Genomic DNA, 72,089 nt, shown 5'->3' with positions numbered 1-72,089 from the left:
CAGTGCAGCAGTCATGAATGAGTAGGGAAGTGTATCTACTCGACAGGCTTGCGTTGTTATTATTATTAGTCGCTTGGGCCTTTTTAAATATTGAGAGATATTTGACTTTCTCTGTTCATATGGGTAATAACATGAATTTGTGCATGAGGCAGATGCTTCTTGAGTTTTGCCATCAGCTGGAGGATAGGGATACTTTCTGGTCAGTGTCAGTGGAGGAATGGAAGAGCGGAGGGATGTTGAGAGGCGGACCCCTCAGTCTGCTGCTCTCCACAGGGGACTGACCATCAGATGCACGCATATACCAATAAAAAGCTAATTATTTAAATGTATGCTCACTCAGCTGTGCTTCACAAGTAACACAACAACAGATCTACTACCTGTGTAATCATATAGCCTACCTCATTTAAAAAAATATAATTTTCAAAAATAGCCCGAACAACATTGCTTTGACAGGGCAATTCAATAAATATGAGGTGATAATGTATTGGACCTATAGCTTACTCCACAAACCTCATTGCTACAGTACTGTTTTTCATTGGTTAATATCTCATAGGCCTACGCATTTTAAGTCACGTTAATAAAAAATCTGAGCAGTAGATCTCGGCTTGCATTTTGACTATTGACTCAGAAAAGGTTGGTGACCACTGTTCTAAAGTTTTCCCTGTTAACACTATTAATGTTTCCCTTTACTGTGGCAATTGTGATCGAATCAACACAATATTAGCGACTTTCAATGTAACATACCGAAACAAAACAAAGTATGCAAGAGATGTTGAATACATTGGATAGGATTCTATTGCATTGACACGCACTACGCAGCCCGTACTGTACATAGACCAGTGCAGCATAAACAATCAAAGCTGCAGTAAACCTATGTAAAAATAGACCATTGCCATATATGGATCTGTGATATTTACTTTGAACTGGACTGTGTTTACAGCATGAGCGGTCGTGGGTAGATTGTTTTAGGATCAAAGCAAGAGCTGCATGTGGCCACGTGTGCACATTTTGTTAATATACATTGCTATTTAGTGAGTTATTATCCCAGTTATAGATCATTTGTAGTCAGCAATATGGGAGTGATTGCTTCTTACAAGAGCTCAAAATGTGTACATTTAGATTTCTTTTGTCTTGTGTTGTATTCTGAGACAGGCTCAGAAGCTAAGTAGCCAATAGGCAGAGAGTAGAATAATTTGTGATTCTCTGTAATAATTTATTTTGTAAAGTGGTTTCTTGCAACAAGATTTTCAGTCACATCCTCATCTGAAGGACAAGTGGATGAACAAGTTCATGTTTTTGATTGTTTTTGATGGTAGGACACTCTGGTAGGCCTACAATACGACCAAATAGCCACAGTAGCCTACATGGCCACTGTTGAAACTGTAACTTAAAGCAGGTACAGCCTCAGTGTTCACAGCCAACGCACGCTGGAAGTTGCACAGAATTTTCACAATGTTCAAGTTTGCGTTCAGCAGACCCTCAGAGGGAAAATTAGAGGTAATATTGGTCGGGAGTTTTATCTCCTGGGGTGGTTTTACATGACGAATTGGTCTTAAACATGAGTTGGTTAAAAAAAACAGGTTAGAAGAGAAGAGGAGGACAATCATTCACTGTTCACTGGTACAAGTTGAGAAACGCTGTACTATAGCGTACTGCCTATGTTATGTGTCAGTAGCATGCATGTAAGTAACTAGTTAGGAACTGCCCCTGTTGACGGTTCCTAACTAGCCCCATAGATCTATCCAAAGTCAGCTCCAACTCTGCCACGGTTGCACACCGGCCCGGCTGAAGGTAATTGGAGAAAGAAGTTGGCTACTTCCAGACACAAACTGTAGTTAGGCTGTTTCAGGTTATCTAGAAGGGTGAATGACTGTAACTGTATACTGTTTTGGCAGAGTGAATGTACAAACACTTCCCACATGCAAGCACACACACACACACACACACATAGGAGACACCCACATCAAAACACGCCTTCGTGACCCAAATCTCGTTCTCAGTTGCATTTCCTAGTGAGGAAGGATTGAAACCGAGGCTAAATCTGTAAGTTTAGACCCACTTTAACAGTGAGACAGAAAGAGATGGAAGGCGGAATCAAAGTACCCAGTCAGGGGGAGAGAGGAGTTGAGGGTGGGGGGAGATGAGGCTTTCACCAGACTTTGTGTTATGCAACACCAGATCTGCATCCCAAATGGCACCCATTCTCTTAATAGTGAACTACTTTTGTCCAGGGCCCATAACACTATAGGGAATAGTCTGCCATTTGGCGCACACAACAGCAGTCTCAGAGAAATGTCTCAACGACCAACTGAGAAAATACTGGGGTTGATATACAGTTTTAAATAGTAAAAAAAAATAATCCAGATACTCTGTGAGCCTGAGGACAAGGGAAGGTAGTGCTTACTATACATTAGTGATAAATGATCGCATGCAGACAGTGAGTCCAACCCAGCCTCCACATGTTGCCTGACTGTAACAAATATTAACAAGAATGTGGAACATATGTGCTCTTAACCAGAGTGTCTTTAGTGTACAGTAAGCATATGCTATGATAATAATTGACACAGACGATGTCAAAAGTCAACAGAACCACCACCCACCCCACCCACCTATTCACACTTCATAGAAATTAAGCCCCAGTTATTACGGCGAGTTAGCCGTCGATGTGGTGTTAAAACGCCTCGATAATGGCGCCAGGCGTTCCTACTAAGACCGCTGCAATTAAGATGGCGGAGTGACTGGAGGACGGTTGTAACTCCAGCTCAGATCCACTCCACTGTTGGGGGCGTTTGAATCAGGACCTCCTGCTCAACTTACTGTGAATACTTAGGGTATAGCACCCTCAGGTGGGCATTGTTAATAAAACTTCATATGAATTCAAGGCGTTAAAACAAATCTTGTGCTGAAAATAAGTTGCATTGTAAAATCTAATGGATCTTGTCTTCCATTGTGTGTGTGTGCGTGTGCGTGTGCGTGTGCGTGTGCGTGTGTGCATGTGTGTGTGTGTGTGTGTGTGTGTGTGTGTGTGTGTGTGTGTGTGTGTGTGTGTGTGTGTGTGTGTGTGTGTGTGTGTGTGTGTGTGTGTGTGTGAATCCTGTATGATCTGCCTTTGAATTTCCTGCAAAGGTTTATCTACTTGGCTTCTCAAACTAGAACACATGCAAAATCATCCCACCTATAGCACATAATACACATCACCTTTCTTCATCTGTGGTGATATTACTGGCTAGGCATACAGCGTTCTCCCTGAATAAATGTTGGTCCATTTTAGTCCTTTTGAGATCTCTTCTCCCTACTCTGTCTTCCTCTACGGGGAGGGTTAGGACCTTCTTCTTTACTTCCGTTTCTCTCTGACGACCTGGTTTTCTCTTTCGAGCCATTACTCAACAAGCAGACTGACTGATCTCTCAAATGCAATGGTGGAGGACATTCCACGGGTGATGAAGACAGCTCGAATGGAAAATATTTGACTATGGCAGTGGGTGTGTGTGTTACTATGGCGTTACATACAGTAATGGCCAGCTACTCAAACATTTGAACAGAAAAATGGCAACAAAATACAGAGGTTAAATATCGAAACATATAGTGTACAACATATTGCTTTAAGACTTCGCTGTATTGAACCACACAGACATGATGAGATATATCATTATTTTAACATGCATAGAATGACAATGTGCATGAAAGGCAGGTCTGAATATCATGTAAGACTGCCAGGGTTAGACCGACCAGCTTCAATATATCCCTCAAATTATTAAATCACTTGGTTATGAAATTATTCATCTGTCCAACAACACTCGGCGCCAGATCTGTGTACGTTTGGGAGTCATTACAGCCATGTTTTCAGTAAAACATTATGATAAAATAAATACTCGTTTATTGCCCTGTTCTGTTCTGTTCTGTTCTGTTCAATACTATATAAAAGAGAACCTCATTGTCCACAGACAGTCCTATTTGCAACTTCCTGTGAGCTTTGTGTCCATGTACATCACTGCCAACGACTCAGCGCTAGCTACAAATTCCATTGGATTCCAGTAAGTAACATTTGACAGCTTTCCTGGGCTTAACGGGAAATCACTCAATGGGACCCAAGATTATAACCTCTGTAAACCGCTGGTCAATGGAAAAGTCTTAATCCACTCATAGCCAACCACTCCCTGGTGTAACATTGACTTCGCCAGATACGGAGGTGGCCCGATTTGACCATAAAGCAAATAAATTCAGTGAAGAAGAAATAAATTCCCAGGGACACAGTGTTTGGAGCCACTGCATGCTATTTCTAGCCTCTCCTCACAACAGTCACTTCAGCATTTATATGTGCATCTGTATTTATTTATTCACAGCAACAGAGGCTAAATGAGGTATTATCTAAACTAACCGTTTCTTAGACAGTGTGTCACAAGGTAAGCTGTGTTTTGTATATCGCCGTCTGGTTTTAATAGGTTACTGTGGGCCTCAGTATACGAACTATACTAACTATTGGGCTATAGGGCTTGTAAGTAAGCATTTCACTGTAGCCTGTTGTATTCGGCGTGTGTGACAAATCAAATTTGATTTGCTATACTAATTATTGATCCCAGCTTGTTTTACAATGTAAAAAGAAGGCCTCTAGAGGGCCTCTGGAATAAAGTCATTGCAACTTATTCCACATAAACATATCACACGGTAGAACAACATGGCTCCCCAGTGAGTCTCTCTAGATGGGCCTCATGTATGCAGGACCTGACGGTGGTCTGTTTTACACTTGAGTGTGGCCTCTGAGTAATTGTTTAACTACAGACCAAACTGTCTTCTTAATTGTCAAAGAAAACACATGTATTGAACTCATGCATCACAGCAACATAAAACGAAATGGATGCCTTTCATGTCAAACAGCTCCAGTTTACAGCTGAGTTACGCGGTGACTGAAAATGTCATTGTCATCTCTGTGGCAGCTGAGGTAATGGCTTCAGTGTAGACTTGAAAATGGCTCCCTCTCCGAGTCCGTCTCCATCTGTTGTCACCTCGGCCACACACTTGAGAGAAACAAGATGGAGACAGCAGACTGAGCGACACAGATGAAAATAAGAAACAAAATAGCCAAGGAGGAGGGGAGAGGAGAAAATAATCGTCACCGCAACCACAGACAAACTCCAACAACAGAACCCAAATGTGTCCTTTGACCTTCAGTCACCAAAACCCCCAGCATGCTTTCTTGCTTGCAGTTCCACTAGACTTCAGCCTCTCGGTGGGGAATCTGGGTCGCCCATAGTGACTGTCACTCTTCTGTCACTGCGGAAACTGAGGATGGAAAATCCTCAGTCTCACATGGCTGAGGAAAAGCCAGGGGGTAAATAGACAGACAGACAGGAGGACAGACAGACAAACCACAAGCACTAAACTGTCTTGAGTTGAAATAACAGTCATTTCTGTGAGGAAAGCTCAATGTGACGCTCCATTACTGAAACACAACAAAGAAGCCTTTTCATCAACTCACAAACACTGGGAGAGGAACTTGGGGTTCACCACGGGCCATCTACAAGACAGGGGTTGAAATAGGGTGTGTGTTGAGTACAAATGGTAGCTAGAAGACATTGAGAACTTTTTGTGTCTTTTTTAAAGTCATGTCCTCACATTTAACATCAAATCCCGTGAAAAAGGTTCAACATTCATTCTACTGTAGAGGTTGAAGTCCTTCCCTGACTTGACTGGGATATCGTCAGGTTGCTATTGCGAGGTCCCAGACAAACAAGCAGTCAGTGTGTAATATATCCCTCTAAACATTCCTTTGTGTGTGAAGCCCTATGGAGGCAGAAGCACTCTCCTGGACTGCAAACAGACACAACAAAGGCACCTGTGTTTGACATACAGCACCATACCAAACCTGAGGCCAGAGAGAACACACACACTAGGTCACACTAGAACTAAAGAAGGCTAGGACATCCACCTCACGTATAATACTGTAGGTCAGAAGCACAATAGCACAACTCAGATACTGCAGTGTAAAATATTTAACATCAATATTTTTACAGTCAATTACTGGCAGCACAGAAGGCTTTATTGAAACACAAATTTACAGCACCTGACAACAGCAACATGTTGTATTTCAAGAATTTACAGTGCATTACTGGAAACGCAGTAGATTGGAAACCATTGCAGATTTACAGTGCAGACAGCTAGTGCCAACGATGGGCAGTATTTCTGTGACATGCGTTTGATAAAGGCATTTCAATAGTTTCTATACTTATTATGACATTTGTACTTCATTGGTCTTAATTGCAACTTAAGTATGGCATAACAGTTTAATTTGAATACAGTAATTCAAATACATGTATTTTATAATATAGCAGTAAATTTACAACAACAAAAACATTCTCGGTAAACAGAAATCATATTTTTGCTTGCTATGAGTGAAATGTTCTTGTTTATCTGCCATAGTTGAATTCACTGAGTGTAAGTCGCTCTGGATAAGAGCGTCTGCTAAATGACCAAAATGTCAATGTAAAAATGAACACTTACAAAGCACACTGCTGGGTATAAATCTAATTACCACCCCCAAAAAAGCCAAATGTGATCAAAATACAAATAGTTTGAGGGCAGAGCTCATAAGAATTATACCCAGCAGTGTGCTTTGTAAGTGTTCATTTTTACATTGACATTTTGGTCATTTAGCAGACGCTCTTATCCAGATCGACTTAGCTAAGGTTGATTAAAATAACGCATATCACAGTCATAGCAAGTAAAACGTTCCTGTAACCGTTCTTCAAGGTGTTTTGTATTTGAGTCAGAGTCTTTACCCGACAAGGTCGTGTTAGTTATCCTGTTAGAGCGTTTGTGGCGAATCAGGTGCAACGTTTATCGTCGTAGAAGTATGTAGGAGGGAGATTCCAAGATGTGGGAACTGCGCAGGAGGGCATGGGATAGAGGATTTTGTCGTTTTGGTGAATAAAGTTGTGTGTGTCAACTGTAGGGGGTGCACATTTTGCTGGGGATGGGAAGTGTCCGGTGCGAGAGAGGCAGGTTCAGGTGGCCAGAGTCAGAGTAGTGTAGAAGGTGTCGTATACTGAGGCAGTGAAGAAAGTAGAGGACGAGTCAAGGGTGAAGGATTCTGAATAGTAGATATGTGCCAGCACAGAGGGATAGGCCAATGAGTGGTATATGCTTCAGTAAGATTGGCTTCTTAGCGTTCATAGGAATGGCTATCAACAGTACCGCAGAAATGGAATGTAAATAACAGAAAATAGATGTTGTGGTGGCAGCTGCAGAGAAGTATTTGGGGGTACGAGATTTGACATCAGAAGGGTTACAGAGTGTGTTGAGTGGTAGTGTCCTGTCCTCTCAGGCCATTGGCGATGGGTTTTATTGAGTATTGGTAGGGAACTTAAAATCTATGTATATTTGAACTTAATTATATTTTTGCATTCCAAAGTGTACTAGATCTATACTATAGTTCAGTTGGGGTCGATAATGTAACATATTGGAAGCCAGCAGTTAAAACTCACCGAAGAAGATGCCCATCCCTGGCAAGTACCAAGTAAATTACTGTAATATTCACAGTAACTTGTCACCATCTTCCTGTAATTTACTGTAATATCAGAACAACGATACAGTACAATACTGTAAAATTATCCAACTATACTGTTAGAAAGGAAATGTTCTTGATGTTACGTTTGAGGCATGTGTCAAAATCACAAGGCAGTTTACTTCGAAGCAGTGGGCCGATGCCTGTATCACTTTATCAGAAGCACATGATGAATGACGTCTGAAGGTTACGCTGCGCACGTGCTAGGGAGTGTGGGATGTCATCTATAATAAATGGCTGCTCTAAATTATTTTGACCAGCAGGTGCCACTAGTGTACACAGTGTTGATCAAAGCCTTGCGTAATGAACCTATTTTCGACACAATTGGCTGTAAAGCGCCAATGCTTCAGGACGCTTCGTTTCCCACTAGGAAATGCTACTGTAATCATATTTTTATTTTACTGTAATTACATGGGATTGGTGCATGCAGGTTGGCTGTTGGTTATCTGTATTTTAGAGCATATGTATGATTACTTTTGTTTTAACCACTTGCACTTCTAGAGGCCTAAACAAAGGCTTTCAAACTGGCTCTAATTACAAGGTAAAACACTCAACCAGTAACAGTTTAAGACTTGCTGCCACTAATCTGATCCCTATACACATTGAATTGTTAGGGCACGACTGCCACATACAGTTTAAGTCGGAAGGTTACATACACCTTAGCCAAATACATTTAAATTCAGTTCCTCACAATTCCCTGTCTTAGGTGAGTTAGGATCACCACTTTATTTTAAGAATGTGAAATGTCAGAATAATAGTAGAGAGAATGATTTATTTCAGCTTGTATTTCTTTCATCACATTCCCAGTGGGTCAGAAGTTTACATACACTCAATTAGAATGTGGTAGCAGTACCTTTAAATTGTTTAACTTGGGTCAAACGTTTTTGATTGCCTTCCACAAGCTTCCCACATTTAGTTGGGTGAATTTTGGTCCATTCCTCCTGACAGAGCTGGTGTAACTGAGTCAGGTTTGTGGGCCTCCTTGCCCGCACACGCTTTTTCAGTTCTGCCCACAAATTTTCTACAGGATTGAGGTCAGGGCTTTGTGATGGCCACTACAATACCTTGACTTTGTTGTCCTTAAGCCATTTTGCCACAACTTGGGGTCATTGTCCATTTGGATGACCCATTGTGACCAAGCTTTAACATCCTGACTCATGTCTTGAGATGTTGCTTCAATATATCCACATAATATTCCATCCTCATGATGCCATCCATTTTGTGAAGAGCGCCAATCCCTCCTACAGCAACGCACCCCCACAACATGATGCTGCCACCCCCATGCTCCACGGTTGGGATGGTGTTCTTCGGCTTGCAAGCCTCCCCCTTTTCCTCCAAAAGGAAGGAGGTCATTATGGCCAAACAGTTCTATTTCTGTTTCATCAGACCAGAGGACATTTCTCCAAAAAGTACAGTCTTTGTCCCCGTGTGCAGTTGCAAACTGTAGTCTGGCATTTTTTATGGCGGTTTTGGAGCAGTGGCTTCTTCCTTGCTGAGCGGCCCTTCAGGTTATGACGATATAGTACTCATTTTACTGTGGACATAGATACTTTTGTACCTGTTTCTTCCAGCATCTTCACAAGGTCCTTTGCTGTTCTGGGATTGATTTGCACTTTTCGCACCAAAGTATGTTCATCTCTAGGAGACAGAACACGTATCCTTCCCTGAGCGGTATGACGGCTACATGGTCCCATGTTGTGTATATTGTTTGTACAGATGAACGTGGTACCTTCAGGCGTTTGGAAATTTCTCCCAAGGATGAATCAGACTTTATTTTTTCTGAGGTCTTGGTTGATATCTTTTGAGTTTCCCATGATGTCAAGCAAAGAGGCACTGAGTTTGAAGGTAGGCCTTGAAATACATCCACAGGTACACCTCCAATTGACTCAAATTATGTCAATTAGCCTATCAGAAGCTTCTAAAGCCATGACATCATTTTCTGGAATTTTCCAAGCTGTTTGAAGGCACAGTCAACTTAGTGTATGTAAACTTCTGACCCACTGGAATTGTGATCAACTGCTTCTGTTCAATTGGTACAGCATTCCCACTAACGGGTGCAACAAAAATATAGCCACTTAAAAGGCGAAACACACTGTATGACCAAAAGTATCGTCGATACTCGTCGAACATCTCATTCCAAAACCATGGGCATTAATATGGAGTTGTTCTCCCCTATGCTGCTATAACAGCCTCCACTCTTCTGGGAAGGCTTTCCACTAGATGTTGGAACATCGCTGTGGGGACTTGCTTCCATTCAGCCACAAGAGCATTAGTGAGGTCGGGCATTGATGTTGGGCGATTAGGCATGGCTCGCAGTCGGCGTTCCAATTCATCTCAAAGGTGTTCAATGGGGTTGAAGTCTGGGCTCTGTGCAGGCCAGTCAAGTTCTTCCACACTGATCTCAACAAACTATTTCTGTATGGGCCTCGCTTTGTGCACCGGGGAATGCTGAAACAGTCAAGGGCCTTCCCCAAACTGTTGCCACAAAGTTGGGAGCACAGAATCGTCTGGAATGTAATTGTATGCTTTAGCATTAAGATTTCCCTTCACTGGATCTAAGGGACCTTGCCGAAACATGAAAAACAACCCCAGACCATTATTCCTCCTCCAAACTTTACAGTTGGCACAATACATTCGGGCAGGTAGTGTTGTCCTGGCATGCGCCAAATCCAGATTCATCCATCGGACTGCCAGATGGTGAAGTGTGATTCATCACTCCAGAGAACGTGTTTCCACTGGTGATGAGCTTATCACCACTCCAGCTGACACCTGGCATTGTGCATGGTGTTCTTAGGCTTGTGTGCGGTTGCTCGGCCATGGAAACCCATTTCATGAAGCTCCCGATGAACAGTCCTTGTGCTTCCAGAGGCAGTTTGGAACTCAGTAGTGAGTGTTACAACCGAGGACAGACCATCTTTACGCTGTTCTGTGAGCTTGTGTGGCCTACCACTTTGTGGCTGAGCCTTTGTTACTCCTAGACGTTTCCACTTACCAATAGCAGCACTTACAGTAGACCGGAGCCGCTCTAGCAGGGCAGACATTTCATGAACTGACTTGTTGGAAAGGTGGCATCCTATGACGGTGCCACGTTGAAAGTAACTGTGCTCTTCAGTAAGGCCATTCTACTGCCAATGTTTGTCTATGTAGATTGCATGGCTGTGTGCTCGATTTTATACACCTGTCAGCAACAGGTGTGGCTGAAATAGCCAAATCCACTCATTTGAAGGGGTGTCCACATAGTTTTGTATATATAGTGTATGTTAATGAGCCAGTGAATCCTCCCACAATTGTTTTCCACATTGCACCATCATTTACAGAATGGTGCAGTACATATACAGCAAAACAGCAATACAGTACTGTATTGTAATACAATTACAGTATTTACTAGAAGTGAATTTGTAATTATATATTACAGCATACGAATGAATATTTGGTATTTTATATCACTTGTACTTGTAGAGGCCTAAACAAAGGCTTCCAAACTGGCAGTGACTAAAGGGCAAAACAGAACAGAACGACAAGGCTAAACACTCAACCATTAAAGTTTAAGACTTGCTACCACTCTGATCAGTCCACAATAAATTGCTAGGGAATTACCATCACATTTCAGTTAACTTGGTACAGCGCTCTCACTAACAGGTGCAACAAATATAACCTCTTGCGAGGCACGCCTCAAAATATGTTCCTGAGATGGAAATAACAAAACCATGCACCCACTAGCGTTCAAAAGGTTTTTGGCGCTGCCAAAATATGGTACGGCACTGTATTCTGTGGGGTGGTAGTGAATTACAGTGAATTACTGGCAAGACAGTAGCCAGTATATTATTGTATAGTTACAAGAAAAGATTTTCAAAAAAATAAAAATACAGTACTGTGTTCTGTGGGGTACAGCATTCTCACTAACAGCCTCTTAGGAGGCACTTCTCCAAATATTTTAATGAGCCAGAGTTTCCCCCCCGCCCACAGCAGTGTAGTGGAATGCCATTGAGCCCCCATAATGCATTGCTCTTTACAGTACTGTACTGTAATATTGAATTACAGTAGATAACTGTAAATGTGTTGCTGTAAATTAACAGCCATTTGTTACAGTGTGTTGTGTAGACTGCTGTGATGTACAGCACAGTATATTCAAACTATGTGTTTAAGCATAGGAATAGCAGTTTTGTCTGCCCATGTGACCTGACCATGAAAACTTTTGTTGGCTCTGTGTTGGCTATACCCTTTGCCCTGTAGCAATAGTATACTGTAGCATAAAAGCTGGCAAATGGTTTTGAAGTAAACGTGTTAAACAAATTGTCGACTATGTATGTAGTGTACTGCGCATGACCCTTGAGCTTTGAGAATGGCATGGGCTTAGAAGTCAGGAAAAACTGGCTGTACTTTCTCAATCCTGCAGTAATACGTTAGTCCAATAGAAGGCTCCCTCTCTTGCTGCGTTGCCAAGCCATCGCTGGACGTGAGGCAATAACAGAGGACCTGCCGGCACCGATATCAATGTTATGATTTATATAAATGAAAGTACCTTGTCGCAATGCCAAGAAAGAAAACAACAATCTTATTGCTAAACATATCAGCCCATACCATATTGGCATAAGATCCTTAAAAACACCCAAGTACAATGTTAATGATAAACAGTGAGAATCAATTAAGGAGAGGGTAGATGTTACAGTAAGAGAGTGAGACGGAGGGGAAAGAGAGCAAACCGTATGCTGAAACAAGCTGAAAAGTAATATAATTTATTTGACCTAGCGCTGTACATATCTCTCTTCTGCAGAGCACCCAAGACATACTCAGCATGCTCATATGGTGTGAGAATGGAATGGAATGGAATACCAACACATTGTCAATAGATGACACAGAACGTTGAGAGAACATATTCGGTACATTACTATGATTCCGATTGATTTCTCAATGAACTGAGGCTCTTGTTTTTCAAGTAACTCTGCTCTTAGGCTTTCTCTCTCTCGCCGCAGTGCGTGTTAGCAACAAAAGCCATTTATGGTTGAATGAGCTGGGGATGGAAACATTGTCTGTTTGAACTGGAACACGGAGCAAACACAGACGGTACACGGGGCTATGGTGTGAGAGAGAGTGGAGAGGAGGTGACCCACTCACACAGCAAACACCCCCAGCTGTTCAGAGGGAGTAGAGCGGGGGGAGGGGCGGCTGTGTGTGTGCGGGTGTGTGTGTCGAGAGGTCCATCCGTATAACTGCGGCCAGGTATGATTCAGGGCCGCACCGGAGTCAATGAAGTCTGTTAGACTATTTCCGGTATGTAAAACTCATGCGGACTCCCATTCATCTGATATATGCGTAACTATTTCCCAGGGAATGACAAAGAGTTCAAAGTTAGTACTGTGACCTACCTGGCAAAATCTGCTGAAATAAATCAATACCAACAAAGCAACACATTAATATTACTTGGATGACAGTCGGTTTGTTTCATTGACATTACTTTACTGGATAGCCTTAAGACTTGCAATGGTGACACAACTATGGAAATCAGCACAATCTATTAAATGTAGGTTATTATTGTCTATCTCTGTCATTCCATCTACAGGTATTTGAAAATAAGACTAAAATGAATTATATAAGGCTGGGGAAGGGTAGGATTGGGGGGGGGGGGGGTTAAGCAGGTTTTAAATGCTAATTTGTAGTGACTTTCCAGAAAAGGATAGAGACAAATTGTTAACTTACAAATGGGCAAAGGTACAAGGGTAAGGGGGGCCTTGCAGAGGGGCACTTACTCTGATAGTCCATCAGTCTGAGGGCAATTTGTTTGGGTAATGGACCTGGGGACATGCAGGGCCTGGGTTTACCAGCTCCAGGTCATCTACAAGTCCATGCTAGGAAAGGCTCCGCCTTATCTCAGCTCACTGGTCACGATGGCAACACCCATCCGTAGCACGCGCTCCAGCAGGTGTATCTCACTGATCATCCCTAAAGCCAACACCTCATTTGGCCGCCTTTCGTTCCAGTACTCTGCTGCCTGTGACTGGAACGAATTGCAAAAATCGCTGAAGTTGGAGACTTTTATCTCCCTCACCAACTTCAAACATCAGCTATCTGAGCGGCTAACCGATCGCTGCAGCTGTACATAGTCTATTGGTAAATAGCCCACCCTTTCTCACCTACCCCATACTGTTTTTATTTATTTACTTTTCTGCTCTTTTGCACACCAATATCTCTACCTGTACATGACCATCTGATCATTCATCACTCCAGTGTTAATCTGCAAAATTGTAATTATTTGCCTACCTCCTCATGCCTTTTGCACACATTGTATATAGACTCCCCTTTGGTTTCTACTGTGTTATTGACTTGTTAATTGTTTACTCCATGTGTAACTCTTTGTTGTCTGCTCACACTGCTATGCTTTATCTTGGCCAGGTCGCAGTTGCAAATGAGAACTTGTTCTCAACTAGCCTACCTGGTTAAATAAAGATGAAATAAAAAAATAAAAAATAAAAAATTCATACTGTACCGAATGCCAGTGTGATTTAATGTGGATATATTAAATTAAACAACCATTTTGAACTCTTTCTCTGCTACTGTATGATTCATTTCCTAGTATTTTTATACCGCTGCTCTACATACTTTTTGGTTTGAAACTTAACGTGATATTTTCAACTTAAAATACAGTTATTATACTGTAATAATAACCCGCAACATACACAGTTAACTTTGAAAAAAAAAAACATGTTAAGTAGGTATTAAAGTTCAAACTGAAAGGAATCAATCTCTGCTCTACACAATTATCAAAAATGTAACATCATCATGGCTGCCTCTCTCCTGCATGAAGTTGACACATGCAATACATACCTTCTTGACTTAAGATGCTATCATTTCATCAGAGATCATATATGATAACTCAGATGTATTCAAGCTATGACAGATCATCTATCCATGAACTCTATCAGCTTGGAGAACTGAGATGTATTCAAGCTATGCCAGAACTAGCCAGCGTTAGCTTGTTAGATATATCCTGACACAGCTAAAAATGACTTAACTGTAAATGTAAAGCTAACAAGCTACTAGCCAGGAGAAAGCGTATGGTTGCTCATGTTCGTTCTATATCAAAGTTTATTCACATCCATAAACTTTTTAACTTTAACTGACTTTGTTGTTGCAAAAACAATTACTTTACCCGGTGCGGTGAGTAATGAAGGTGGTGCTGCACAGTGCTTTTTCTCTCATTCACACACTGCCACACTGCTGAGTGAGAACAAAGCAGTCAGTGGGGACTGAGGAAGTGACACAAGTTACAGCAACAGAGGCTTTTTCAAAATAAAAGTCCCTCGACAAATCTGGCGAATCATTTTTCTAAATTAAATTCTTGCCTATTATTATTATTATTAATTTTGGATAATTATTCATTTGACTTGCTTCTAACATTGGGGGGGGGGGGGGGGGGCATGTGTCTCCCCCCTGTCTCCCTAGGGCTCCTACGCCCTTGCCTCTGGACATAAATAAAAGATGTAAAATGTCATTACATGTCATTTTACTTCACTAAATTACATTTATTTGTCTGTTCTAAAACTTTCTCTCATATACAGTGAGTTATTAACATAGAACAGAGATGCATTGGTCGTATTTTCTCAACTGCACATAATACCCTGGCCCTTAAAGACATAAGCCATATGTCTGTCAGATTTTTTTGTGAATGTAAATTCTTCAGTTCCATTTGCAGACCAGCAAATGAATGCGGTTTCAGTTTTTGGGTAAGTGCAATCATTTTTTGTTTAGTTTTTTGAATGATGAACTCACATATGACTACAGTTAGTGATTTCTGCCCGTGCCTGCTATTAGACGAACTGGACCCTGTCCATAGGCAGCATATGAAAACAAGAGTAACTAAAGCTGAATGCAGTCATTTGTCTACCGCACATCCCAAAACACAACACACATGCTCCTTTATGGACGTCCTCATTCCATCAGACAATCCCTGTCCACAAATGTGGCGATGGCCTCTTGTCCATCTGATCTCAATTGAAACATCTGCATACAAATTGTTTCTCTAACTATTGCAGAGGCCCTGCGAGCTGATATAGGAGACTTCTCTCCCTCGAATGAATTGGAGTATTGATACATAATGACGGGATCTAAGGGGCTTAAGAGAGGCACATTATATCCGGATGCGGCGGGCGCTCACATATTCAACATGGCCGGGAGACGATGATTAAGTGGAGGTCTGGTATGCTGCAGGGAGTGGGACTCATTCAGTACTTAATAGGGCCAAAGTGTTTGTTGAGTCTATTATCTTAGAGCTTTGGGGAGGACACGTCACACAATGGACTCCCAGATGGGATCATAAGTCATCAACTGACTGTTTTCCCCTGTAATCACTATGACTAGTCGGGGTAATGTGTGATGTGACCAGTCCATCACTAGAGAGTAGGGTGTCCAATCAAAGCGCATCTTTTACCAAATTTCAGGGCTGCAAGTAGCCTAGTGGATAGAGTGTTGGCCTAGTAACCAAAAGGTTGCAAGGTCAAATCCCTAAGCTGACAAGGTAAAAAATCTTTGGTTCTACCCCTGATCAAGAGAGCTAACTGACTGTTCCTAGGCCATCATTGAAACTAAGAATTTGTTCTTAAGTAACTTGCCTAGTCAAATTTTAAAAAATTGACCAATGGGTAAAATAATATGTTAATTGTGTAGATAAACCTCTACGAAAACCAATGGTCCAAACCTTATGTCTCTATCATAATTTGTTCAAAACGTATTGGAGTTTTACCCTTGTAGGACTGCCAGAATTAAGGTAACTAAATCAATGGAGGCCAGAGAAAAAAAGTGGTCAAAAATTAAGAAAATTGCATAGCGTCAGCTGGCCTTAAACTTCTTAGGGATTGGCGTAAATCATGCAGTGCCGTGTGTCATGATCACAGATTTTAGAGAAACAACAAATGTCGGTACATATAAGTGTCTTATATCTGCTGAACGCTTAAAATCTTGTTCATATAACTGCCCTGTCCAATTTACAATAGCTATTACTGCGAAAAAATGTCATGCTATTGTTTGAGGAGAGATCCTAACAACAAAACACTTTTTTCTCCAGGATAGGTTTGATGAATTCACCTCTGAAGGTGAAATGTGTATATTTACATTTTGAAATATTGCGCTGATTTATCATCCAAAGGGTCCCAGAGATAACATGAAGTTTTGTTTTGTTAGATAAAGTCCTTTTTCATATCCTAAAAAGGTCCATATAGCATGCATGATCGATTTTGTATTTCCACTTGTTCAATTTGCAAAGAAAGGAATCTGTGAAAATCTAACCCTAAACGCTGTTTCAACCAATCAAATCACATTCGTATTTATTCCTCAGAGATCCTAGACTGTAACCAGACTTCACTATATCATTAGGAGTGTAGTATGTCTTATAGGACAACACATTTTGGTAAGTCAAAGTCCAAGTATACAGATTTGACGATATTCTTGCAGAAAAATACAATATAAATGTAAATGTCTCCTTCACGATTTTCCCAAATGTACCTGGGTGACTTCACACTAAATGTCATGTAGTTTGCTCATACTTCAAGTTATCTTTCTGAAACTTTGCTAATATACTGCTGCCATTTTGTGGACAACATCGGAATTACAACCAGAGTGATGGCTAGATTTGGGACCTTTCTGTTGCATTTCAAATATGGTGGTAAAAATATTGTATTTTCTTCTACCAGATCTATTGTATTATATTCTCCTACATTCAACTCACATTTCCACTAACTTCAAAGTGTTTCCGTTCAAATGGTACCAAGAATATGCATATCCTTGCTTCAGAGCCTGAGCTACAGGCAGTTAGATTTGGGTATGTCATTTTTGGCAAAAATTGAAAAAATCCATACTAGTTATAGGCTACAGACTACAGGCTACAGGCTCACGTTTGCGTTGAACTCGCAATCTTTCTTATCAAAACCGCAGGACATAAAACAATAAAGAGGTAAGATGGATTCTGAGACATGACATAGTTTACTATATGCTTGTCACGCCCTGACCTTAGAGATCCTTTAAATTCTCTATTTGGTAGGTCAGGCTGTGACTAGGGTGGGAAATCTATGTTTATATTTCTTTGTTGGCCGAGTATGGTTCCCAATCAGAGGCAGCTGTCTATCGTTGTCTCTGATTGGGGATCATACTTAGGCAGCCCTTTTTCCCACCTTCTGTTGTGGGATCTTGTCTTTGGTTGTTGCATGTGTTTGCACTCCTAGCTTTACGTTCGTTGAGTTGTTTATTGTTTTTGGTGGAACATTTATAATTAAAAGGAAAATATTTTTGTTTTTTCCCCTCATTCAACTTTTTTTCATTCAACTTTTTCACTCCGGATGCTTTATCTGGACATGGTTCGTCGGGACCTCCAACAGCCAAAGTTACGTAGTAACATTAACATGAAGCCTTCTAATTGCAGTCGCTGTACTCATAATATACAGGAGAATGCTACAATCCCAGCTTCAGACGCAATCGTTAGGCAAGGGTAATTTCAGTGTAGGAAAGGGTGAAACAGCGTCTGTGCCACCAGTAAGTACAGATAGTAAAGTTAGTATAAATCCCTCGCACGGTCCCCGCAGCCGGACAACTTTCTCACGGTTTCTGTAGGAATGCTCAACCGGTGTCGCTCATTCAGCCGACAGAAACTTTCAACCGGTTTTCCCCACTAAGCAATGAGTCGGAGTCAGAGGCCGTGCCTTCTCTTGTCTCTACTCCTCCCGTTACGGGGTCTGAGACGTCAAAGCTTCCCACCATTAGCTCTGACAAATTGAAAACTCTAGTCATTGGCGACTCCATTACCCGCAGTATTAGCCTTAAAACGAATCATCCAGCGATCATACACTGTTTACCAGGGGGCAGGGCTACCGACGTTAAGGCTAATCTGAAGATGGTGCTGGCTAAAGCTAAAACTGGCGAGTGTAGAGAGTATAGAGATATTGTTATCCACGTCGGCACCAACGATATTAGGATGAAACAGTCAGAGGTCACCAAGCGCAACATAGCTTCAGCGTGTAAATCAACTAGAAAGATGTGTCGGCATCGAGTAACTGTCTCTGGCCCCCTCCCAGTTAGGGTTAGTGATGAGCTTTACAGCAGAGTCTCACAACTCAATCGCTGGTTGAAAACTGTTTTCTGCCCCTCCCAAAAGATAGAATTTGTAGATAATTGGCCCTCTTTCTGGGACTCACCCACAAACAGGACCAAGCCTGACCTGCTGAGGAGTGACGGACTCCATCCTAGCTGGAGGGGTGCTCTCATCTTATCTACCAACATAGACAGGGCTCTAACTCCTCTAGCTCCACAATGAAATAGGGTGCAGGCCAGGCAGCAGGCTGTTAGACAGCCTGCCAGCTTAGTGGAGTCTGCCACTAGCACAGTCAGTGTAGTCAGCTCAGCTATCCCCATTGAGACCGTGTCTGTGCCTCGGCCTAGGTTGGGCAAAACTAAACATGGCGGTGTTCGCCTTAGCAATCTCACTAGGATAAAGACCTCCTCCATTCCTGTCATTATTGAAAGAGATCGTGATACCTCACATCTCAAAATAGGGCTACTTAATGTTAGATCCCTCACTTCAAAGGCAGTTACAGTCAATGAACTAATCACTGATCATAATCTTGATGTGATTGGCCTGACTGAAACATGGCTTATGCCTGATGAATTTACTGTGTTAAATGAGGCCTCACCTCCTGGCTACACTAGTGACCATATTCCCCATGCATCCCGCAAAGGTGGAGGTGTTGCTAACATTTACGATTCAATTTCAATTTACAATTTACAATTTTCTTCTGAGCTTCTAGTCATGAAATCTATGCAGCCTACTCAATCACTTTTTATAGCTACTGTTTACAGACCTCCTGGGCCATATACAGCGTTCCTCAGAAAATATAAAAAACAATCGGCCTATATCGAATCTTCCATTCCTCTCATTTTTTTTTTAAAAGGCTGTTGCGCAACAACTCACTGCCTTCCTGAAGACAAACAATGTATACGAAATGCTTCAGTCTGGGTTTAGACCCCATCATAGCACTGAGACTGCACTTGTGAAGGTGGTAAATGACCTTTTAATGGCATCAGACCGAGGCTTTGCATCTGTCCTCGTGCTCCTAGACCTTAGTGCTGCTTTTGATACCATCGATCACCACATTCTTTTGGAGAGATTGGAAACTCAACACAGACATGTTCTGGCCTGGTTTAGATCGTATCTGTCGGAAAGATATCAGTTTGTCTCTGTGAATGGTTTGTCCTCTGACAAATCAACTGTAAATTTCGGTGTTCCTCAAGGTTCCGTTTTAGGACCACTATTGTTTTCACCATATATTTTACCTCTTGGGAATGTCATTCGAAAACATAATGTTAACTTTCACTGCTATGCGGATGACACACAGCTGTACATTTCAATGAAACATGGTGAAGCCCCAAAATTGCCCTCACTAGAAACCTGTGTTTCAGACATAAGGAAGTGGATTTCTGCAAACTTTCTACTTTTAAACTCGGACAAAACAGAGATGCTTGTTCTAGGTCCCAAGAAACAAACAATTAATCTTAATAGTTGTCGTCTCAAATGAAACTGTGAAGGACCTCTGCGTTACTCTGGACCCTGATCTCTCTTTTGACGAACATATCAAGACTGTTTCAAGGACAGCTTTTTTCCATCTACGTAACATTGCAAAAATCAGAAACTTTCTGTCCAAAAATTATGCAGAAAAATTAATCCATGCTTTTTTTACTTCTAGGTTAGACTACTGCAATGCTCTACTTTCCGGCTACCTGAATAAAGCACAAAATAAACTTCCGTTAGTGCTAAATACGGCTGCTAGAATCCTGACTAGAACCAAACATTTTTTTATCATATTATTTCAGTGCTAGCCTCCCTACACTGGCTTCCTGTCAAGGCAAGGGCTGATTTCAAGGTTTTACTGCTAACCTACAAAGCATTACATGGACTTGCTCCTACCTATCTCTCTGATTTGGTCCTGCCGTACATACCTACACGTACGCTACGGTCACAAGACACAGGCCTCCTAATTGTCCCTAGAATTTCTAAGCAAACAGCTGGAGGCAGGGCTTTCTCCTATAGAGCTCAATTTTTATGGAATGGTCTGCCTACCCATGTGAGAGATTCAGACTCGGTCTCACCCTTTACGTCTTTACTGAAGACTCATCTCTCCAGTGGGTCATATGATGGAGTGTAGTCTGGCCCAGGAGTGTGAAGGTGAACGGAAAGGCTCTGGAGCAACGAACCGCCCTTGCTGTCTCTGCCTGGCCGGTTCCCCTCTTTCCACTGGGATTCTCTGCCTCTAACCATATTACAGGGGCTGAGTCACTGGCTTACTGGTGCTCTTTCATGCCGTCCCTAGGAGGGGTGCGTAACTTGACCCCCCCTAGGGTCAGTTTGTTATATCTGGAGTACCTCTCCTGTCTTATCCGGTGTCCTGTGTGAATTTAAGTATGCTCTCTCTAATTCTCTCTCTCTTTCTCTCTCTCTCTCTCTCTCTCTCTCTCTCTCTCTCTCTCTCTCTCTCTCTCTCTCTCTCGGAGGACCTGAGCACTAGGACCATGCCTCAGGATTACCTGGCATGATGACTCCTTGCTGTGCCCAGTCCACCTGGCTGTGCTGCTGCTCCAGTTTCAACTGTTCTGCCTGTGATTATTATTATTTGACCATGCTGGTCATTTATGAACATTTGAACATCTTGGCCATGTTCTGTTATAATCTCCACCCGGCACAGCCAGAAGAGGACTGGCCACCCCTCATAGCCTGGTTCCTCTGTAGGTTTCTTCCTAGGTTTTGGCCTTTCTAGGGAGTTTTTCCTAGTCACCGTGCTTCTACACCTGCATTGCTTGCTGTTTGGGGTTTTAGGCTGGGTTTCTGTACAGCACTTTGAGATATCAGCTGATGTACGACGGGCTATATAAATACATTTGATTTGATTTGATTTGATTTGATTTTTGCTTTTTGCGACCCACAGACTACAAAATGTTCAAAAATATATATACAGTACCAGTCAAAAGTTTGGACACACCTACTCATTCAAGGGTTTTTCATCAGTTTTACAATTTTCTACATTGTAGAATAATAGTGAAGACATCAAAACTATGAAATAACACATATGGAATAATTTAGGAACCAAAAAAGTGTTAAACAAATCAACATCTATTTCATATTTGAGATTCTTCAAAGTAGCCACCGATTGCCTTGATGACAGCTTTGCACACTCTTGGCATTCTCTCAACCAGCTTCGACTTAAATGCTTTTCCAACAATCTTGAAAGAGTTGTGATGAGCACTCTTTGGCTGCTTTTCCTTCACTCTGCGGTCCGACTCATCCCAAACCTTCTCAATTGGGTTAAGGTCGGGTTTTGTGGAGGCCAGGTCATCTGATGCAGCACTCCATCACTCCCCTTCTTGGTAAAATAGCCCTTGCACAGCCTGGAGGTGTGTTGGGTCATTGTACTGTTGAAAAACAAATGATAGTCCCACTAAGTGAAACCAGATTGGATGGTGTAGCACTGCAGAATGCTGTGTTAGCCATGCTGGTTAAGTGTGCATTGAATTCTAAATAAATTGCAGACAGTGTCACCAGCAAATAACCCCCATACCATCACACCTCCTCCTCCATGCTTCACGGTGGGAGCCACACATGGAGCTATCATCCTTTCTACTACTCTGCATCTCAGAAAGACATGGCTGTTGGAACCAAAAATATCAAAACTTGGTCTCATCAAACCAAAGGACAGATTTCCACTGGTCTGATGTCCATTGCTTGTGTTTCTTGGCCCAAGCAAGTCTCTTCTTATTATTGTTGTCCTTTAGTAGTGGTTTCTTTGCAGCAATTCAACCATGAAGGCCTGATTCACGCAGACTTCTCTGAACAGTTGATGTTGAGATGTGTCTGTTACTTGAACTCTGTGAGGTGCAATCTGAGGTGCAGTTAATTGCCGATTTCTGAGGCTGGAAACTCTGATGATCTTATCCTCTGCAGCAGAGGTCTCTCTGGGTCTTCCTTTGCAGGTGGCGGCCCTCATGAGAGCCAGTTCTATCCTAGTACTTGATGGCTTTTGCGACTGCACAAACTATCCAAGTTCTTGAAATGTTCCGTATTGACTGACCTTCACATCTTAAAATAGTTATCTTTGCTTATTTGAGCTGTTTTGCCATAAAGTGGACTTGGTCTTTACCAAATATGTCTATCTTCTGTATACCACCCCTTCCTTGTCAACTGATTGGTTCAAACGCATTAAGAAGGAACTGTATATTATGAGACACCTGCACCTCTATGTCAACAGAGCGTGGTGCTTATTATCAGATGTATTAGGTTATGTTCATGACAGGGGCCCAACTTTGGTTTTCAAAGTGGTGGGGACATTATAAATATATTTTTATCCAGTCAGATAAACACTCCAAACAGCCTACCCGACCGCTCGGAGGCATCCGCATGGTCCTAAAGCACACCTTTGCCGCATTTTTTATCACATTCCGATGATAAAACTGGGGAAGACAAAAATGCAATGTCCCCAGTGAAAGTTGCACCCCTGGTATGTTAGAGATAGACCCCACTGAATGAAGTGAAATGTCATAACCAAAGCGCCTTTTCTTGGCAGAGTGGGTGGACACCAGTGGAGACTGCTGAGGGGAGGATGGCTCATAATAATGGCTGGAATGGAGTCAATGGAATGGTATCAACCACATGGATACCACGTGTTTGATGTATTTGAAATAATTCCTTTGACTCCATTCCAGCCATTACTGTGAACCGTCCTCCCCTCATCAGCCTCCACTGGTGGACATCCTATACAGAGTCACCACTCTACATACGAGGCCTTCAGTTAAATATTGGGACCATTCTGTTATACTGAGTTGAGAAATCTCTGGTCACTCACCTCAGAAGAGAAACTCTTGATGTGACCTGACCAGGAAGAACAAGCGTTTTCTCCTAATCAGGTCATTTGTTCTCAAAAAACTTCTGAGCCTACTCAACACACAGCGCACCATGACCAGGACAGAGTAGTAGTAACCCATCCTAATATCATCTCAGACAGAGAGAGCTCCTCACCAGCTTGAAACCGAACGCTTTTTTCCCTCTAAGCCACCAGACCATTTCTTGTGAATGTGCTCTTGAAAAAAGGGCTTTGGCTTTGAGTCCCAGACTGTCAGTTCTGGGTAAATCGATCCGGGTCTCTCTGCACTGTCTCTGAGATCGGCTGATCAGAAAAACACACTTGAAAGGTTGGCAAGGGGCTCCGGTGAGAAGTGAGCCATATTTAAAATAGCAACATCGCAGATTAGCGTTTGAAGGTTTAACATGAGCAAAAACACCACTGACTTTAGATTTTTTTTTTATTAATCTTTATCCAAGCGCTCGATGTGGCATTCGGCTCTGGCAAGCCACGGTGAACCTCAGAAAACCTGCTTTCCATCGAGAGGGCATGATTGAGCATTTCAGCTTGCACTAATCAGCCAGTAGAGCTAGCCGGGCCGCATGTGGACACAGTCTGGCATATCTACACACGCCCCTTCCTCTCAGGACCCAAAATATAAGTGGGCATGTTGGGGAATTAATCAGGCCGCACTCCACTCCACACCCCCATACGGGCATCCACAGCTGTGCCCGACCAGAAAAGGAGGAGTTCAATCACATCTGTCTGGTTAGGAGGAGTGGAGGACCTGTTGGGGCAGTTTTTGACATTTGACCTTTGAATTGTGAAAATTCCTCACTGTGTGATGTACGAGGTGATGTTGTCTGCCAAGGTCATCCAGGTCACGCACTCTCTCTCCCATTCTGTCTCTGTCCCTTTCTATCCCTGTCTCCCTCTTTCCCTCTCTCTCCCATTCTCTCTGTCCCTTTCTATCCCTGTCTCCCTCTTTCCCTCTCTCTCCCCATTCTGTCTCTGTCCCTTTCTATCCCTGTCTCCCTCTTTCCCTCTCTCTCCCATTCTGTCTCTGTCCCTTTCTATCCCTGTCTCCCTCTTTCCCTCTCTCTCCTCTCTCTGATGTGATCCATGTCCTGGTCTCAGTCTCTTCTTTCTCAGGGATAGGAAGCCCCCTTTTCATCCAGACCTTCTCCGTGCCAAACGAAATCTTCCCTGGGCTAATTGAGGGAAGTGTTCAAATCTGGAGGCAGATAGAGTGTGGAGCTGATGGAGCCCGGGCCATCAGGGAGCAGCATAATAGCCGGTTGGTTCCCCCTCCTGCCTGTGTCTGCCTGGGGCCTTGTGTAGATGTGGCGGACCCAGCCCCAGACGCCGCTCCATGGTTTGGCATGCTGCTGCATTCATCCATTTCAGTGCATTGCTGCAGCCGCTTTCCAGCTGACAGGGCTCCCACACAAACATATGGATGCCTGGTGGGTTTTCTTATTTAGTTGTCGGTCAAGAGTACTTAATAATATTCAAGAAGACAGTACGACATATCATCTGACATCTGCCAAAATACAGACCAATATTTTTTTTCACTTTCCTTCTACCCTCCTGCAGTTTTAAAAGATCATAAATTTAAAGAAGCAGATACAATTGTGCAATCTTCAAACTTGTTTTGCTTCACACTGGAAAGCAATGCTGGATAGAGGAGAAAACTGTAGAGATAGCAGAACCTTTCACGGGACAGTCTTTGGAATTTAGTAACGCAATATAAATGGGCCAAAACGGTCCATACAATTTAGTGTATTATATGTGCAACACAATGTTTGTGATTCGGTCAAATAGTGACTCTATCTACAAGTAAGAGGAAGTGGTCAAAAAGAATAATCAAAACCAAATAGGTCCAGGAGTTTTCCTGATTACGTAGTTGGTTTTGTGGTCAGGAAAAACTCCTGGCCCTACATATGACATATGATATGCACTGTAAATGTGTAACTAATTTGAACATCATCAATATCTAAATGTTCTTGACTGTCTGAAACTGTCATGACTGTCTTAATTAACTTTCACATGAACTACAGTCACACGAATATCACCACAGTTTCCCTTTTAAACCACTGGGTGCGTTGTGTTATGTGGCATATGACGTGGCTAGATTGATGAGTCCTCCCTGTCCCAAATGCTCTGTGTGTGTGTGTGTGTGTGTGTGTGTGTGTGTGTGTGTGTGTGTGTGTGTGTGTGTGTGTGTGTGTGCGCGCGGGTGTGACATGTCTGCAATGACAGTCGCGGGTGACAAATTGTGTCCCTGCTGGTCTTTGATGATCGGGCTTAATAAAAATCGCTCCTTTGAACATTTTAATTAAACTAAACAGGACCATCCCCACCCAGCCTTTACCAAGAGTTACATTTGAAGAGAGAGAAATAAGTCCATCTTTTACAGGAATACATCAAATACGTGTCTTTTTTATGTCACCCTGGGTCTTTATGTTGACATTCATTATTTCAGAAATCCATCTGGAATTTGGATGGGCATGTTTTGAAGAAAATGGCCTGGAAACCACAAAGCAGGGATGTCTTGAAACAAAGGTTTCTGTGGTTTGTCTGTCTCTTGTGGTCAACAACAACTCTCAGAACCAAAGAGAAGGGTCTGATGTCTGTCATTTTAGTTTATGCTGTAATTATTATTCCAGTTTAGACGTTTTCCTTGCGTATAGTTTTGTTCTAATATGGTATATGACTTACGGTTTATGTGTTGTTTTAACAAAGTGCGTTATATAATCAAAAATCGTATATAGAATGTTGAATTAGGAATTACATTTATTTTCAAGACCATTCAAATGCAGCAATAAAACACAGAAATTAACAGGACCATATTGAAATAAATGTGCATATAGCATATTTATGGTGATTTACACTTTCTAAAGATCACACAAGTCCACATCATGTAAAAATATAAGTGCAGGAACTTAGCCAAACTGTCTGCATACAAAAGCTCACTCACTCACATCATACAGGCCTCTATAGTCACACAGAAGACACCTCCCCCTACCAGTTCGACAGCAGTTGTCTACTGTAACCACCAGGGGGAGTATTATACACCAAAAGGGCACCACAGGGCACAGACACTCAAGAAGCATCAAGATTGTGCGCATCCTGAAATGATGGTCCGTCCCCCTGTGCAAAGTCAACTGGCTATTTTTACATGTTGTTTTAAAACGCATTTGTCATAGTAGGCGATTCTGTCGCCTATTTGTTGAAAATGAGCCCCATGATTTGATGTAATAAATAATAAGACATGCATTTCCTTAATGATCTTTAAATATTGTCTATAGATTCATTCACAACAGGTGGCAAACAAGTATAATTTATGATCGGTTAAGCTATACATATGAAATGCCACAGAATACTCTAGAATTCTACTCAAGGTTCATATTGTAAACTCGTGCATGGACTAATCGCTAGAATTACTTGTCTACTTGATGAGAGTAGTCTAGTATCTCCTGTTGTGCAATACCCAAGGTTGCAACCTCAAATAGCCTATATAAGGAAGTTTCGGTGAGTTTCGCTGTATGTTACTGTAGCTGTACAACAACTGCACGTGTTCAGCTCAACCCAGAAGCCCGTCCCAATCCTTGCATATCCATACCAGCTCAAAGGAGGAGGCGTGGATAGGGCTTTTGTTACCTGCATTAGAATACCTGCAGCTACATGGAAAGAATTTAAGATGTCGTCAAAGGAGAGGAACTGCAACCGATGTGTTACGGCCTCAATACAGACGAGGGGAGGAAAAGGAGGACATTGCACCGGGTGTAAATGTACCTGGCGCACGCAAGAACAAGTGAGAATACATAACTTGTCCTACTTTGATACAAAGGACGAAATATAAGAATGGTTCACCCGAGAACTCATCTTACTCCTCGACCCATCGCTCTCTCATAAGTGTTTTGTTGTCGAACTCTTTTAACAACCACGTTTTGGATCACCATCACTCTCTGTCTCACCTGTTACCCGTTGACTATGGATTTTCAACGGATAAAGATTTCAAAGGAGTTTAGATTTGATATTTTGGAAAAGAGAAGTTATATCTGCATCTGGAAAGGTTAGGATACTGTAGTGTTGCCAATGTGAACGCAAGAATGACCACTTCATTCTAGTGAATGGCCCGTCCCAGAAGCGGTTATGATCATGCACAGACCCCTCCGAAGGTGGAATTTGTACTTCTTGTGCTTTGGCATCATCTACTTAAGGCTTGGGTAAGTGTAAATGTAATATTTATATCAACTGCTTATACGTTTATGTTACTATCTTGTCAGTATTATTATTGTTGTTTTAAATATAACCTGCAACATGCTGAGCCTCATGGGTAATTCTGAATGCCCAGCCACATGTATATTCTGAATGCCCATATAAATGCAGTGTTCTTCTGCGGGCGGCAGACGGAATTGCCCTTTTGACCTCACTAACTTTTACAAACAATTTCTGACTTTTACAAACAATCTCAAAAACTCAGTGTGATGGCAGCCTAATCCATCCATGTCAGTGTTGAAATGAACCTGACACCCATAGCCATCAAGGGACAACGGCTGGATGTGCGTAAAAGCTGTGCCCATTGTGTTGTTGTTGTTGTTGCGCTTGGCCAAATATTAGATGAATTCATATTCAGTCTCGGTTGTGGTTCATCTGATCAGACTCTTGTTGGTTTTTGTCGCTCTATAGATCGTTTGACCCCCTCAGCCGGGCTCGTGCTCACTGCGGCATACCTTCATTAATAGAGGCAGCCTGGCTGAGTTGTATTTCCACATTCCACAGCCCAGATGGAGTTTTTACTTGTTTTGCAATAGCTCATCTTGATGTATAAAAAAAAACAGAGGAATTATATATGCTGTGTGTGTGCAAAAAGAAAAACGGGTATTGTTGTTGCATATATAGAAATGATATTACACAAACGGTTAGATCATTTTGTTTACCTGTCTCTGTTGTAGGTCTGTGTTGTCTGCAAGGTAGCCTAGCCTGATGGTTTGGAGTGAATTGATTAAAAATATATACGACCAGTAAAAAAAAATGTATACACAAAGTATGTAACGTTAGGATATTTCAACAAGAGTCAACCCTTGGACAGCTCAAGGTCCTGTTTTCTTTACCCATACATTTTTCAGGCTAGTGTTCCTCATCATCCATAGCCAGTCGTGGTTATCTAAACAAAAACAACAGGTGTCATCTCCCAGCGCGTTCCATTGGTGGGAGCTCACCTTTCCTTCTCCTACACAAGCCTTAAGTGAAATAGGCCTAACGGGGAACCTCCACAGGTATTCATATCTTAACAGTTCAAATAGGGAGAAAAAAAAATCACACCAAGTGAAGCGTGACGAGATATCTCAGGGTTTTATCAAGCCAAACCAGTTAGCTCATTCCCGCCGCGTTCTCCCCCCTTCTTTAGCCTGGGAAAATCTTTCATGATACCCTCTTCACACACAATGACTGGAGTCTACAGGTGACGAGTGACATCACTTTGTGCTGACGCGATGGTGTAGACAGAGTCTTTCACTCACCGGGTCCAACACCGAGATCGCCCTGTAGATCCTGTGTTAAAACCGCAGGTTGATGTTTATTGTCATGAATCTTGTCCCAGAAGCAAAACTGAGCGATTTCTCCTTATATAGGCCAGCTGGAAAGTCAAAATTGTCGATATTGTAACTTAAATGAACCTTTTGGTCTTAATTTAATGATAGGTTTAGACATTAGGTTTAGCAGTGTGGTTAAGGTTAGGGTTAGGTTTAAAAACGGATTGTATGACTTTGTGGCTGTGCCAGCTAGTGACCACCCTGCAGTGCTGCCTCCAGAACAAGATGAAAAACGCGAACCTGCTTTAAAACCTGCAGTAGCCTGCTCATTTATTGACAGGATAAAGTCATTAATAACACAACATACCAGGTGTTCATTTCTGTGTGGTTACGTATTAGGCTATCCACAACGTTTTTATTTTTTAAGCATTGGATAAAATGTGTGCAAGACCAATTGCTTTATGCACATTACGCACATACGTTTTTTTGTTGTTGCCTGATGATGTGTTAGTGTGAAGCAGTAGGCCTGAAGATGAAACAGTCAGTGAGTGCGCCAGTGTTTGTTTACTTTTGGGCCTGATTTGATGAATGAAAGGCAGCCCTGTCCAGGGGAGCAGCGGATCACTGTCACCCTATTGTCCTGCTGTGGCGCAGAAGTGGGCGGATAGCAGTGTCTCTCTCTGCCCAATGGCAGCCACGACACTCATGAGTGTGGAGAAAAGCACTTTTCTGCCATCCAAAATCCCTAAAACCATCATCATTCCGTCTCGGGAACCACACTCTATAACAGCCTCTACCGCTGAGAGATGACAGAGCCAATCTCCGCGCCCGCTGCACACTCACGGCCCTGGGACTGGGAGCTAGGAGCTGCATAGCACCGCCACTCAAGCGAGCACCGCAGACGCATCGCACCAACCCGGGTGTCAGCTCTTTGATTTTTGAGCAAAGGGGAACAAAAACGCGCGACATCAAGGATTTAAAGAGGACTCTATCCCACCATTTTTCTCACTCCACCAGAAAGCGGCCATTTGTTCAATGTCATCATGATCATCTTCTCCTCGCGCAGTGTACTACTGTCAGTCTACTATCCACAGATCTTCCTCATACTTACAAGTGGGAGCTACCTGTAAGTTGACTCAATCACCCGAACTCTTAGTTGCCTCACTGGTGTGATTTTGTGTTTGGAGACATACAAAGAATGGATTTCATTTTCGATTATATATACTCTGCTTTAGAATTGTTATTGTTGAATCTTTCTCCGAAATATTACCGCAGGTTGTTGGTTACGGTAGCCCATGTTTATGATGGATGTTTGCTTCACAGTGCACATGCTAGTCTAATCCAAACGGTTTTAATATAAAACATAGCCCACAACATGCTTGACTAGAACTAGTCATTTAAGACAACTAGGCTTTAGCAAAAATTGAGATATTAAACGATTTCGATCATTTATTTTTGTGCACTTGGGTGTGTATTTTACGCACCGACTTTGATGTATTGTTTTGTATTTCCCCACATTCGATGATGTTCTAGACGTTACCGTTTAAAATGACTAAAGGATACTCGAAATACATTCATTATCAATGCGTATGCTTCAGGTAGGTAGGGCATCCCTCCGGTCCACGTGGGAAACAACGGATGAAGTCGATGTTAATCACCTGACGTCTTATTTTATAGGCCTGTAGTTCGATGTGACACACTACAGTATTTTTTTAAATTTTAAGTTAGGACCCAAATCCTCTTTTACAACATTGTAATGACGGTTGGACACGGTTTCATTTGGCCACAGAGTGGCAGAGATGTTCAAGACAATTGAATGAAGAGTGAACGTTATTTCATTATTTCCCCTTTATGAATAGCTTTTACGCATGCGGCGTACCTGTCACAATTTGTGAATAGGGATTATGCTTTATGCATTACATCACCATAGTATTATGCAGATTTACCAAGTTACAATTTAAAGCCACATCTGGAAAAGTAGCTGTGAAACACCGGTCAATGACACGCACACGATTGAAAGTGGTCATAATTGTATCATTGAATTAAAATAAGGAGTTGCTCACGCAGGAGAACGTTTTATTTTTTCCTTAAAAATAATTACCGAACCATACGTTGTATCCATCCCCGTGCTGGAGACCCCAAACTTAATGTTAAAATAGATGTGGTTTATGGTTGCAGTTAAACGTGGCTATGATCTATGTTTAGTAGCCTATTCGTTTGCACATTATAAACTACATATATCATTTTGTTTTCATAATTTAAACATGCTTTATTACATTACAGTACCGCAAATGAAATAGGTTTTTAGGGATGAGGATGATTTTAAAGTGGAATAAGAAACACGGAGGAATGTGATCCCCATCCTCCACAGTGTTCCTTCCTCTCTCATTACATGTGCAGCTAAATGCATGTTAATCTAACAGGGAAATTCGGTTAACTACATGGGTGGCAAATGACTCATCCTCAGACAGAGGTATTAGTCAGAACACGCTGTCATTCCATGAAGAAATATGCAAATGTTAGGTGAATCGTGCCTTTAAAGTTGTGATTATTGCACCACCTCACCAAATATGATCAGTATAAGGTTTTTAAAATGGGGAACTTTGGAAATACGTTTTCGATTTCCATATTAAACCCTAGTAACATCAAAGTGGAATAAGACATTTCATATGAAAACAAGCTGCACTGTTAATTTGTTTTACTTACCCACAGATTTGCTATAACCTACATATATAACACAAATACATACAAGGGTGTTAGACTGGACAGTCAATATTTAAAATCTTTTCTCTACAGAAAGATTTGTTTTGACTTAAAGTAAATATTATGAATTGATATCATATCTTTAGTTTAGACAAATCTTGTAGATTTGATTCGTTTTCACAATTGCTATTTTGGCAAATTTGCCCAAGAAGCAATTCTGACAAATCTCACCAAATAAATCCACTTGAATTACCTGCATCGTGAGACAATTGTGGCTGAGATATTTCTCAGTGAAACATACCTGTGAGCTTAATTCTGTGTCACATCAAAGGCATTCGACTGATGGAATAGGTGTGTGTGTGTGTGTGTGTTTGTGTGTGTCGGTGTGTAGAACCATGCATCCCTCCCCCTTTACAACACCCTGTCATCGAACCCACCACATTATAATGTAAGGTTTGGGGGAAGGTTATTTCGCTTTGGTGGCCTGCGTGCACTATAAAATACTGTGGGAATCCCTGGATTTTCTATTGTTAACGTCGCTACATATTATAGCCTATAGCATATGGAGAATAATTGTTTGTAGCTATCAAAGATGATATAGCTGTATTATATATATATATATGTGTGTATATATTGTGCATTATACTTGTATTAATATACAGCATGGTTACCAATTTACATATTTAGCTTGTTTTCTCCCTTTGTATCTGTCTATTGGAGTACTAGCTGTTCCTGGACTGACACTGTGCACACAGAGTCGCCACTAAGCAAACATAATCGCATTTGTGCACTTTGATGCTGCAGGGATTTAACAGCTTAACTGAGGAATGCTCTGTTTTTGCATTGTCTCATGCTTTTGCGAGCCCATGTTAGACAGTGATGCTGGGAATTGGCAGGTGAAAATGGCCAGGCTATGATGATACAGGAGAGTAGTAGCAACATCATCATGTCCTCATTACCATTTTAACAGACAGTGAGCTGCACAGTGACTTGTTGCTGACCGAGGAGATACCCGAGAGCCATTACGGTTGTTGCTGTTGTTGTAGGATATTTAGGATCTATGCACATGATGTGATCCAGAGCATCTGTGTACATTCCTAGAGCATCAGTTGCAGTGCACCTGACCTCGTGAATAGTAGCATCACACAGTATATGAACCACACATTTAAACCACAAGCTCCATGGGGGTTGTTTTACGATAGAGGAAGGTTGGTGGAGCATTTTGATTGTTTTGTTTGGCAGACATCAAGGAACCAGAAGGTTTAAAGAGTTACGTTTCGAGCTTTGTGCTTCACTAATTCTTTGCTTTATATCTCAATTTCAGGTTTGAACGGATATAAATGGAAAATATACTGTATTTTCAATGATATTTGAGAGCGTTCTAATGGCATTTACCAGACATTTCACCTAATTTTCACCTAATTCTCAATGCCTGGTAATGGTGATTATGTTATCTTTGCAAAGGTCAAAGCATTGGTGAGCCTAATTTATCACATCATTTTGGATATGGAAAGGGGAGAGGTCTATGCTGCGTATGGTGTGGCAGATTGGAAGCAAGAAGGGATGTCTGAATCGTCTCCCTTGAACCATTGAAATCCTTTGCCGTTCCTTTTGAATTCACTGGACTCAAATGTTTGCATTTTTAAGCATCTTCACAACTTTTGCAAGGATGGAAAGAACTGACACTTACTCACATGACATCCATAGTACATTCTCCTCTAGTGCAGATGAAGTAGCAAATAGTGTGAATAAGAAAAAGCTTTTGCCAAAGATACATGTCACGTTGCAGTTATAGTTTAATTTGAACATGTCATGTCGTTTTGCATTCAAGGTTCATTTTTTAGTCTGGAGACAGCTAATGGAGTAAGAGGCATAAGCTTTAACCAGCACGAAAAACAAAAACGCATAGAAAATGTCTGCACTCACTACTGTAAGTGGCTCTGAATAAGAGTGTCTGCTAAATGACTCAAATGTCAATGTAAGCTGACGCACAACCCAAATTGTTTTAAGGAGGTGTTGACTAACGGAGAGTAAACTATTAAAAGAAAGAAAGACAGCTAATCAACAGAAGAGAAACATGTTAGGTCAACATTCACTCTTTTTGTTCTTTGAGTCATAAGGGCAGTATGGTTTTGTTCCATAATCCTTTTGAAGGGTAATCCACAAATGCAGTCGACCTCTTTCTCTCCCTCTCTTCTCTCTCTCCCCCTCTCTTTCCCTCTCCCCTCTCTCCTTCTCTTCCCTCTCTCTCTCCCTCTCTTCTCTCCCCCTCTCTCTGACCCCCCCCCCTTCTCCGCCCTCTCTCTCCCTCTCTGTCATTTTTTTGCTGACACACAACTTGCCTGCATCAGCCTGCCCTGCTTGTGGTAAAGCCCTCGGAGGCCCTACGTCATACATCAAAGCTGGCATTCGCCTTTATGCTCTTTTTTACTGCTCCTTGTCTACTGACATGTTTGAAAGGCATGTATCTGCAGGGTTTGGATGGCTATAAACACACTGATGGAGAAATAACCCCATTTGTTAAGCCGTCTGTTTTCAGCTACTTGACTCTTCCAAACCCATCCAACATGTGTCACTCCCAAAGTGATGATCAGTAGTAGAAGCTCCATGGTGTCTTTGTCATGGGTTAAATGACTGCTACATCTTTACGCTTGGAGGAACAACACTTCGTCGGGCGTGCAGGAGGGCTGGTGTCGGAAATCTTGCGTACTTGCCAGGCATACAGTGGCATTGCTCTATGTGGATAAATGAACGAAGTCTCGCACGGGAAATATATTTATAGGCGGTGTGTTATGCCGCATGTGAGCTTTGAACTCATACATATCAAATGAAATAAGGATAGCATAGTTGTGTGACGTCTTGGTTGAGAAGTGAACCATGCCTAAATTTGAGAGGCCCAGTTACAAATGGAAGGCACGGTTGTGCCGGTGCGCGGCTTGCCCATGTCCGGAAACAATTCTAACCACGTTACCTAACAATGAACGCAAAACCCCAACTCATTTCTCTACAATCACGAGCCAAACCAACGCGGAGAGGCACATGGTCAGCAAGCAAATAAACACAATGTCACTTTCTGCTTTGGATCTGTTTTACCATACGGTGTAGTTTTATTATTCAGCTTCACATGGGATAATATGGTTTCAGATGCTCTCTTTGTTTCACCTCTGATCCATGAAATTGTAATATTTTTAGCAAGACAGCACTGAGTGCCTAAGGAATCCTGGTCTGGAGAGGCCTAAAGTCGATGTAATGTGACTCAAGTCTATGTGTCCTCCAGTACCGCTAACTGACTATATTTGTGTGTGTGTGTGTGTGTGTTTACCTCTCCATCCATAGGGCCCTGTCTTCCGTGGTGGCGTTGGGTGCCAACATCATCTGCAACAAGATCCCTGGGCTGGCCCCTCGCCAACGGGCCATCTGCCAGAGCCGCCCGGACGCCATCATCGTGGTGGGGGAGGGCGCTCAGCTGGGCATCAATGAGTGTCAGTACCAGTTTCGCTACGGCCGGTGGAATTGCTCCGCCCTGGGGGAGAGGACTGTCTTCGGACAGGAGCTGCGAGTAGGTTAGTCTGGGCACCTTGGGAGAATTCGTTGTCTTCTGTACCGTGGACTGACGCTGTAATGTCCACAACTCTGAAAGGCATGTTTGCGGACATAGACCTACTGTAAAGGTGTGGCGCAATACGTTTGCTACATTTGTGGGGAGGCATAAGGCTGACGTTTGAAGAGTTCCTTTAAATCTTATTTGCAGGGAGGACTGGATTGCAATGGTAGTCATTGATCATTGCTTTCGGGCAAAATATTGAAGCTGTGATGTAAAACAGGTTACATTTTGGATTGAGGATGTCACCATCTCCTCCAAATGGTAGCCTGAGAGGAGAACTCAATCCACTACCAAGCCCCGACCACCCAAGCCTCTTCACAAGCCAAACCCAAGCTGCACACATCACAGAGTCAAACATTAACCAACTGCACACAAGAGTCTTTGACTCTCTATTGTATAACAATACACGTTGGCAAACTCAAACTCAAGATGACTTCATATGTTACCGTTACGACAGATTGCAGTCCGATGTGTCCTCATTTCAATTCACACCGTTACATTTCTGCAGCGTGGCTTGATTTCTTTTGACTTATGATTTGCGTTGAACTTCTGGTTAAAAGCATGCCATACATTGCTGGCTGCAGCAAAGTTATGGAAAGGTTACCAGAAGCACCAAAGTCTAATGGGGAAAAAGTATGGTTGAAAAATGATATAGCAAATGAGGAGACAACTAATGGTATTATTGTAGAGAACTTTGTTGAACAGAAATAGATGGACACATCTGTTGTTAATCTTAGGAAATTGGTTGTGTCCATTGCTTGATTCACGTGTGTGTGTGTGTGTGTGTGTGTGTGTGTGTGTGTGTGTGTGTGAGTGTGCGCGCGCGTGTACAGACAGTCAGAACAAGCTACAAGCAGACAAACATTTACGGGGGTTTTGTTTGAAACTGAATTCCGCAGACCTCTTTTGTATGGCTTTTTTTTTACAGGGACTTTTATACATTTGTTTCATTTAGAAATGTTTGTCGCTGTTAAAGTGCGGTTCGACTATGCATTTAATCCAATAGCTCTGTTAACAATCACTGCTATTTAGGAGCGGCTGACTTCGCTCCAACCCCTCTAAAAGCGTTTCTCTTTGTTGTAAATCTGGCACTTTTGTAATGGATCTCGTCTCATTTTCTTCTGCGTTCAGCATCCTTTTTTTTCACATTTTCTTTTTTGCTTCGTTTCAGGGAGACGTGAACTGAACAGTACCACATGTCACGCCTTGCTTTATCACTGAGAAATCGATCAGGTCACTGATACTGCATGTGAACTACGCTTGTGTTTTTAGAACATTTGTATAAACTATTCGAACTACTTGACTCATGAACCAGCCACATCTCTGGTCAAAGCCTTTAGTTAGTTATTTAACTTTAGGCGGATTCTTTCCTCCATCCTACACCCCCGGAGAGAGAGAGAGGGAACCTCTTCTCTAGAGGAGGCAGAGATGAGGCAGATAGATTTTTTCTCTCGTACTGTGCTACCATACTTTCCTCCATGATACTCACTGACAGCGAAGCCAGGGATATTTCACTACACTCTCTCAGAGCTACAGCCAGAGAGTGGGTACTGGTACTGTAGAGATTGACTCATACTGGTTAGTGATTGGCTGCTGCCATGGCCAATTACCCGTGAGATCAACCGCTCCAGTACTGTAGGCAGAAAGGTCAGTGGATGGATGTGACCATTTATTGAGTATTTATCTCAGGGTTTTATTGTCAATACGCCATAGATTGTTTTTGATACTAATTTGATTTGTGCATGATGAGAGTAGCCGTGTTCTTTAATTATGTTGTATGTATGACAGTGGTGTTGTTCAGTGTGGTATATGAAGTCATGGAATACACCTCCTCAATAGACAAATGTTACAGTCCGTCTCCTCCCGAATCTGCAAAATCCCACATGATCATAATCAACTGCAAGGAGAAAAATGCATCTTCCACTCCCACTGAAGTTTTTCATTCAAATCCCCCAAATTATGAACACTAAACCATTCCTATTCTCAATGATCCAGTCTTAGTTTTGGATCGGAGATGCCGTTGTTTTCTGAAGAGTTAAAGATCAGCGAACCACAAGCCTAATGCTTTCTCTCTGCGCTGCTTGCACTTGGATGGAGTCGGTCAGTTTGGCCGGGTTCCGTGGTATTACATTCGGTTTCCAAGAAAGTACACATTAATAGTTGGGTTATTGAGTAGGACAGAACCCCAAATATCTTGATTCAAGGAAAGATTCTGTTGAAAAAAAGGCCATTCATTTGATATTTATTTCTGTGTTATTATACTGTAAATATAGATATATACTGCATATATATATATCCTTTATCTGCCGATGCTACCGCAGCCTTCCTTGACACTGGCATCTCTGTTAGTTCGATGGGACTTTAAAGGATGGATGGAAATATGGATGGAACCATACTCATTACGGTCACGTCCTTCAACAGTTCCTCTGTTGTGCAAAGAGTCGTTGGCTCTCCTGTTATGCTCTAACTGACACATTGGAGAACAAGGCCATAAACACTGGATGCTGGGTATTAAAATATGTTTGTGTTTCCTCCTCTGGACACAGAAGCTATAGCAATCTCACTCACTCACGTTGTCATGTGCCTTAGCAGAATGATATTGGCACTGCTCTGTACCTTGAGCCCATAAAATGTGGAGTGAATTATCCCGTGCTAACAGAAGTGGGTGTTATTGAGTGGTATATTACCCTCTATTAACAGTAAATAATACAACTGAAGTCAGATCCATCATCAATGCAGGGAGGGGCTATGGGTAGGCAAAGCAGATTGTTGCACTGGGGCTGGTCGGAGACGTGGAAAAGGCCAGGATAAATGGCAAGAGAGTGATACTCAGAAGTAAGGTTTTAATACAGCGCTGAATAAAAGTGATGTATGGTGGGGTTGACTACAACCATAATTCCAACCTTAGTATCTCATAACCTGTGGGAAGTCAACACCTTATCAGTTTTAACACGGCTGTCTACTTTGGCCTGTTGCTCCCTGGTCAGTTAGGATGAAAAATGCCATCTTCAATTGGAAATAGTTTATGTAATCTCATGTGATATACGGTAGATTGTGGAGAGCATCTACACCAGAGATATCCTGAGCCCCCGAGCCTGAGCACCTTCAGCTTTAACAGCTTTCACAGCCTGAACAGAAGAGCAGAGCACTTGAGGTTAGCGATTATAGTATGAAAATAGACACCTTTCAACGGCTACACTCAGCATCAAAGGCAGACGTAGGCCCCGTCGTATAACTGCCCTGCTCTGGTTACTTTCTGTTTAACTTTCCAACCAGTTTGTCACCATAGTGATTCATGCTTTTCATCTCAAAGAGGTTCTTGTTGTGCTCAGCGGTGAGATATTGCAAAAGTTCAATTACTCTGGCCCCTGGCTCATTGCACAAGAATGGAGAATGGATGCAGGACAGGGGCAGGTGAACCTCTCAGTGCACGACATAGGAATGCTGCTTTAATTTCATACCAACACTAGAAGCCCGGGCTGGGCTGGGGAATCCACTTGTTAGAATCTATTAGAGACTGGAGAACTCAATCTACATCCTACATTTAATGACAAAGCAATGCAGTAGTAGTCCCTTCGTTTTTTGTTGTTGACCAGATTGCTTTTCACACAAAAACATCTATTCAATCATCAGAGAGGAGAAGCTGTCAGACTAGCAGGCCGTTCTGCTCTATGGGCCACATTGCATTGCCTCCTGTTCTCGCTGCACCTTTTCTTAGAAGTAGCAGCCTGAAGGCAGCCGACAGACAGACAGGCAGGCAGTGAGTTGAGTTATAGCACTGAGCCTGACTCCATGAGTACAACTCTGGAGAGAGGCACTCCAAGGCACGACCAGCTAGGAGGCAAACGGACGGCATGAAAAATGCCTAGCAGCTCCAACCGGCTGGTTAGCAAGCGAACGAGAGGTCTGGGGGCTTTTAAAAGAGGAAAAAACTTAACTGGGGTGGAATGTGAGAGCTGGTGGGGGGTATCAGGGAGGGGATGGGGGTGGTTCCGTCTCTATTTCCCACTCGCCTGGGTGCATACAATACAGTATCGTCTCCACAATGAAGCGCTCTCTCACTCCCACACATCCCCCAGGGGGATGGGGTGAGGGTTGTAGAGGGGGAGTGCTACTGCTGCCCAGCGGCCGGGCGGCTGGGGTAGGGCCGAGCCAAACAGACGTCTATACAGATAAAAGATGTGGAAGTCAGCAGGTTCATTGGAAGCCACTTGAGAGGAAAGGGTTAGGACAGGCACATACTTGATCAGGAGCTGAAGATGCAAACTACTACTCCCATAAACAGACCAGCTCCCCCGGATCAGACATCAGACAGGGAGGGGGAAGGGTCACAGTCAACAGATCGCCTCGCTCCATAAGTCAGACTGATTAGAGTGTTTTTTTTATCTCTGTTTAGAAGTGGGCTGAACAGAGGAAAGGTGAATAATGTTCAAGTTTAGACTTAAACAGGTGACTCACAAGCAAAATGGTGTACATTTTTGCAACTGGTCAGATGCAGAAGATTCTTCTCAATTTTCTATGTGTTTATTTAAAGGAATGCTGTGCCTGTGCACAGAGCATGCATTTTCTGCAGTATTTTTGGCAAATGTTATGCTAATATCAGCACGCAGCATAAATGTATAAAATCAGTGATGAGTTGGTTGGGGTTGTCTCTCGTTCCACAATGGAGGTTGTTTTCATGAAAATCATGATTTTCTACAAGTTGCTCATGCATCTGTACATTGACAACTCTTGGAAGGAGTGCTATCAGCTATCATCAGTTTAAAGGATTCCACTGTTATACTGTGATGTACTATATGAGATTGAGCTGTCATAGGCTAGCTAAGCTCAAATAAATAATGTCTTTATTGGCGATTCAGTCCAAATGAATTCATTGCCATGTAATGTCTCCCAATTATGTCACATTATTTCCTGTGGTCCTTTTAATGAGATAAGATGCTATCATTGAAGTAGCAATACATTTCAGGTGTAGATTTGTTATTCTTGGTCATTTGCGGGTTTTAGTGCCAACAAAGAAAGTATAGCTTTGTCTCATGTACTGTAATATAGCTGAAGGTCACAATTGCAGGGCAACTAAATACTCCAATTATAAATGAATTGGTAAGATTTCCTTCCTTTTCTCAGAATCACTTCATAATTTGTGGTGAAACTGTATCTTAAAAGAATGCAAACACAGACAGTATCTCCATAGAACCTGATCCTAATTATGAGTGACTATCCTCCCAAACCTAACAATGTATTTAAATGCACTGCTATGATCAAAACATACACATATGGTTTAATTTATGCATGTGTTGCATGATTTCATCCAATTTTACGAAATTAAAGGAAAGGCATTTTGGGATATTCATTATGACCAGCTGAAGTTTTCTACAACCACTCATTTTTTTCATTTAAATGGAAAAGTCAAATACAAATCTGAAAAGAAACATATTCCCTTCAAATATAAACTTGGGGGAACCCCCCCCCCCCCCCCCCCCCCCCCCCCTCCAAGGCATTCTAAATGTAAAAGAGCATAGAGAGCCGGTCAGAAAATGTCAGCCTTTACAAAGTAAACACTATAAATTAGTCATTGAATCCCAGGAAGGAGTGACTATACATTATCATATGATAGTGGTCATCTATTTTTTTTCTACGTTTATTGGCTTGTCTTCCCTCCCCATATTTTACATCCAACATGACTGGTGGGGAGTGAAATGTAGTAATTAAATTCTTGCTAGAATAATGATTTGATGCCCCATCTGATTGCAAAAGTCTCTGCTGACACACAGCTCGTAACCTAACACATTCCATTCCACAGCCAAGTGTTTAACCAACCCATCCTTGTTTAATGTAGAGAGGAAAAACACATTTTTTAAGACTGTAAGAGCAACGTAAGTGGATGCTTTGACACCGATGAACTTCTCCAAAATGATCATTCATCACTTTAGTAGTACACAACTACAGAGCCCATTCCTTTTAACTTCACTATTTATAATAATATATGCCATTTTGCAGACACTTTTATCCAAAGCAACTTACAGCAATGTGTGCATGCATTTTACCTATTTGTGGCCCCGGGAATTGAACCCACAACCCTTTCAGTGAAAGCACTATGCTGCACTAACTGAGCAATACTGGACCACTCTCCTCTTCCTGTTGGCTATATTACTCTCAAGCAAATGATTGCAATCAAAGCTGATATGCTATCAGACTTTCTACAGCGTTATCATGGAAAGATGAGAACGCTTTAGAACTTGATTTAATGTGCAACGTAAAGCCCGCACGGCGCTCAGTAAACGGAGACAACTATAGCCAAGTAACTCATATCATGTGGATAACCCTGTGCAGATGATGCGTGCAGTGTGCTATGCGAGACTGTTGGCGAATAAAATACCTATGTTTGAAGCCATCATCGTGTGGGTAGGCCTAATCCGCTGGCCGCTCCTCCCCGTCAAGCCACGGAGGCCAGGGGAAACAGAATGGGGCGAGGAATTTCTGATGGAAACATGTAGAATGTGTATCACCATCTGTAGGCTTTATCAGGGTCATTGGAGTTGATCATTGGAGTTGATCATTAGAGTTTATCACATTGGAGTTGATCATTGGAGTTGATCATTAGAGTTGATCACATTAGAGTTGACCATTAGAGTTGGTCACATTAGAGTTGATCATTGGAGTTGATCATTGGAGTTGATCATTAGAATTTATCACATTGGAGTTGGTCATTGGAGTTGGTCATTGGAGTTGATCATTATAGTTTTTCACTTTAGAGTTGATCATTGGAGTTGATCATTGGAGTTGATCATTGGATTTGATCATTAGAGTTGATCATTGGAGTTGATCATTGGATTTGATCATTTGAGTTGATCATTGGATTTGATCATTTGAGTTGATCATTGGAGTTTGTCATTAATAGTTGATCATTGGAGTTGATCATTGGATTTGATCATTAGAGTTGATCATTAGAGTTGATCAGGTACTGTGCTGTTATGAGTCTGGCTGTGTTCCACTACAGTGTGGGCTGTATCTGTAGCCTTTATCAGGTACAGTAGTCTGGCTGTGGGTTGACCTTCAGAGAGTGGGTTGTTAGTCCCCAAGGCATGGCAAAGGTTGATATGTGTATCACCATCTGTAAGCTTTATCAGGGTCATCAGGATCTCTTCCGCCTTAGACACTGGGCAGTGTTTTCCATAATGCGTTTGTTGCCTAGGCAGGCCTCACCTCCTACGTCGGGGAACCAGTTGTGTCTGGTCCCCACGGCTGCTCTCTCTCTCCACCTACCCCTCTCCCCCTCTCTCTCAGACAGCATGGGGGTCCCCTCTCACTTACAGAGTATACTGTTTGCTGACAGGAGCTGCGTGTCCTGGCCTGCCCTACCCCTCGGCCCCCCGGGGGCCTGATGCCGTGGATAACCCGCGTGGTGTTATCGTCCGCTGGGATCTGTGTCCGTCTGTGTCCGTCTGTGTCCGCCTGTGTCCGCCTGTGTCCGTCTGTGTCCGCCTGTGCCCGTCTGTGTCCGTCTGTGTCCGCCTGTGTCCGTCTGTCCGCCTGTGTCCGCCTGTGTCCGCCTGTGTCCGCCTGTGTCCGTCTGTGTCCGTCTGTGTCCGCCTGTGTCCGTCTGTGTCCGCCTGTGTCCGTCTGTGTCCGCCTGTGTGCGTCTGTGTCCGTCCGTGTCCGTCTGTGTCCGCCTGTGTCCGTCTGTGTCCGCCTGTGTCCGCCTGTGTCCGTCTGTGTCCGCCTGGCCGCCAGACGCGGGGGAACAGGATGTGAGAGGATCAACTGTAATCTCAAAGCGCGCTTTGTTCCACACAATCCCAGCACGGACTGTATTCACTACACGCAAGTCGGCAGAGCACATTTACATGTGCCAACAATCACAGCACTATTGAACATTAAAGAGAGTTGATTGAGAGACAGATACGGAGAGGTTTTGGAGGTGGAAAATGTTCAAGAGGCTTTAACCCCTTATTGAGGTGACAATATGAAAATGGGAGACTTTGCATGTTCTTAATGTCAGGATGATCAGATATTCTCTGAGACTCCAGTGAGTGGTTGAGTTACAGTTTAACCAGTACATTGAATATCTAGGCAGCGTACTACTTAACAGTTAACACACAAACAAGATGCCAATCGTTCAAATTGACTAGAACCTCTAACAATGACATCAAATGAATGACTTTCTGAGTTGCTCAATTAGATGAGGTCTTGAACTGTCCCGACTCATTACGGGATTTTCCGTTCAAGTTAGTTTAATGGATTTTGGCACGTTTTTTTTGGGCAGAGTCATCATTGTGTCAGAATCTTTATCTTCACCTCGGGGAAGATAGATGGGAGAAGTGCGGGCACATGAACAGTGTTCCAACTGTAGTTCTTAGAGAGGGAGATTGGTTGACATCCCAGTATTTAAAACCATTATGCCCCGAATGCACTCACATTGTTTTTCAGTTCTAACTAACACTTAACTCGTTCTCTCTTCGTCATCGTTCTATGGACCAGAACTTAAGACTTATTCCGCCTGCCTGAGTGTGTGACTCCCACAGCATTACAGTATATATACGCGCTTTGCAATGTGAGTGTATTCAGTATGTACTTCTGGTAAAACAATATTACTTTATTGTACAGGAACATGGCTGCACTAATTCCTCTAGCTGCAAACCTCACGGACCACAACTTTGTCTATAATTTGCTCAGAGCATATGTTCATAGCAACGGTACATAAAGAGGAACGAAAAACAGTAGTACAGAGTGCATTAGTCAGCTCGGGGAGAGAGAGATAGAGAGAGAGAGAGCAAAAGTGAGAGAGAAGGAAAGAAAGAAAGAGAGAAATTGGTTGGTATACAAAAGCAAGGGTTTTCCTCTACTGGGGCCCTGGAGAAAGAGGGGAAGTAACAGCACCAGGGCACTGCAATCTCACTGGGTGCGGACTTCACTGTGTGTGTTGTTGTTTTGGGATGTACAGTGTGGAGTACATACATGTATGGCATAAACTTCTTGGGTTATCATTGGAAACACTGATTTAGTATTAGTATTTAGTTGCCTTTCCTTTTTTTGGGATAATGCTCAACCCTTTTCCTAGTGGCACTCTGACTCTCTGAAACCGCAATGCCTTTTCATGCCTGTGTGGTTGCAGTTGAATTGCAAACACAAGCAAACACAAACCACACTGCCTAACTGCAGCACCTTGTGGCTACCAGCAGGTGCCACCTTTTTTCTTTGTTCCAAGTTCCAAGTCAATGATTACATGTGTGCTGTACATTATGGGCTCTCAGTCTGTGCTTTAACAGATTACTTCAAACTAGAACTATATAGAACTGTCCTCCTCAACTGTAATGCTTCCATGCTGTAAGCAAGACACTCTTCATCTCTCCTCCTCCAACTCCTCCTCCTCTCTGAGTGCATTTAGAGACAGGGGCCTTCCTCTCCGGCAGCCAAGGCCTCCCCCCCTCTTTTACAGGCTCTTTGCTTGTGTGTAGAGGCCACTGGTCTGCACTGCTGAGCTTAGTGTGTGTGTGTGTGTGTGTGTGCGTGTGCGTGCGCTTGCGTGTGTGCAAGAGTATATCGATGTATCTGTATCTGTCTGTGTGTATGTGTGTGCGTGAGTGTGTGTGTGTGTGTGTGTTCTGGCTCTGCTTTGCTTGGGTTCCCACCCTGATTCCGTCCGGGGCCCACTCCCCTCTCCCAGCTCCTCCTCCTCTCTCTTTATCCCTGTGCCCCGCCCCAGAGCAGTGATTAAGTCATTCGTGTGCTCTGTGACTCACTGGGACAGCTCTCTATCTGACCCACTGAGGTATAAAGAACTGGAGACTGCGTCCGAGATGTCCGACCATTGTTGTCAACGTAATCTACTCACGTTCACATATGCCGATTCATGGACCGTCTATGTCCAGGTTGCATCCGGTTTACGCAGCCCAACTTTACATGTGGATACAGGGGCTGCGGCCCAAACGTGAATTAGACAGCCCTCGGACCTCAACCCTCAGCCCTTGAATGACGTTTGCCATCGTCACGACCGAGTGTACCTTAAATGTCCCTTGCCCAAGCGAGGGAGAGTGATGATCGGTGGGAATCTTGTTGAGCCTAAAAACAACCAATCTGAAGCTATTGATGTACCTAGCAAGCTAACATAGCTAGCTAGCACTCCTGTCAGGTAGCTGGCTAGCTAGTTTTATGGTCTTTTATTCCAGTATATTTCAGAGTTCCAAAAATATGTTTATGAAGTCACTTTGAGCATCATATCCCCATTTGCCACCGCTAAAATAAATGTCATCTATAGATTTTTGTCTCACGTGCCGAAAATGCAGCGTGTTGATTCAATTTGACACTTTGCAGCTACTGGAGTTTGACATGTGACTACAGTTTGCTTTGAATTATTGGTCTCATCAACCCCAGAAGTGATTAAAGTTGTTCACTCTCGCCCTCAAGCTAATTTGAGGGCCGATTGAGAGACTTTTGTGAATTGGACCGCCACATAAGATGTCAATCAAACTGCATCCCGTTTTCGACCGGGATTCTCCTGAGGGAAAGTGGCTAGCGCGAGGGCTGAGGGGGTAAAAATAACACGATTGGACCGCAACCAGGGAGGGGAGCGACGATGTCGTCACGTCATCCAAAAACATGGCAGACATTGGATGAATATAAAATGTTAATGATGGGGGGGGGGGGGGGGGGGAATCATCCTCAGCGACAATTATTTGAATAATTACAGTAAATGGATGTTTTGTGCACATAGGTAATGACTAAAGTGTCTTATTAGGAATTTTTCGGTCTGACTTCTCTAGGTGACCACCTATAGAAATTATTTCTGAACCCGGGACTCATTTAAACTGCAATACAAGACTGAAGGTGCAGTCGAAACCATGCTTCTATAGACCAGAACTCTGGCCCCTTGGTCTGATCCCCTGTACCCCATCACGTACACAGCTCCAAACAAACACAGGCTCTAAAGAGTAAGCACATTGCCAGTCCATAGCACAGCGATGGTTAGTTGTAGTGTTTCCAGGCAGCACAGTGTCCAGACCAGAAGCTCAACAGAGGGCCAGGGGCTGGCAGTAACCTCAGTACTTGTGAACCAACCGTGGTTTCTACGGCGACTGTCCCCAATGTGTCCTTTCTGTGTCCCTTTGTGTCCTATTCTCCTCCCTTGTCAACAAAATCAACAAAGGCCAAATGCTTACTTATGAGCCCTTAACCAACAATGCAGTTTAAAAAAATACTGATAAGAATAAGAAATACAAGCAACAAGTATTTAAAGAGCAGCAGTAAAATAACAATAGCGGGACATTATACAGGGGGTACTTGTACAGAGTCAATGTGTGGGGGCACCGGTTAGTTGAGGTAATATGTAGGTTATGAGTTATTAAAGTGACTATGCATAGATGATAACAACAGAGAGTAGCAGTGGTGTAAAAGGGGGAGGGGGGGACACGGCAATTTAGGTGTTCAGGAGTCTTATTGCTTGGGGGTAGAAGCTGTTTAGAAGCCTCCTGGAGCTAGACTTGGTGCTTCGATACCGCTTGCCGTGCGGTAGCAGAGAGAACAGTCTATGACCAGGGTGGCTGGAGTCTTTGACAATTTTCAGGGCCTTCCTCTGACACCGCCTGGTATAGAGGTCCTGGATGGCAGGAAGCTTGACCCCAGTGATGTACTGGGCCGTTCGCACTACCATCTGTAGTGCCTTGCGGGTTGATGCCGAGCAGTCGCCATACCAGGCATTGATGGCGCAGCTTTGGAACATTTTGAGGATCTGATGACCCATGGCAAATCTTTTCAGTCTCCCCAGGAGGAATAGATTTTGTCGTGCCCTCTTCACGACTGTCAAGGAACTTGAAGCTCTCAACCTGCTCCACTGCAGCCCCGTCGATGAGAATGGAGGCGTGCTCAGTCCTCGTTTTCCTGTAGTCCACAATCATCTCCTTTGTCACCAGGAGAGCTTTGCTAGTGTAGCCTAGCACTGTCTGCACTCTCTCCGGCTGTATAACTCCATTGCTGTGTCATGTGAAATGTTTGTGGTGCACTCGCCTCCGGTTTAAACACAGATTGATGTAAAAGCGTCCTGCTACCACATACAGAAATGTTTGGGTTCATTTGATACGGCAAGACATGACAAACAAGCAGATGCCAGGCAGTGGTCCGCTTATGCGAAGGCCACACTCTCACACCCACTCCATACAAGGTGTATTCCTCCATACAGGGTGTAGCGAGCCATCCTGTATCGCCCTGGGATGTTGACTGGTACCTGCTCTCAGGGAAGAGCTTGTGCCTTCCTTCTCTTTATGGCCCCGGGATGTTGACTGGTACCTGCACTCAGGGAAAAGCTTGTGCCTTCCTTCTCTTTATGGCCCCGGGATGTTGACTGGTACCTGCTCAGGGAAAAGCTTGTGCCTTCCTTCCCTTCCTTAGTTTCCATCTTGGACACTGTCACAGACACTTGCCACTAAACTCCATTAAACATCTGGTTTAATATTCCCCTATTCTTCTCCCCAGACTGTTCCAAGTTCATTGAGGTTTTTCTGGTCAGTCCAATTTTCCACTGGCAGCAGAGAAGGCTATCCCAGGGTGGTTCTTCCTGGAATCCTGTCAGGACTCTGGGGCCTGCTGCCTCTTTAGCCTTTTTCTCTTTCATAAACCACATTCCTATTCATCAAGCGGGGTCTCCGTGTACACAACTCCCATTCATACTGTACATCTATTTGAGCATCGCGCCCACAGCACACCAACACAGCGTTGAACGTCTGGCTTATCAATACAAAATAAATCACCTCACGGATCAATGATGAAACTTCATCACCAACACTACTCCATCAAACCTTACACTCACTGATACTCTGAGACTCCAACACAGACATGGAGCACCTGAAGGTTGCAGCATCAAACATCTCCATGGAAGCAGTGCCAACACTTGTTGTTCTGCTAGCTAGTCCAAGCATCAAGCAGCTTCGTAGGCTCTTGGGTCTGCAAACATTCCCTGCACAGTTGTAAACAGTCTGATTCAAGAATACCAGTTGTGTGAATTAAAATGTGAATAAAGACATGCAAGCATGATGTTGACATCATTGTGTGATGGATAATGCTGATTCCCACAAACGGAGCTCCCGAATGTGCATAGGATTACTGCAGCAGAACAAAGTGGGTGCTGCTTTCCTACCATTTTCTCTCGTTACTAGACTAAGCCCTCTTAGCGTTGGCTGGCAGTTCCTTGCAGGGCCATAACTATAAATGAGGACACCGAGGTTTGGACCTCAGTAAAAAAAATATAAAAAAATAGAGAAAATATACATTTTTACACATCTAAATATTGCTCCCAGCGTCGATCAAAGCTCAGAACACTTATACTCATGATCTACTGACTTCTGATTGCACCTGCCTCTTTGCGAATGAGTGAGACACGAAACAAACTACCCCAACTACCTCAAATGTCTCCGGGCTCAAGTTGGCAACTAGAGACGCTGCTGACAGTGTGTTTGCGAGATGCTGGACAAAAGGCCATTTTAAAACCGACCCACGACTTCTGTGTACAGACATCCACCAAACAAACAAAAACTGCCTCTCGGAGAATGAGTCCACAACTGGTAAATAGTCATTTATATGTCAGTCAGTCAGGTGGCTAGCTGCCGTAGAGACTTCTATGGTAGTAACATTTAAGGGCTCCGGCTAGTATTACTTAGCCAGCCAGAAGGAAGAACTAAGCAGCTAACATTAACCAGAGCCTTCTCATAATAACTTTGCTTTACAGAGAGTAAATTACTGAGACAGACAGTGATGTGGCGCTCATTGGTGAGGCTGAGGCAGACTGCAATGCATGCAGGAGGAAGCAGAGGAAACAGAGAGAGAGAGGAAGCAAGCAGAGAGAGAGGTTTGTAATAATGGTTCCTAAACTGGGGGTCAGTCCCCATGTGGGGTCCCCTGAGAAAATCTGTACCAATCTTATCAAACAGGTTAGTAACTTAAAAAAAAAAATGTATATATATGTTTCAATATGAACATCTCGTCATGCAATCAACATGCAAACAATACAGTTCAAAAGTTGTGATGACCTTTTCGTTTATATCGGTGGTTGTTCATCTTATCTCGATCACCCACTGCAGTTCATAGTTTATCCACCTTTTGTTTTTACCACTACATCACTGATATTAATACAGAATCGTAAGTAATATTGTAATCATTCGTGTTAAAGTGATAAAACGATCATCTGTGTGCTACGTTGACGTCTGTTTGTGCGGAGCTTGATCAGTGTTGCCTAGGAATAGACACACGTGAACACTATGCAATTTGAGAAAAGAGATATCTATGCAAAGATTTTATGATTTTATGCAATTCTTCCTTATAACCGACTGAACAGTTGCTGATGCTACGTGTCAGTGTGAATCATTTCTCATATTTCCCCTCTTTCAGGGGTATAGCATTACAATTGTATAGGTAATAGGTTATGTGTTTGTAGATCGACTGAGGTGAATGAACCAAGGTGATAATGGCGGGGGTAAATTTTGCTTGTTTTTCCTGTTTTCCAAATAGCATTTTAAAGTTGTTTCATTGTATAGATATGCAGTAAATGAACTTCAACATTTAAAAAAAATCCTGGGACCTCACTAAAACTCAAACCCTGGTTCCAGAGCCAAAAGGGGGTGTCAACCAATACCAGCCCACCCAATCATCATCATTTTCCCCATGAGCAGTTTTAGTGCAGGCAGAATGGCCCCAGAAACAGGCCTGCATCTATGGCACAGGGAACCACCCTTCCTACGCTGTTTTTACCATTACACTGCCCCGCCGTGTGTGTGTTCGGTGTGTGTGTGTATTCTGAGTATGTGTGTCTTTGTGTGTGTCTGTGTACATGTGACGTTGTGTGTGCGATTCTGTGTGTGTTTCAGTGTGTGTGACTGTGTACATGGGACGTTGTGTGTGCGATTCTGTGTGTGTTTCAGTGTGTGTGACTGTGTGCGTGAGGTGGGGATAGCTCAGCAACAAGATCTCACGGTTTTACCCGTTTTGATTCACATTCTGATGTTTAAACATGTTTCTCCAAACGTCAAATTTCGAAGTGTTTTAAACATCCCAGATTGCTCCTCCTACTCCACATCATTCCAAATAGTTAGGTTAAGGGTTCAACTTTTGGGATTAAAACATTAAGTTTAGGCATTCATTCCCGAATGGTTAAGTTAAGGGTTAAGGTTTGCGATATGGTTAATACCCCCAAAATGCAAAACCAGTGTCTACCACTCTGATTGAACACACATATTCACAAATTGGGGGTGGGAACATTGTGGTGATTTTCAGGTGGACATGTAACAACAACCTGAGAGCATCGGACACAAACAAAAACATCAATACAAAAGTAACAGCACAACAAAATAGACAAACAAGTTTGTGGAATCTATTTCCCCACAGGTTCATCTGACTCTAGATAAATGGTCCTCATTGCCAAAATCCCAAAGTATCCCTTTAAACCCAAACCTACTTGATGGTAATAGTGCTCACTGTTGCCCCTATTGGCCAGACAGCAGAAAGTATACCGGACCGATCATAAAATCTCCTTGATATCTGAAATACTTGATTAATAGTATTCACATGAAACAGAAGAAACGTTAGAGTAAGATGAAAACACAACCATGAGTTCTACAGTGTGCTTCCTGTGACGTTACAGGCAAAATATGTTACGTAAAAGAAACAGGAACAGCCATGTTTTTTTTTAAAGAAGAAAAGATCCCCCCACTCCCCCTCATAAATGCTTAGAGGCCCACTAAAACACACTGGTTAGTCACCAGTAGCGTTTGTTCTCCATCCGCCCTCTCTCTTTGAAGCGCAGATCCTCTCTACTCTCGCTCACATTAAGGACGGCTCAGGGGACACCTGGGTCACTGGCAGTGACAGCACAGCGCCCACGGACCCTTTTAGAGCACAGCAGTCTTTTAAAGGCACTGCCTACTGACCATGGGACAGCACTAGGGGATACATACTTGAAAAGGGATGGTAGAACAAAACATCTGTGTTGACGGCCCTGAACACTAACTCTCATTGGAGGAAAGACTACATGTGTCACTTTTGCCTGTTGATTGTCGTCTGACCTTATGCGTACATGGCCTTAGCCTTTACCAGCAATACTGAAATCCTAACCACTGCAAACTGTACTGTCGAACAGAGAGAACACCAGAGAGGGAAACCTTTGCTGCCAGGCTACTACAGACAGAGAGAGAGAAAGATAGCCAAGAAAAGGAAAGTAAGTGCACTAAGCAGCCAGGCAGACCTGCAGACCACAGCTGTAGTAATGTGGGCAGCAGTACAAGGTGCTCGAGGAGAGGATTTCAGCACTTTGGACAGCACCTAGCTACAGTACTCTCCTCTCTCCACTCGGCCTGGAATCACAGCACCGCATACTTGGAGGCTGTGCTTAAGGACTTTGTGGTCTGCACTGTGACCACGTTACTAAGGTGCAGGAGGGGAAGGAGGGAGGGACGCAGGGGAGGTCTTGCCTGGAAGGTTATGCCGGATTTCCGTGTCTAGATCAAGTGGGAATAGAATACAAACGGGAGCAAAGAGGTCACAGTTCACACCAGCTTCTATAGTGTTCAGTTGTCATCGTTGCAGTTCTACAACTATTTAACGACCTTACTCTCTCTCCCGTCTCCTCTTCTCAGGTAGCCGGGAGGCTGCATTCACGTACGCTATCACGGCCGCCGGCGTAGCCCACGCCATCACGGCAGCGTGTAGCCAGGGCAACCTGAGCCAGTGTGGCTGCGACCGGGAGAAGCAGGGTTACTATAATCAGGAGGAGGGCTGGAAGTGGGGAGGCTGCTCGGCGGACATCAAGTACGGCGTGGAGTTCTCCAGGAGGTTCGTAGACGCCCGCGAGATCAAGAAGACCACGCGCCGGCTGATGAACCTCCACAACAATGAGGCAGGGAGAAAGGTAAACACCCACATAGAAGAAATGCATCTTTGTCTTTTTAGTTTGGTGTCTGTGCGCATGCATCCATGTGTAAACACCCTAGGCCTGAGAAAGAGTGGAAACCTACAGACTGGTGGCGGGAACCCCTGATTGGGTGACGTGCTGATTGACAAGTCCCAGTTAGCCTTTCGGCAGCTTGTTTTGCTTTAGCTCAATTACTGTTTTTTTCCCTACCATAATGGGGTGTATTTTTCTCTAGGAGTGATCTGGCACACTTGGGCCATGTTTGTTTGCTATTAGTCATCTCAGAACACAGAACAACATGAACCATAACAGAGGGAGGGAGGGAGGGAGGGAGGGAGGGAGGGAGGGAGGGAGGGAGGGAGGGAGGGAGGGAGGGAGGGAGGGAGGGAGGGAGGGAGGGAGGGAGGGAGGGGCATAGTGAACAACAGAGAAAAATGAAGTGAGAGAGAGATGTAGAAAGAAGGAGTGAGAGAGCGCAAAAATGACATAAAGATGAGAGAGAGAGAGAGCGAAAGAAAGAAAGAAAGAGCAAGAGAGCCTGACTGCCTGCCTGTGCTTCTCTGGCATTCTGGTGACAAATGGATCTAATTAATAAGTTCAGGGTTTTATCGTGTGCTCGCTGCTTGCTATAGGGAAGCGGAGTGCGGCCGGCCGCCAGCTGCCAGATGGAGTTCTGCCATGGCCCTCCATCCAGCCCTTTCATGGAATTATGAAGTGTAAAGTCAGGAACAGGATATTATTGCAGTTCTCTCAGCCGTACCAAAAACACAACACTGCTATTTCACTGCACCCATTCTGTTTCTGAAAGCACAGCGACAATGGTGGAGTTAACGCAGGCAGACTGATATGAGGGGATCGCGGTCAGGTGACCTGTCTGAGTCTGAGTTAGGTCTGGCAGAGGTTTGGTATGGATGATGGGATTCAATCAAACACACGCTGTGGAAACTGGAGTTGTGGGGGGAAAATGACTTTTTCTAGTGCAGTCTGTTGATTAATGAGACAAGAGGGAAACTCAACTAAACATATTTCCAGTTTGAATGGCTGCATTTTCACAGCACAGGAATAATGTCCTTTTCTTTAAGTGTTTGGGGTTTGATTGAAGCTGGCCCTAGACCATTTAACGAAATACTCTGGTGTCTAACAAGTTTGAGAGTCTACTACTCTACCACTACAAAGATCGCTTTGCATCTAGAACATTCCGACACAAACACTGTCGGCTCCAGTTCTGTAAATCCCAAATAAATACAGACAAACCCATGGAATTATTTAGTCTCTCTGGAAGTTTGACCAGATTCTTTTCGAGGAAATCTGGTCATATCTGACTAATTGGTAGCAGACAAGAGGTTTGACGGACACACTGTAAAGTAAATGTTTCCAACCATTCAGTCAGTCTGTTTCACATAGACAATCATTGTGGTTTGTGCCGCCAGTATGTTTTTGGAAATCCTCATTCTGAATCACCATGTGTGATGAGATTCTTGGTTGACCCTCAAATCTTTTACCTTCTCCCCTCTCTTTCAATCAAATATCTGCTAATGAGGGATTTCAAATCACACACCGTATCAAGAGTAAGAGTCTAACGGCATGTATTAATCGATAACTCAGCGTACAACGTGTCTGATAGAAGTGTCTGTGAGTGTCTGAAAGAAACGATGACTACTGCTGGCAAGGCATCGTGCCTGGAAAAAAAACTGCTCTGGAAAAATGCCCTGCCAACAAAACGGAACATCTTATACAACAAATACATGCTTGGTTCTTACAAGTAGAAGCGCCCAATTAGGTTGAAAGAGTCATGTTAAGACTACTACAGAAGTGTTTATGTATTCCATGTCTCATACAAGAGCCACTGTCTCTTATTTCTTCATGACTTTACCCTCTCTATTCTCTACAAAATACAGTTTGTACTGTAGTGGTGGAACGCAGTACTACAGTAGGTTACTGGAAGCCTGTTGTAGAACAAGGATTGTCTCATTCCTGACACTAAACTGCTGTGGACACCACACAATATTTCCCAGATGCCCTAGGATTAGGCATTTTAGTAGGAGTTCTCTACTATACTGTGTGCCACATGTTGGAGCTGAAGATGAGCTTGGTGAGGGCGTGGGGTAGGGGAAATTAACCAGTGCTAGTGCATTTCGAAAAGGATTCCGTTTCTAAGAGATATGTCTGCTATTTGAACATGTAAGAGTGTTTTGATTCAAGATAAGAGACTTTGAAGTGTTGGTTTGGAGGATCTGTTTAATTGCGACATCCAGTACTTCATGCATCGAGCTTGTTCATTTAAACACCATGCTTCTTTACTTAATAAACCAAACCATGCTCCCAGTGTACACCGTGATCCAGATGCAAACAGTTAATGGTCATCTGTCGAGGATGTCTGCCCAACGTATCTGCAACAAATAAAATAGCCGAATGACCAGGGGGTGGTTTAAGGTAATAAAATATATTGAAAAAATACATATTGTTTTGAAAAAAAAATTGGTGGTGGAAAACAAACTCAATATATTTTAAAATAACTAAAACCAACTCAAAATTGTGTAGTAATGATAATGGACCGACATTCATACAGTTTCTGGACTGTGTCCAGTTCACTAATAATCACCTAAATGAAAGCAAGACAGTCAGGGACAATAGAACATTTAAAAAAACTATAGATATAGAACAATTTCTTCAGATTTTGATGGCGAGGGAATATAACATATTTTTAGTGTGGCCCTCCAGACCTCGTTGAAGACCTTGTTGAAGACCGGGGCCAAATTGTTTTGACACCCCTGTTCTACGCTTAGCCAGGATGCAAATGTTTGACCCTTAGACGTAAGTGGATGTGGCACAACAACAAATGTGAATTCAGATAGAACAAAACTCCCCATTCTACAAAACAATATTAAGTAAAATACTTCCTAACAAATGTGTTTGGAATTCCACAGATCTGTGGACATCCGTTTCCACTTACAGGGACCCCCTCCAAACAAGGAGTGCATTTACCAACCATCTGCTGCCAACTCTTGGTAATTCATTAATAGACCCAATATTGAACTCCAATAAATATGTCCTCTTCACTCAGATTGTCTCTTGGTCTTTCTCTAAAAGATGTATATGTAACACTGAAGAGAAAACAAACTAGGAAAGCACTGGTGTGAACTGTGAAGCTGACGTTAATATCAGAGAAATACCAGCATCCATAGAAACATGCCATCCAAACAGTGCTGCAAATACAACATAGACAACCGTTGTCTTTTTCGGCCATGCAACAGTGTGGTATGTTCCCAGACTTTTATTTAAAGAATATTAAGTAAACTCTTATAAGGAGAGATGTTTAAACTTGATGGTTTCAAGTATTCAAGTATGATTACTATCTGGAGTATGTCCTTTTAAAAATGTCAAGGAAGGCTGTAAAGCATTTTGATTCATAAGTATCATTACATTTTCTCATACTTTTACCAAGCCCAATGGAGGATTGTTGGACAGAATCCTGTCACATTTCACCTTGCATTAGACGACTGTGTTTGGGAGGTCAGTACAGTGGCTTGCGAAAGTATTCACCCCCCTTGGCATTTTCCTATTTTGTTGCCTTACAACCTGGAATTAAAATAGATTTTTGCGGGATTAGGATTTAGGATTTACATTAGGATTTACATAATATGCCTACCACTTTGAAGATGCAAAATATTTTTTCTTGTGAAACAAACCAGAAATAAGAAAACTTCAACTATTCGCCCCCCCAAAATCAATACTTTGTAGAGCCACCTTTCTCAGCAATTACAGCTGCAAGTTTTTTGGGGGGTATGTCTCTTGGCACATCTAGCCACTGGGATTTCTGCCCATTAAAAGGCAAAGCTGCAGCTCCTTCAAGTTGGATGGGTTCCGCTGTTGTTCAGCAATCTTTAAGTTATACCACAGAGTCTCAATTGGAATGAGGTCTGAACTTTGACTAGACCATTCCAAGACATTTAAATGTTTCCCCTTGAACCACTCTAGTGTTGCTTTAGAAGTATGCTTAGGGTCATTGTCCTGCTGGAAGGTGAACCTCCGTCCCAGTTTCAAATCTTTGGAAGACTGAAAAAGTTTTCCCTCAAGGATTTCCCTGTATTTAGCGCCATCCATAATTTCTTCAATTCTGACCAGTTTCCCAGTCCCTGCCGATGAAAAACATCCCCACAACATTATGCTGCCACCACCATGCTTCACTGTGGGGATAGTGTTATCGAGGTGATGAGAGGTGTTGGGTTTGCGCCAGACATAGCGTTTTCCTTGATTGCCAAAAAGCTCAATTTTTGTCTCATCTGACCAGAGTACCACCTTCCATATGTTTGGGGAGTCTCCCACATGCCTTTTGGCGAACACTGAACGTGTTTGCTTAATTGTTTTCTTTAAGCAATGTCTTTCTTCTGGACACTCTTCTATAAAGCCCAGCTCTGTGGAGTGTACTGCTTAAAGTGGTCCTAAGGACAGATATTAAAATCTCCACTGTGGAGCTTTGCAGCTCTTTCAGGGTTATCTTTGGTCTCTTTGTTGCCTCTCTGATTAATGCCTTCCTTTCCTGGTCCATGAGTTTTGGTGGGCGGCCCTCTCTTGGCAGGTTTGTTGTGGTGACATATTCTTTCAAATGATTAATAATGGATTTAATGGTGCTCCGTGGGATGTTCAAAGTTCCTGATCTTTTTTTATAACCCAACCCTGATCTGTTCTTCTCCACAACTTTGTCCCTGAGCTCTTTGGAGAGCTCCTTGGTCTTCATGGTGCCGCTTGCTTGGTGGTGCCCTTTGCTTATTGGTGTTGCAGACTCTGGGGCCTTTCAGAATTGGTATATATATATATACATATATATATATATATAATATAATGAGATCATGTGACAGATCACATGACACTTAGATTGCACACAGGTGGACTTTATTTAACTAATTATGTGACTTCAGAAGGTAATTGGTTGCACCAGATCTTATTTAGGGGCTTCATAGCAAAGGGGGTGAATACATATGCACGCACCATTTTTCAGTTTTTTATTTTGGGGGATTTTTTTAAAACAAGTTTCTTTTTTTTTCCTACCAATTTTGACTACTTTGTCCATTACATGAAATCCAGATAGAAATACATTTAAATGACAGGTTGTAATGCAACAAAATAGGAAAAATCCCAAGGGGGTGAATACTTTTGAAAGGCACTGTAGTTATTGCCAAACACACTAAAATAGTATCCATTTGTTGGGTCAAGAGGTAATTAATTAGGAGTTTTGGTGCGGATAAAGGTGCGGTGGTTCAACAACATTTGAGAACAGCTTGGTCTTTTATTCCAGACTCTGATCTTAAAATGATATTATACCAAGGGCCATCTTTTCTCACTGACCTTCTGTTGACTGTTTTTCCATCATTCATTTAGCAGAAGAGCTAGGAACCTCTTCACCCTGGCCTTGGTTTCTGTTTCCACCCTAGTCAGGCCATTCCAGTATTTTAACGCTGGGCCTGCCACAGGAATGCAATGTAATGTCTTGTAACGCCATGTAACCTCTTACATCGCTCTCTTCCTGTGTGTCCATGCAGGTCCTGGAAGAGCGGATGAAGTTGGAGTGTAAGTGTCACGGCGTGTCAGGCTCCTGTACTACCAAGACCTGCTGGACGACCCTGCCCAAGTTCAGAGAGATCGGTTATATCCTGAAGGACAAGTACAACGAGGCGGTTCATGTGGAAGTGGTCCGGGCCAGCCGACTACGCCAGCCCACCTTCCTCAAGGTGAAGAAGACCCAGGGCTTCCGCAAGCCCATGGAGACCGACCTCGTCTACATTGAGAGGTCGCCCAACTACTGCGAGGAGGACGCGGCCACGGGGAGCGTGGGTACCCAGGGGAGGCTGTGTAACCGCACCTCGCCCCACACGGACGGCTGCGACCTCATGTGCTGCGGCCGGGGCTACAACACGCACCAGTACACCAAAGTGTGGCAGTGCAACTGTAAGTTCCAGTGGTGCTGCTTTGTCAAGTGCAACACGTGCAGCGAGAGGACGGAGGTGTTTACCTGCAAATAAAGGGGTTTGTCATAACGGACCTACAGTACGGTACTATGACGGGGAGGGGCGTAGCAGGACTAGTTGGATGAGGAGGAAGACCCCCAGAGGAAAGATAAATGGACATGTCTTGGAACAGGAACAATGAAAGACTTTACAATAAAAAAGGAATGGAATTTTTCATGTCAGCTCTTCATGGCATCGTTTTGCACAGCAGAATCAAAATTAGCTTTTTAAGAAAGTAAAGGCTAAATATCAATAGGTAATAATACTACCCCAAATCTTTGACCGACTGAGACAAAATAATGTGTGCTCATGTAGTGATGTATTCAAAGTGACTCTAAAAGTTGGGACTACAGGAAACAAATAGTGCCTGGACGGGAACTGTGCATTGCACTCTGGGATTTGTAGTTCTTTATTTCCCGGAATGGCTTCTTAAATGGACCAGAAAGAGACTGGAGATGTGGTAGAAATTGACAGTAACTGTTGAGGGATGAGACTCTGGGAAAGAGTCATCTAAAAGTCTTCTAGCAAGACCTCTTTGGAGTTTTCTTTTGTTTTTCCACAGAGGGAGAGAGCAGAGGTGAATATTTTAGCCCCCAAACAGGAGGTGTTTTCTTTTTGGAGTTGTGTAGACATGAAGAACGCTGTGTTAGCGTGGTGCCTTGGGGCGCACCGAAAGCTGAGTCTCTATAGTAAGCCCTCTGCTGCCAACTGGAACAGAGTATGTCCGTTTTCCAGTCACACTGGAACTGTCTGTTTGAACACTGAAAATAAATGGTTTATTTATGTTATAGTATCTTAAAACAAAGCACTAACGGGTAGAAATGTCTTTTTTGTACTAAGTGTAAAAAATACTTTTTTTAGAAAACTCTGACTGAAGATTATGCGTGTCTTTTAGAAAATGGTACCCATCCCACTATCAATCCCCCTTTTTTCTAAAATGGTTCCATTGCTATTGGTGTGTTGACTACAACAACAACAAAAATCAACATTAAAGTGTATTTTACAAGTAGAATCAATCACGTTGGTTCTATTCTGCTGTAGCATAGCTTTTGTTTGCAGTCATTTATGAACCAGATGGTAGGCCTACATCCTGCCTGGGTTATGTTGCATTTTCAAACAAAGACAGTAGAAAGAGCACTCCTTTCTTAACCGCAAAGATCCTTGCTCAATTCATTTAACGTGATATTGACATGTTGCCGCATGTGTTGTCGAGATATGCCTCAAATGGAAATCATATGAACTCCAATTTGACTTGAGTTTTTGAAATGTATTGCAAAGAAAAACAGGTCTGAGAATCAAAGTGAGTGAAGTCTGCTGGTCTCGAGGGGAAATGCAAGGCATCAGCCAATGGCTTTCATTCATTCACTGCATACAGAGCTGTGATCTCATTCTCATCTGTGTTAATTGGTTGCGGTTATGCTATACAAAAGTGTCCGGTTACATCAGGTTTCAGTGACGTAAAACATCAGAACACATCATTTTGGCACTTTATCATAATCGATCATACATCTCTCCTCTATTTTATGTGTGTTTAAGCTTCATATGTTGATATGAGACCATTTGTTTTTCTGCTGATTTGAGACCATGACGACGCAAGGTTTACTTCTCAGACAGGCCAGTTTCTTTCCTGTTTCATTTTCTTGGTTTTTCATGAGATAGACAGATCTGTCATTGTGTGCACAGTGAATAATAAACGTTACAATTTAGGTGAAAGGTGCTGTTTTATTGTAGTGACGATGTAAATGTAGTACTTTCGTCGTTTTCAATGATGGTATCAATGTTGGTGCTACTCAAATACAATAGTAGTTTAATTAACCGGATAGTCTGCTGACTAAAGCAAACTATTTAATGTCGCCTAGACGTGAAAGTTTATCAAATGAGTATGTGTTCTAATATTGATTAAAACCACTGCAGCCTGTTACTATTTCAGGATACAGTATAAACTCACAAACAAGGGGATAAATGTGTGAAAATGATCCGATTTATCTCTCAGATAGTTTCTCATCGCTGCACCCACATATTAGAACGACTAATCCTGGAGTTACTGATTAACATAGCTGGAGTCAATTGTTTACTTTGCCATATTTAAGTTCTCTACAATATCCAGAGAGTTATCTCAAACTTTTATGGCAGAAGACCATATATTGTTTGGGCCAAGGGCAAGTTGATTCACATAATATTGCGTGTCAGTGCTCATCTCAGTTGCCCATGACAACTGTTGCATCGAATATCCAAAGGGCTTATTATTTGGGCTCTGACTCCCTGCAATGGAACACATTTTAATATGTCTGGCCATTGTATGTAGAGATTTTAAGCCGCCATTGTCTATATAAAAAATGTCCCTTATTCAGAAGTTCCAACCACCGTGAATATGGCTATTGGCGTTGTGAAGGAAGCGTAAATCATTAAATATCATAAATAAATCAACCAGCTTGCTAACTTTGACATTATTTTGTACACAGCACATGTTCATAATAATCTGTGGTTCGTCTGTCTTGATTATGGTGCGCACAAAACAAAAGTCAATTATCTCGCGCGGCCCATCGCTGAGTCAGTCAGTCACATGTGTGCAGCGAGTGGGAGAGCAAGTGGAAGAGAGAGTCTTTGGGGTTTCTAAAGCTTCATAGAGAGTTATTGTGTTGCCTTTTCTGGGTAATTGGGGTTGTCTGTCTTGGATTGTCAGAGCAGCCTGTAAAGCCACATCTTCTCACTCTATCATTGAATAATCGGTCTAACCCAGTCACCATTTGTTGCACATGTTCTTGACTGTATGCCTGCTGTAGTCAATATATCACAATTTGATATGAGATACTATTACATCAAAATCAAATAAAATGTTATTGGTCACATACACATATTTAGCAGATGTTATGGCGGGTGTAGCGAAATGCCTATAATTGATAGTGTTAGGGTAGCTACTCTAGAAATGTAGTTTACCAATCTACCAATTACTTCACACTGGAAGAAGTTAAGCTACCCTTAAAGAAACATATAGTTTACTTAACTAAAGTTACTTTGAAAAAGTAGGTCACGACATCCAAACGGCAAAAGAAAGTAGTGTGTAGGAGTTCCAGTAGGTAGCGTGGCAAAAAAAAAGTAATGAACTGCTGAAAACACGATCTAGATTTAGATGAACTACCACAAAGCTACTGCAAAATGTAGGTTATTACTAGTTGAACTACATGTAACTCACTATTACCCAACACTGATTATTGATATCAATAAGTACATTTCAAGTGTTATGGATGCCTTTACATGTTGATGGAGTACCTGTACAGTGATTACCTCAACTCTCTGAACCCTCGCCATACTCTCTGTGTTGGCAGCATTGGCCCCTAGTCACTAAATACTATAGGCCATTTAAGAAGACACTTTTATCGAAAGCTACTTTACAGTCATGCGTGCAGACATATGGGTGCCCTGGAAATCGAACCCACAACCCTGGCGGTGCAAGCGCCACTCTCTACCAAGTGAGCCACACAGGACCACAAATGTGAAATTGGAGCTTCATGCAAATGACCTGTGCTGAATAAGAAGTGCCTCATTTTCCCTCTTGCTTTTTGGACACAAACGAGTGTCATTCTTTTGTGAGTGTGTTTTTCTAGATGGATGGAACAAGGATGTGCATGTGCAGTCGGAAACAGTGAGAGAGAGTGTGGGGATACTGTTAAGGAAGTACAACATTGGGTCAAGGGTAGCAGTTCTGTAGAGGAGAGAAATTGGTGTGAATCATATTTGTGTTGTCTTTTCATAAACTGAAATTCTTGTGTCCTCTAATAGTTAATAGTCAAATCCACTTAAGATCAGATCAAAAAGTAAGATCAAAAACTAATAGCCCACTCGTCTTTGAACCAATTCATTTGTTGGTACTTGTTAGTTCCCTTGTTGGTTGTTGATGGTTAATTTGAATGTTGAATGGATTCTAATATGGACTCTGAAAGTCAGTCACCCAAACTTGGGTTTGTCTACTTAGCTCAGCTTGAAATTAGCATTTGAGGAACTGAAAATGGTTATGTCATTTTCTAAATATACATTTACAGATTGATGGAGTAATTTGGATGAATGTTGCATTTAAAATTGAGAACTTGATATAACAAATGAGTTATCAAATCAAATAGTTTTTGTCACATGCTTTGTAAACAACAGGTGTAGACTAACAGTGCAATGCTTACTTAGGGGCCCTTCCCAACAATACAGAGAGAAATAATAGAACAATATCACAAGGAATGAATAAAAAATGAGTTACGATAACTTGGCTCTATACACAGGATACCAGTACCGAGTCAATGTGCAAGGGTACGAGGTAAATTAGGTAGATATGTACATATAGGATAGTGATAAAGTGACTAGGCAACAGGATAGATAATAAACAGTAGCAGCAGCATATGTGATGAGTACAATGAGTTAGTGCAAAAAGGGTCAATGCAGATAGTCCGGGAAGCTTATTGGTTAACTATTTAACCAACTATTTATCAGTCTTATGGCTTGTGGGTAGAAGCTGTTTAGGGTCCTGTTGGTTCCAGACGGTACTACTTGTTGTGCGGTAGCAGAGGGAACAGTCTATGATTTGGGTAGCTGGAAAATCGACATTTTTTTAGGGCCTTCCTCTGACACTTCCTGGTATAGAGGTCCTGGATGGCAGGGAGTTCAGCCTCTGTGGTGTACTAAGCCCTACCCTCTGTAGCGCCTTGCGATCGGATGCCAAGCAGTTTCCATACCAAGTGGTGATGCAGCCAGTCAAGATGCTCTCGATGGTGCAGGTGTAGAACTTTTTGAGTAATCTTTTCAGCCTCCTGAGAGGGAAGAGGCGTTGTCGTGCTTTCTTCACGACTGTGTTGATGTGTGTGTACCATGTTCATTCCTTACTGATGTGGACACAGAGGAACTTGAAGCTCTCGACCCGCTCCACTACAGCCACGTCGATGTGGATGGAGGCATGTTCGACCCTTTGCTTCCTGTAGTCCACGATCAGCTCCTTCATCTTGCGTTGAGGGAGAGGTTGTTGTCGTGGCACCACACTGACAGGTCACTGACCTCCTCCCTGTAGGCTCTCATCATATTCGGTTATCAGGCTCACCACCGCTGTGTAGTCAGCAAACCTACTGAGGGTGTTGGAGTCGTGCACGGCCACGCAGTCGTGGGTGAACAGAGAGTACAGGAGGGGACTAAGCACGCACCCCTGAGGTGCCATTTGTTGACGGTCAGCGTGACGAATGTGTTGCTGCCTACCCTCACCATCTGGGAGCGGCCGGTCAGTTATCCCAGACATAACAAAAATAAACATGACATTTACTTGGGCCAAATTGAGATAAAAAACGAACTTACCAGAAAATTCCGATACAAAATACTATTTAAATCCAATACATAAAAATGATGTCAACATGACTATTTTTACACATGATTGTGAGTCATAATCAATATTTCCATGGTTGTTGTTGAGTTTTATGGTATATTTTACATGTGCTATATTTATATCTACTGCTTTGGAACAGACCAGGGTCCACCTTTATTTGTACATATTATGGATAAATTGATATAAAGACAATATTTATGAATAAGTCTATTACAGAACAGTGGAATATTTTGACCTTTGTACAAAATATACTCCAGAACGATCAGTTGTTTTTCAAAAGTACATTTTATTGAAAACAAATCTCATATATATATTTTTTTTTTCATGATGTGAAAAGTATAAATGGTTGCTGTGTGTTAAACGTCATTTTGATTCAGATCTTTTTATAAAAGGGCGCTACATACTGTGAAAAGAGCCATGCTACTTTATTCATTTGGTGGGCGCTCCCACTCGTTCTCCTGTATGTGAAAAGCATAACAGCCGAGCAGCAGAGCAGAAGTAAGATGTGTTTTGTTAGTTGTCTGAAACCCTGGGGACCGGAACCACATACGCTCCCCATACTATACCCTTGATGGAGAAAAATAAATCCATTTGTTTCTGAAAAACATTAAAAAAATATATGAGATAGATAAACAGACTGCTGTGTGCGTGCCTTCTTGTAAAGCAGCTATTGTTTAGTTGACAGAATCATTAGTTAATTGGGTTATATTCTGCAAGCTAATGCATCTGGTCTAATTCACACTGGGAGAGCGCGACGTGTCTGCTTTTCCAAATCAGGGACCGGCCGGGGGAGAGAGAGTTGCAAAGTAACACAGCCATTGAAACAAGTGAGAATGGACACTGGTTGTATCTGCTCCCATGTATCTGTAACCAGCCCACATCTACGGTCATGATTAAGCGTTTAGAGTGGGGACAAACAAGAGGGGGAGGTCCGATCCAATGTACACCATTTTGGCAAGAGAAGCGGATCCTTTAACTCAAAGATGGCGGAACACGTGTCCCAAATGGCACCCTATTCCCCATGGGGCCTGGTCGAAAGTAGTGCACTTTATAGGGAATAGGGTGCCATTTGGGATGCACACTTAGTCTAAAGAGCATAAGAGCCCAAAAGGCTGCCAAGTCTCATTTGAACCCAGTCAGATGCCACAGAGCAAAGAGAGGATGAAGAGAGGACAGGAAGCTGGACGCCCACCCTCGTGAGGTTCTGATCAAAACGAGGGAATGTTTTCGCTCCTTTTCTCTGAAAGTCTTTGCTGCTCAATGCCAAATGAAGTGCCTCCGCAGATTGACACTGCAGTGTTATCCTCCTTCAGCTGACAAACATCCTGATTCACTGCTGCTGGAAATGGGGCACCGTTACCACCTATGGTCTAATGGGCCTGAGCCAGAGGCACATGAACCAACTGTCAGCTTCAAGTATCAGACCAGCTCAGGCCTCAGGGAGGCCCTATGTAGAATAGATACGGGGTGGCCACTAAAGAGGTAACAAAGACACACTAGGCGGTCCTGCCTCACACAGAACTCCCGGAAAAACACCAGTCTAGATGCCAGGGTGTCCTGTCTTTTCCTTTAACATTTCTGAATTCACAAAAGCACTATAGATTCCTCTAGCTTGGCTCAGGGGATCTGACTCCACCCAGTCATTTGTAACTTCAGTGAAACAGAAGAGAACCTTTGGATCAGAGACCCGGCCCTTATAGATAAGACACAGCTGCAGCGAGGGAGAGAGGAGAGGGTGGCGAAAAATAAATTACCTCAAAACCAGGAGGAGGGGGGGGGGGGGGGGTTTAAAATCAAGGAGTCGTTGGAGTTGACGTTTGAGATTATCCAGGGTACCAGGGAGAAGAAAGGAAGGACTGTTGTCTTCCAGACACTGCACATCAATTACAGTGTGCCTGGGAGACACATCGAGGACATATGTAAAATTCCCTAGAGTGATGTATCATTCTAAGGCATTCTTCCCTGTCTTGTTTGTTATTCGAGGAACATGTTGGCTTTGGATGAGCTCATAAGAGAGTCTGAAGGCACTATCGTGCTGCTAAACCCCTCCGTCCTGGTATGATAGCACACTGTAACAATGATTTGGGAAGTTTTACAGCATGCCATGCAATTTGATTGTGAGCTTAGTTTGACTTCAGTGTTTCTGTAAGAAAGGTAAATCAGCTGAAGTCCAAGGATCACCATTAGCTCAAAAAATGTTTTTCAGCTCTAAAATGCATGTTGTCCTATTATGTGATCTAAGAACACACCAAATCTCATGAAGTCTACTTGCGATAACTGGAATCAACAGGAAAAAAGGTACCTATTTGAGTGCAACAAAGATTGCAACAGTTCTAAAATCAACGTGGTCTTTCATCTGCTGTTCGGTTAGAACGGTGTTTCTCATCCGTTCTTTTACATTGTTATGACTGCTCGTCTTATTGAAAGACCGTCATTTTGAGGTTTCACATCATCTGTTTGATATTAGTGGCGAGGAACACATGGCTATTCAAAGGCAGAGGCCTAAGTGACATCATAGACCGCATGGCGAAGCCAGGATCATATCGTCAGACCCCAGTCAGAGACTTCTCAAACATACCTGACAACCAACCCCCCTACCCTGCGTCTTACTACATTAATCTATTGGTGTAGTCTTCATCTATGGATTTACCTTGGATTCTCTCTCAAAGAGATTTCAATGACCTGCATTTATTCAACAGTACCACGTACTACAGTATATGTAGTCTTCTTGAGTACAAACTTCACCACACAATACTTGTGTTCAGAAGGCTACATCCCTACATGCATAATTGCAGGAAGTGGTCAACCAATATCAATGAATAGAATATTCATCCTGAATAATCATTGCCTTGTTGAGACTAACAAAAACACGAGGTGGGGCTTTGTGATTGAATAACAGTCTGAACAAAACTCTAGAATGTTAACATGAATGATATTCATTGATATATATTGCATACAAATGCAACAGGATTTACTCATATGTTTCAGGGGGAATATGTTAAATGATGGATGTTTAATAACTATATGTAACTGAAACTGTAAATAATTTCAGATTGGTAGATATTGTGAAAGTGAAAGTTATATGTACTGTATTTGTGGAGACGAGACATTAGCCTAGGGAGTAATGACGCCCAATTTGGCCAGCACACCTGTTTATGTTGGACAGGGGCGGTAAGCGGTGCCTGTAAAATACGAGCGAGGTTAATACTTATGCTGTGACGCCCTCAGTCAGGCCCCACAGCTACAGTAAGGACAACATCAGCGCTCTTACATGACAGGATGGGTCTAACCCCAGGCTGAGCAGAGGGTGTGTGTGTGTGTGTGTGTGTGTGTGTGTGTGTGTGTGTGTGTGTGTGTGTGTGTGTGTGTGTGTGTGTGTGTGTGTGTGTGTGTGTGTGTGTGTGTGTGTGTGAGAGAGAGAGAGAGAGAGAGAGAGAGAAAGCGGGAGATAGAAAAAATGAAAGAGAGAGAAAAGGAGAAATAAAATAGGAGAGCAGTACATTCTAAACTTCAGAAGAGGGAATAAGAACGCGAGAGGAGGGATGAAAGAGAAAGGGGAATGTGTGACTGTATCTACAGTTAGTCTGTATCTCTTAGTGTCGATATGCATGAGTGTCGTTATATGTGTGTTAGTGTGTGTGTCTGTGCGGAACAGACAGACAGATCCCTTAGGGAAGTGGGTTTCTACATGGAGACATTGGTGGGGAGAGTTCGAGGACAGCCCACACGCGCTTTGTGCAGCGCGGCTCGGTGTCCAGTGGTTGGCTAGGCCACGGCTTCTCCTTGAGGATATTTCCTTCCTCGCGTTTTGTTTTCATGAAGTGAGGTCGGGTTCTAAAAGCAGACTCCACCTAGGGAAAACTCAGAGAGACCCTTCACAACCCTTTTCATAGCACATCCATTTAAACTGCCCCCCTCCTCTAAACCCCAAGCCCACCCTCCTCAAAAGAAACAGAGGACAAAATGCTTTGGAACTCACCAATGACTGTTTGACCAGTAACAGGCATGTAAAACACCAGAAATCAAAACACCATTTTGTCAAAGGTAATAATGCTAGAATAAAATGGAACCAGAAAGAGAGACAGAAGGAAGGAAGGAAGGAAGGAAGGAAGGAAGGAAGGAAGGAAGGAAGGAAGGAAGGAAGGAAGGAAGGAAGGAAGGAAAGAAGGAATGCTGTGTTTTCTAGCATTTACAAACCAAGTCCAAACCAGAAAATAGCCCAGAACGCCATGCTCTGAGTGATCTGTTCTGAATTGATAAAACAACATCAATGTGCTACACAGCTGAGACCACAGAACTCGATACCCCACAGCCCAAATCCCTGGACATTTGGAAAATATTTAAATTTTCAACATTTTGGTTAGATCTCACAGCACGCGAGATGTTGTCAACAAGCAAAAAAATGATCTACCGACATTGAAAAGACATCTGACTTTACATTCATTTCAATGAGGCACTTTTGGCAATGTTTAAACTAGAACTCAGATACAGTTTAAGTGTATTGTATTAAACACTGATTAAGGAATTGATTTACAAAACATTGTATATGACAGTGCTACATGCCGTTGCCTCGTGCTGGTGCTGGGTTGGAGTAACTGGGAGCTTGTGTAGCGAGATGGGTAAACTCCAGTACTGAGCATCCTCCTTCTTTATGGGTCTGACTGGCCTGTCTGTGGAAAGAATAACGGCGGAGGTGGGGATTACAGCCGAAGCTACTGATCTGGGTCACTAACTTGGAAATAACTGTTTAACCCCCTGCACAGTTCAGCATGAGGTTACCACGGCATATAGGCCCACAGTATACAATGGAGGTTGTGTCATCTCACCATTCAACTCTCATCCTGGGTGACGGGACAACTGACTCACTATACTACATGATTCCCTTGCCGTCAGTACTTTTTTGGATAACAGAGACATCGTTCGGATTCAAACCGTTGTCTGCTTTCAGCCAGTTGGCGGTGTTCCGTATGAAAGTAAAATACGAGTGGACTTGTCTATCTCTATCTTCAGAAGATTGATGGCTAACTCTTTCTGTCAGCAGAGCACACCACACCGATGGAAACATCAGAGAAACCGGTCGCCGCCCGGCGCTTGTATATTTCGGTCTCCATCTGTGTCACAGGGTTGGAGCGGGCTGGAGTACATGCCTTTGAATATGTAGGGCATTGGACATGAGCGTCATGTGGTTTTGGAGAAGTAAAAGGATGGTTGGGTTGTAATCCGGTCCCCCCCACTCCTCCTCCACCCAGTTTTCCCCTCTTGTCTATGCTGGTCCTATTCACCCCCTAAATCCCTCCGCCCCTCCCCCCCATCCCAACCTCACCAACCCGTCCGCTTCTAGCCGCAATCCAGAACCCTAATGCCTGACGGATGCACAGAGGTCGTACTGATGATCTAACAGAGCCCTTTGGTCCATCGCTGGGCCTTTGATCACAGCGTTGAACCCCAACTCCCTCCCCCAGCCGCCTCCCCCTCTCTGCCCTCCGTGGATGAGTGTGTGTGGGGGATCGAGTTACACACTGCTGAGGAACAGGCTGCTGACATCTTCTGGCAACACGTGTCTTTGTTTAAGGCTCTCCTCTCTGCAGGCGGACAGCTCTCGTTCGCTCTGGCACAGTAGACACTGCTTTGCCAAGCTCTGCTGTGCCCTGCCCTGCCTGGTTGCTACAGAGGTGGGATTCTGTACTTGCCTGTACAGCCTGGGGAGGACAAACCTTAATGCTCAAGAAAGGCCTAATACCTATGTGTACTTCACTGATCAGTGAAACCTGACCAAACAGACTACTTGAATGAAATTCTGGTGCACAGATAACATGAACTGGACACAAATCAGATCCTGCGATACAGTATGGGATTTGATGCCCCCTCCCCCCTGCACACATCCCTCGCCCACTCAAGACTCACACAAGAAGGGAATAAGCCGCTACTTGTTTCTGGATTGCTCTGGCAAGTCACCCGGTGATGGGTGAACTCACAATGAACTATTTCACATCCTCCATAATACATATTTCCTTCAATCTTGTGCCACAAAACATCCAGTACACATGGCTTTCTGCCACTGTTTGAAGTCAAATGAAGATGCACACTCTCCAGCGGTCTCCACTTGTGGTGCTCTGACAGCTTAGCAATAGATGTTGTTTGGTCAAAGGGATACACAAGGTTGAGTCGGGGGGGGGAAATTCATTTGACTGTCTAATTTGACTGTTTGTTTCGACTTGAAAAAAATAATTAGCATTTATTGGTTTTAGAATCACAACCAATAATAAAATAGAGTTAACAACAATCAGCATTTCATAAGACACTCTTAATTGATACTATGGTACAAGTCATTGTTGACCCTAAGAAGTAATGATAAAATAGTGCAACCATTTATATCCTTTGTTTGGCGTTGGCTTGGACATTGCCCATGTATCTGAAGTGTCCTTTTTTTCATTTATGTATTTATTTTTTGGTTAAATCTCCTGGTGTTATGTTGGCGTCCTTGCATCATTACATTACGTTTTCACCATCCTGTGGCACATCATCACACACACACACATGCAGATGTTTAGACTTTTTAGTTCTGTGGGTGAGAGACTGTAACACATTCAAGAATATGCCACCATGTGTGTTGGAAATGTAAACCAAGGTAATGCATTATTACGGAGTGTTAGTCAACTCCTTTGTTACAAGTCCTTCTGACACAACACGGAAAATACAATGTGGGGCTTTAAGCCATTTGTGAAAATAAATATCATAAACTCTGAGTTGACAGACTAATTGACTTTCAAAGTCGTGCCGATGCTTTTGACTGCAGATGTGTCGTCTTTCTATGCATGGCTATGTGTTCATTTTAAAATCACCTTACCAGTTGTCGGATATGTTTGTTCAATTAGCGGCTTGAGGCTGAAAAGCAAGGGAAAACTAATGTGTTTCTAATTTTAATATCTTCTGGTTTTTACATGTATGTATCATCTTTCCAAAGAAAACTTCTGCCCTTACGTTTCTCTGTTTTATTGAGCCGAATTGCAATAAAACCGAATCCACGAATACATAAACGCATTAGACCTCATTGGGAAGTGCCATTAGGTCTCTGCAGCAGCAGTAAAATCCATTTTTAACTCCCAGCCAGTTAGTTCACTGCTCCCTGCCTAGCTGGGCTGCCCTGCGACCCACAGCTTTACCTCTCATCACCCCGGCCATAAAAGCCTGCTCCCTGGGCCATGTGGATAACTATGTGGACTGGATGATGGGGCTCAGAGGCAGGCCCAGTCAGACACAACCAGCCAGGCAGCCCAGGCCCTGTCTGTCCTGTCCCCTGCCCAGCATCTGCCTGGTTGGCTCTAGCCAGGCTTTTCCGATGAGTCCAGGTTGGTTTGAGAGGGGAGCTGTCAGACAGTGGTTGTAGGCAGGGCGTGGTGCCTGACCAGAGGGCCGACTGGTCGACCATACAACGCGTGCTAGCTGAGACGTGACCTGGGACGCCTGTCTACCGGGCGGTGGGGGAGGCGGCAGTGTGGTTCTCATCTCCAGATGGATGACAGCATGGATAGAACTCCACAGCCTGGACGGACAGAGGTCTGTCTGTCTGTGGCCAGGTTTCCTAGTGTGCTGCCTTCATCAGAGAAGGCTAGGAAAGAGGTGAGGAGTCTTCTGAACATAGTTCAAACTATTTCAGAAAGTACTGGTAGTTCCAAAGACATTTACAGTGTTGATCAAGTGGTTCTGTAGAATATTCTGTCTTGACTCTTCAAACACATATTTGTGCTGCGATTGACTCAAACATCAATAGACTGAATGAAACCTAAGCCTCCTACTTTTTAATCATATTCCTACTACTCACTTTTATGAATGATATACATTAGACTTCCCTTTTGGCTTCCTCCAAGAAACGTGCCTTGATTTGGCCAGAATACAAAAACACTGCCGCGAAATGGAGGTGGTTAGAGTAGTGTGTGAGTGATGACTCTCACTATGGCAACCTCCTTGTGTTTTCAGTTTGAAGCTGCCATCTCAATAGCTCCTGTTGTGCTGACATGTGGGACAGTTAAACGTTCTGTATGTCGGTCATTCCACGAAAAGAGTGCCTTTTTCACCCCTTTGATATTTTAAATATAAATTGTGCACCAATATTGAATAAAAAAAAAAACTCTTGTATTAAATGAAGTGCCCTTCAAGAGACTGGCAAACAATTAGCATTTTGACATTACCCTCCATGCACCCTCTGTGATTTTACCCCACTTAACACCAACATTTCACCAAGTTTTCACCATCATTGTAAAGCCCTAGTTATTTTGTTGCTTTCCAAAGTCCTTCCTGAAGATAATTTCGTGATTAGTGGTTAATTTATGTCTGTCCCTCATTTTAAGATCAACACCGTTACGTGAACTGAACTCTCGTTTAAGGTGAAACTATTTAAAATTGAGTGAGCTGTTTAACTTTTTTTTGCCCATTTTCTGATGTTTTGTGGTGGAAAACTGAGCGAGTCGAGCATAACACGTCATCTCTATTACCCATAGATAGACAGGCCAGAAATGATTGAACAGTTTAAATATTTTGGTGAAGCTTGCATTCAATTGTCGCTCCCTGT

General features: G+C 42.9%; 1 protein-coding gene across 2 annotated transcripts; it reads left to right on the top strand.

Moving 5' to 3' along the window:
• The first annotated feature begins 26,994 nt into the window (after positions 1–26,994).
• On the top strand, positions 26,995–61,251 carry LOC109866814 (protein Wnt-7b). Of its 2 annotated transcripts, none has more exons than XM_020455661.2 (4): positions 26,995–27,659; positions 35,007–35,233; positions 51,888–52,159; positions 57,703–61,251. In XM_020455661.2, exons 1-4 carry the CDS (start codon positions 27,586–27,588, stop codon positions 58,180–58,182), a joined length of 1,053 nt encoding a protein of 350 aa, XP_020311250.1. In that variant the 5' UTR covers positions 26,995–27,585; the 3' UTR covers positions 58,183–61,251. The 2 variants fall into 2 exon arrangements, with proteins under 2 accessions (XP_020311250.1, XP_020311248.1); XM_020455659.2 differs by lacking the exon at positions 26,995–27,659 and adding an exon at positions 29,625–30,093.
• Positions 61,252–72,089: the final 10,838 nt, after the last annotated feature.

Source organism: Oncorhynchus kisutch, linkage group LG22 (genome assembly GCF_002021735.2).
Source record: "Oncorhynchus kisutch isolate 150728-3 linkage group LG22, Okis_V2, whole genome shotgun sequence".
NCBI lineage: Eukaryota > Metazoa > Chordata > Actinopteri > Salmoniformes > Salmonidae > Oncorhynchus > Oncorhynchus kisutch.
The sequence above is the reverse complement of the archived record's forward strand: the minus strand, read 5'-3'. Positions and strand labels throughout refer to the sequence as shown.

Excerpts from the sequence above, each read along its gene's own strand:
- LOC109866814 (XM_020455659.2), top strand. The coding sequence starts at position 30,011 with ATGATCATCTTCTCCTCGCGCAGTGTACTACTGTCAGTCTACTATCCA. Across the intron at positions 30,094-35,006 it reads CTTACAAGTGGGAGCTACCT|GGCCCTGTCTTCCGTGGTGG; the intron begins GTAAGTTGACTC and ends CTCCATCCATAG. Across the intron at positions 35,234-51,887 it reads CGGACAGGAGCTGCGAGTAG|GTAGCCGGGAGGCTGCATTC; the intron begins GTTAGTCTGGGC and ends TCCTCTTCTCAG.